The sequence below is a fragment of the Dermacentor variabilis genome, chromosome 9, assembly GCF_050947875.1.
Source record: "Dermacentor variabilis isolate Ectoservices chromosome 9, ASM5094787v1, whole genome shotgun sequence".
NCBI lineage: Eukaryota > Metazoa > Arthropoda > Arachnida > Ixodida > Ixodidae > Dermacentor > Dermacentor variabilis.
In genome coordinates, this window is record NC_134576.1 from 76,395,920 (window position 1) to 76,457,884 (window position 61,965).

General features: G+C 46.2%; 1 protein-coding gene across 1 annotated transcript; it reads left to right on the forward strand.

Moving 5' to 3' along the window:
* The first annotated feature begins 2,793 nt into the window (after positions 1 to 2,793).
* Rab10 (RAS oncogene family member Rab10) lies at positions 2,794 to 27,516 on the forward strand. Its single transcript, XM_075668504.1, has 6 exons — positions 2,794 to 3,249; positions 5,979 to 6,039; positions 12,212 to 12,440; positions 16,274 to 16,375; positions 21,024 to 21,108; positions 25,716 to 27,516. The coding sequence occupies exons 1-5, from the start codon at positions 3,123 to 3,125 to the stop codon at positions 21,105 to 21,107; spliced, it is 603 nt and encodes a 200-aa protein (XP_075524619.1). The 5' UTR covers positions 2,794 to 3,122; the 3' UTR covers position 21,108; positions 25,716 to 27,516.
* Positions 27,517 to 61,965: the final 34,449 nt, after the last annotated feature.

A 61,965-nucleotide genomic window follows, 5' to 3' on the forward strand; every position in this document is an offset into this window, starting at 1 on the left:
AAGTCAGATATTTTATTAGGAGAAAGAGAAAGAATACTCTGCAAGCGTTATTATATGCACTTGTCAAATCGCGTTTTTAACCCTTCCTGATAGTCGTAACGTCATAATTACACCCATTACAATCTGGCGTTACGAGAGTGTAATGCTGTGAGTTTCGCCTGCGATAAGGGTATTTCTGCACAATGACTTCCATTTCTTTCTCTTTTTTTGGGGGTGTGGGGGTGGGAGGGTTATGGGTACAAAAAGGAACGCACTCATGTGGGAATAATTCGATGTGCGCTGTTTAAATCCCCCGAACTTACGCATACTTGTTTGTTTGAAGGTACCTGTCACCGCGAATAATGTTTAAATGAGCTCGGGAGTTACACAGGGTCACTCAGTCGAACTATGATTTCTGTTTTTTCCAAGTGCGGGTTACATCATGCAGCGATACGCAGGATATTTTTATCACATAATAATGCCATCAAATGATTGCTGACCCCCCTGCGTTACACCCGTATTGAAAACGAATCGATAGAGTACATTAATCCCGCTGCCACTTTCCAAACCATAAAAAAAGTGCTTCTCGTAGCTTCGGGTAAACCGCGGCCCTAGAAGCTTTAGCCGTGGGGATCTTTTGTTGCGGTTTCTTCCTCACTGATTACTCTGTATTTCGCTTCAGTTTCTTTGCACTTCGAGTTCATTTAGGCAGTGGCCCTTTGTCTCATCTCTGATTCTATACTACTACTTGGTAGCAGTATAGCAGCAGTAGCAGTAGTAGTAGTTGGTTGTTTATTAAATAAAAATACCCGCCACAGTGTCCATGCCACTCTCTGCTGAACACCACAAGGGCGCAGGTTCGATTCCGCCTGTCGCAGCGGCGGCACTTCTATGGCAGGATGGGGGGGGGGGGGGGAGGAAGAGAACTGCAAAGAAGGCTCGTGTGTGTGTACTTTAAGAGGCCCGCCCCAGGCGGTCAACATTATTGTTAATCCGCACCCTCCACCTGTCTGTCATCGCACCAGCGTTGTTTTGGGACGTTAAACGCAATCAATCAATCAATCAATCAATCAATCAATCAATCAATCAATCAATCAATCAATCAATCAATCAATCAATCAATAATAATATATATATTGCTTATTAGAAATACATCTTTGGCCCTGCGAAAGCCAAACTTTACGGGCAATGCCCGGCACTAATATTGCACCACACACACACTGTACACACACACACACGTATATATATATATATATATATATATATATATATATATATATATATATATATATATATATATATATATATATATATATATATATGTGTGTGTGTGTGTGTGTTGAAATTACAGGGAGAGAGAATATATCGGAGAGGAGGATAGAGTAAAACAAGACTATTTACAGCTGTGATAGCTTATAGATATTGTTAGTCTCAAGGGCGCAATACTTCGAGCATCCCTTTGAAGCGCGGAACTTCCTTGTTTCCAGGAAGGAACGAGGATTCGGGAACCCCCGAGTTTGTGGAGTACGGAGTGAGACGTAAGCGCGCGAAGCCTCATTTCACGTACAAAGAAGACGGAGTCTCATAGCGAACCAATAAATCGTTTGTTTATCGTTTCGTTTAGAACAGATACATGGTCGACTTCTGCTTCTGCTGTTGCGCTCTCATTCTTTAGACGATGATCGTTGCGTCGTGATTGGTGACATCAACTTCTACATAATGTTATGAGCTTTATGAGTTGTTATTCTTCTGAGTCGTGTGACTTGAGCGCTTGAAAATTTTCAGGGGAGCACTATTAAAACGCTTAATTATAGCATTGCAGTATCGTGAAATACATCACTAACAATTATTTCAATCTTCAATCCGACAAGAAAAGAATTGAGTGGCGATTTAGCGGTAAATCCGAGAGAAACGCGTTTTACGTAACACCCGTATTGGCTTCCCGGATCCACGATTTAAACCAGTCTTTCTCTCTCTCTCTTTGTTTCGCTAGTTAAAGTTAGCTGACGCGAAAAATACCAGGAATCGTGGTAGGACGTTAACCTGCTGACACGCAAGCGTATACCTCACTCTGTACGGATACCGCGCGTGTTGCATGCGCAAGGATCGAGGTTTGTTATACACGCTCCTTACACGGACGCTGCCTTCCGCGGCGCGATTGTAGGCGTCCGACACGCATGGCGTCATGACGAAAATATTTTCGTACGAGTTTGATGTAGATGGAGAGCGGCTGGCTCTGCCACATCGTCTTCGAGTCGTGCGCAGCGCGGAGCAAGGACCCGTGACGAACGCGATAAACGGAGAGCGGTGTCGCGTCTCGCGGTCTCGGTGCGTTCCGAAACTGACACATTGCGCACTCGCTCGTACAGTAGTGCAGAGCAGTAACCCGAGCCGTTGGCCGTCGCCGGCGTACGCAAGCGCACTCGTAAAAGGGAGCTCTACGCAAACGATGCGGCAAGCTGGGATGCGACGTCGTAAACGGCGCTGTAGCAGAATCGCCAAAAAGGAACGCGCGACGACCGACCACATGACCGGCTCCGACAACAGTCGCGCGCGTTGCACTCTTCACACAAAACAATGATCGCGAACGCGCCGAATGCATTCGATTCAGGCACTGCACCGGCAGATTCAAACGGCAACAGAATGCGTCTCTATGTTTTCGATTGCGCAGCGGATGACGTCGCCTTTATCTGTGACGCGACAGCCTCCAGTTGCCGCGTGCTGTATGATAAAAATAAAATGAAACCGAAAATAAGAAACGCGGCACTCGAGAAAACGCCCCAGCTCCAGCGGATATCCGCTCCACGCGGCGCCGTTCGTGACGTCACTGGACACTAGCAGCGCTAGACTCCGTGCGCAAGTGAGCGAGCGCTTGCTTGGTTAGGCCTGTGAAAAAAAAGGACTGTTGAACAGTGGAACGCCGATGACTCGCTTGTGGCGTTAATCGCGGGTGCCGATCCTCGAGTGTGCAACAACTGCCCCCAACGGTGCCTCGACCGGCAACGACGCCAGCGCTCCTTGGAGATAAGCCAGCCGTGTCGTCCGCTGTGCCGACGTGATCGCCTTGCGTCTGAGCTGCCGTTGAGGCGTTTTCCGTGCCCCGAGTCGGCCATTGCGAGGGAGCGGGGGGTAAGTTTGGCGTTATGGCCAAGAAAACCTACGACCTACTCTTCAAGCTGCTCCTCATCGGCGACTCCGGAGTCGGAAAGACGTGCATTCTCTTTAGGTTCTCCGACGACGCCTTTCACACGACGTTCATCTCCACCATAGGTGAGCTTTTTTTCTACTTTTTTTCTTCCTTGTGCTTCGCGTTATTTCCTCTCCCCTCAGTCGCGTCACCGATGTCTTCGGAATCGGACCGGGGGGTAACACCCAAGAGGCTTTTCTTGTGTATGTGCGCTCGTTTATTCGTTCGTCCCTGTCGGTCGCGGGTGCGCGATAGCGATTTCCCCCCCTTGGGCCCGAGCGCGTTCCCCTGCCGACGGTACTGCCGGCGTCGGACGAGCCGCTCCCGTGAGCGATTTCCGAAACGACCTTCCGTCAAGGTCCGCTCACACGTAACAAACCGATCGGAAGCCGGCGTTTAACCGTTTTACGCTTTGCGTCCTGGGCGTCGTTAAAGAGCCAACAACAACAACAACAAAACCAACGCTGAGCGCAGGCGAATTGGTACGTTATGTCCATCGGGACACGCTCATAGAAATGTATTTTGCCTGTGCGCCTTATGACGGGGGAAGGATAGCCTTCGTCGAGAAGAGCTAAACTTGAGGGGGCGACAACAACATCGGCTCCTTTGAGAGGCATCTTTTGTGCCCTGTTCGAGATAGAAAGCGTCCACTTCACGTTTGCTGACGAGGCGCCCGCAGTTGCTTTGGAACGAATGGGCGCTGCTGGGAGCGGTTGGTTACCTTGTTCGAGTGAGCCGAGTCTGCTGATTAGCGAGCGTTCGACCACGCGTGTAGGGACAGCCGACGGCGTGAAAAGAGCAGCGACGCTTTCGCTGCACTCCTATTCATCTCGGCCACTGCCTTCTTGCCCGATTTATGTCTTTTTCTCTTCGTATATTTATTCTATTTCGCGCCGGCGCGGGGTTAAAGAACTCCAGGGGGGTGGGGCGTCTGACTACCTGTCTGTCGCCGCGGTGCGCTGACGTGTTAGGGTCGTTTGAGCGCTCCTTTGAGGCGATCTTTTTAGTCGGGCACAATTTTATCGGGAACAGTCGCGGTATTTGGCAAAGCACGTTCAAGGATCTTAGCTTGAAGCATCAGCGCTTTGGGTCGAGCGCAGATTTTTTTTTTTTTAAAGGTTATACTTAACCATTCGCCTAGAGCAGGTCCAGTAGCAGCTGTTAGCGAATCTGGAAGCTGGGTTTTCTGACTTCTCGCCATTTACTACGGCTGGTGTCATTAAAGGGTTGGCTAATGATGTCGCAGTAGGTAGTTTATATTTCTGGTCACAGTGACACTGCAGGAAAACGTGCGAAAAATATATTTTCTAAGGAAATCTAGTTGCGCTTCGAAGCCACATCAGTAGTTTGGGAGTAATTACTATACCTTTAATGTAAAAATCCACCTAAAAATTAAAAATTTGGTTCTGCGACATATTGGCGCATGTCCCGAGTGATTGAAGTAGAGTACAATCACCGTCAACAATCTAGGATAATGCAAAACGTTCACTCACTATTACATGCTTTAGGATGAGCCAACTTCATTGAAGCAGCAAAGTTTACTTAACAAAGATGTAAAGGTTGTTGGCCCATCAACAAAGTGAATGGCTTTAGTGTCATTGACAGATTATCCAGCTACTTCTAAATTACAGAAGCCTTATTTAGCACCAAGGGGTCCTGAAATACAAACTTTGCTGTTCGTAGCAGCTGGAATAGCGTCTGCACAAAAACACTGCCAGACATTGTAGCATGGTTGTATCTAAGCTAAAAGCTTCCACTGGTTGCTTCAATGCAGTGTGTTTTTTGAAGGTTTCCCAGGGTCCACATGCTTGATGGGTTTGTTGGACTGGCTTGTTTGTTGTGGATGCCACAGAAAGTGCAGTTCTGTTTGCTGCAGGTGAATTTCACTAGTATTTGAAATTGCACGTTTTTACCACAAACATATCTACAGTAAAATGGCATGTATTATATTTGAGTACATTGAAGTTTGCCGAAGGTATGTTTTGTTTGGTATCCTTTGTTATCAAGGCACTTGATTGTTTTGCACAACCCTAGTGTAGTATAGTCTACTATAGGGTATAACAACCTAGTTCAATCCTATAGCTAATGCTGGTTACATCAGTGTCTTTTGTCCCTTTTCGTGCGCTAAAAAGCCTCAGTTACAGAGTAATAAGTCCCTGGAAAAAGAAAAAAATTAAGTTGAGCTTAACAGTAGCCTTGCTGCAGCTTTGGTTTCTGTTGAATATTTCCCTTTGGAGCTGCTGCTCTGTATGCCAACTCCTATGTGCACACAATGAGTATATGTGCCTATGAACATCTTTTCATTAATACCAAAGATAACCTCTGGGAAACATGTAGAGTTGTTTCCTTTTTACTAATTTTTACATAAGTTAGCCAGACCTTGCATAATTGTTAACATTGGAAAGTTACGCTTGCTTGTACCTCAACTTAGATTTCTAATTTTCTATGTGCACTAGGGGGTTGGGGCCATATTGTCAATGACATTCCAACACAAACTAGCAAGGGAAAATGGATGCTTGCTTGTTCATGTTTTGGTCATTGTTGGTCAATTTGATGCTCTATGCAAGGTTTTCGTTTAGTCGTACCTTGCACATTGTTGGCAAGGAGCATATATAATTTTCAGATGTGGTAGATGTACAGCCTGTGACTGTGAGCCTTGCCAAGCTGCTGCCACACATAAGTGAGGATTGCATTAAATGCACGCAGTTCAAGTGTTGATAAGTAATTAAGTACTATATAAACGTTGTTGGCTTCATGTCAAACGGACTGCCATACTCGGCACTGTCTTACATGTACTCTTGTTGTGTTTCAGGAATCGACTTCAAGATAAAAACCATCGAGCTGAAAGGCAAGAAAATAAAGCTTCAGATATGGTGAGTAAAGCTGCCCTGGCCGGCTTGCACTTGATTTTGGCGCGTGTATTTGTTGTGCTGCTCATGTTGCGCACTGTGGTGTCCCTTGTTCTACAGTAAACTTAACTCCTTGTCATTTTGGAATCCATTGTGCTTTGGCATTGCAAGTATGTTATTGTCATGCCGTTTGGCATTGTTCAATAGCGCAGCTGCAGCCGCACATTTCTTACTTTGCAGTTCTCGCTGTTCTCATTTTCGTAGTTGGTGTAGCTTGTTTTGGCCTTCAGAGTGAACAGGTTTGAATTGCTTGTGCTGTAAAATGCTAAAATGTTGCTAAATGCTAAATGCTTATGCTAAAATGCAAGGATAACTGCTTTTTAAAAATGTGAGAACACATGGGCATGGCTGCATACACAGCATCTAAAATTGCGGCAGATTTTTTATATGTATCAGGAAATGTACATATAGAGATATTTTTATCTCGTAAAGATGGTGTAGACATGCACTAGTAGGACATTTTGTTACATTGTGTTGCTTCAAAGCACGCGTAACTTTTATTGCAGTGATTCAGGATTATAATATTCTTGAATATTCATAAATAGCAGAAAAATGTGAAATGGCTGTGATTGTTAGTAACAATAAAGATACGTGATGCCCCCGAACCATTTGGTATGTCATGGTAATCCATTGAAACCTGAAATTCTGAACCAATACTGAGACACATTGGTTTTGGATTTAAAATGTGAAGTAGTGTTTTCTTTTATGTGTTAGTTACTTGATTGAGGATGCTTTGTCTTCAGGTTGTCTGAGGATTTCTATACTCGGGGACAACTTTTCTTGGCTATGAAGCGAAAGCTGTGGCGGCGGAGCTTCTGCACATGACTGTATTCGTACGCAATGTAGTCAGGGCACGCTCGGCACTGGTTTCGGTTTCGCCAACCTTGCACAACCTCCTTAGCAAAGGCAGATACAATTATCTCAGCGTGAATCAGTGTTTATTCATATTCATTATGTACCAAGTTTTCAACGGCGAGCATTGCAGCCTGCGTCGGAACTCTCAAGCAGTGGCATGACGTCGTTAAGACTTAAGCGCGCAACCGACGCTGGCGTCGGTAAAGCCGGCGCAGCAGTCAGCTCACTCAGTCGTTTGTACATGCTGATGGTCACGATTTCCAGACGGGTTCGCTTGGTTTCCGTGCAGACGCTGCAAACACTTTTTTGTGTGCTTAAACTGTCTTTTGCTGCTGAAGTTGGTCGACAGGCCCTCAGGGCAGTTGATTGGCGGGACAGCAAGCGACAAACGTTCACCAGAAGACACAGGCGCCATTTTGCGTTTGATGAACGTGCAAAACGTGCGATGGTTTCGGGTGTGCGAAAACTCGAAAAGAGCAAACTAAACTACAATAAAATACCAATAGCTGACTGGTCAGTGTTAGGTATCATTTCAAACTAGGTGCTGTAAAAAACAAAAAGGATATTGTTCTCAATTTCCCACTTAAGAAAACATCGACAAAACTGCGGGACTACTTCCAGCAGCGGTGAAAGAGGTGCGCTTAGTTTCCGTAGCCTTCGCTTCGTAGCCAAGAAAGTTGTCCGTGAGTATAGTCTCAGTTATGGGAAATGTTGTTTTGTTTCCATCGGGAACTTCTCTCTTGTTTGCAATGAAGTAATGCATTTTCATCTTGAATAGAAAGTATTTTGTTATTCAATTTTACTTCTTTGTATGGGGCAGGTCTTAGCGCAGTGTTCATTTGCGCTGCGAAAGGGGAGACACCATGTAAATATCACAAAGATGGATGCACAGATTATATAACATACATTCGAGTGTGCTAATGCCTCTGCATGTGACCCTCATCTCCTATTTATATAACCTGTGCCCAGAGATGCTCGCAGGGATACTTATTTTTTCAACAAATGACGTTATCCTGTTAATAGCTATGTTTACACTAGTGGAACAGAAACGAATCGTCGCAGCAATTATTGTATCAGCTTTTATCACATCTAATGTAAATGAGGTTATTCACTAAGAAAGGTGTATTGTATCAAATGCACCAAATAGGGGTAGTTTGAGATGGAGGGTGCACATTTCAACAGCACATGTAAACAGAAGTGTATCACATCAGGAATTATGGGAAAGCACTTGCTGCAGGATGACGACTGGACAACCAGCCAGCGGCGGCTGCTGCCACCTGCAGGACATCAAATAAAAAATGGCGGCTTACGAAGCAGGCTGCAAGCAAATTCTTTTCACAGGACAATACGTGCATTGAAACAGTCTCTTTGTCAATAATAGATGCGAGTTACTTGATTTGTGGCAGTAACATAGGCAAAAGCATTTTGTAGAAATAGAAGCCAGGACAGGTGCCCTCAGCTACCACTGGATTTGTCAACAGTTGCGTACACACATGGTAATTATAATAGCCCAATGCAATGCAGTACATTTTCCCAAAATATTTTCATGTAATACCCCTGTCACACGGCAAATCTAATGTCATTTACAACAAATGACATTCGCTGATAATGCCATTTGTTTGCTGTCACACGGTAAAACGTAATGACATTCGTCGAAAGTGACATTTACAAACGAATGAGTTCGCCAAACTCATTCTCATTCGTTTGGAACCGAATGTGTATCCTCGACACCACGAGTGTACCAGTGTTTCGCAAACAGTACATGCTTCTTTTTTTGTTTTAACAAAAATCACTGTTATTCTATCAATTTTATTACCTAATTATTGCTTTAACGACATTGAAGTCCACCACGTGCGTAAATACAGAAAACTACTCTCAGTCCAGTGACCAGACAGCCGTCTAGCTTTCGCTGCATCAGTCGTGTTGGTTCGCACCGGAGCATCGGCTGCGACCGCTTCAATTGACTTGGCGTAAAAGCGTGCGCGTGTTTTCTTGTGGCACGCGCCAAGAATGAAGATATTAGAAGCCCGCATGCACATCAGAACGGCGATGACATGCAACTGCCCTTCTCGTACCACTTTAGCAGGTGTAGCGGACGCGCCTATCGTTCTCTTTGCCCTGTTGCCTGCCTTAGCTTTGGCTTGCCTTGGCTCGACTTGACTTCGTTGGCAATGTCGACAAGTTAGCGATCGAATGCTACGGTTTAAAAGCAACGATCACATATTCTAGTGGAATTTAGCATATTGGAAAATAATTATTGGACAAAAGTAGGTTTGAGGAGTCTTTTTTTTTTTTACTATCGTCATTGTCATCATTTTCAAATGACATTAGTTTTCGCCGCATGACAGCGCGCTGTGATAATGACATCAATATCAACAAATGTCATTTGTTGGAAATGACTATTAGATTTGCCGTGTGACAGGGGTATTAGTTCGTCTGTGCCGACAAATGAAGGAGAACCTGATAGAATGTAGCTGACACCCTGCAGCTACTCTTGGTGCATTTTACAACACGACAGCAAAAGCAGGCTTATCGGAAGTGAGAGCGCTAACCTTTAAATATGAGACAAGGTGGTGTTAGTTTGCTGGACATGGAAATGTGCATTCCTGTTAACGGCGGCATATGAGAACATGCGGTAGGACTAATTAACACCGTACACTTCTACTACTGTGTCCATGTAAATGCTACTGATGACAAGAAGCAGGGCACCAGAAACATTGTTGATCAGTCATGATCTATTATTAATTAAACTCGGTGCTCTTAATATTAACGATCAGGTATTAGGCTGGATTAAATGTTTTCTTTCCAACCGTAGTCAGTATGTCTCAGTTAATGATTGACTCGCCTCTTGTTTCTGTAACTTCTGGAGTACCTCAAGTTTTTGTGTTAGGCCCTCTACTGTTTTTGATTTACTTTAATGATCTTCCTGATAACGTTATCTCCCATATAAATCTTTCTGCAGATGACTGTGTGCTTTATCGTTCAATTACTAATCCCTCTGATGAAGCATGTTTGTAATCAGACTTGAACGCAATTTCTTCATGGTGCAGCGAATAGCTCATGACACTTAATACCACTAAGTGCAAACACCTGCATATCTCCAGCTGTCCTACTGAATACACCTCTCGCTATCTTCTTAATAACACTCCGTTATCATCTGTCTCTTCGTACAAATACCTGGGTATTCACTTAACACACAATGTATCCCGGAAAATGCACGTAAACTACATATCTAACCAGGCTAGCCGCACGCTCGGATTCTTACGGCGCCATTTCATAGCTCCTAACAGCACCGTTAAACTTCATCTATATAGGCATTAATCAGACCTAAACTAGAATATGCTTGCTCCACTTGGGATCCTAATCAGATAACCTTAATGCTTTAGAGTCTGTTCAAAACCGCGCTGCCCGTTTTATTGTTTCAAATTATTCCCGAACAGCAAGCGTATCTGCAATGAAATCTGCACTTGGTCTTCCCGTTCTTTCTCGGCACCGTAAATATTTTCGCTTATGTCTTTCTCACAGGATTTATTATACCAACCCTATTCTCAAAGATAAGTTGCTCCTCTCTCCATCTTATATATCTTCACGCACTGACCATAACTTCAAGGTAGGAATACGGCAATGCCGAACTAGCCTTTGTATAAATTCATTTACCGTATTCCTAGAACTGGAAATGACTGGAACCACCTCCCTGCCTTCATGGCTGCCATCAGCGATGTCAACAAATTTAAGAAAACTGCCGCTGATTTTGTATGCCCCGCCTCTCTGTAATGCCTCTGGCCCTGAGAATACTGAAATAAATAAATAAATAAATAAATAAATAAATAAATAAATAAATAAATAAATTACTGTGCCTGCTGGTGTGGCTTCATGCATTCCCCACCAGCATAATATTTGCAAATAAACCTGCACTCCCACTTTTTACTTAGTTTTGTAATTTCTGGTGTAAAGAGTACACGCAGAAATAAGTACTTCCTACCTCAACTTACGGATGCTTTGAAGTGAGAAACACGAGGGCACATGTCACTTTCGGTCCTTGAAGGCATCTGCAGATTCTAAGAGGTGACTTAAAGAAAAAATTGCAGTATGCTACGACCACGAAAGCCAAACCTGGGCCGTCCAGCAGGTCTCGGCGGCTCTTGAAAGACAAAGGCCGAGCGAAACTGACGGAACGTTGCCCCACAGGGCGACCAACCGCGGGAGTAACACGCGCTGGAGTTGAGTAGAGACCACCCGCTGAGAAGACGTCAGGGCCCGCGTCACGGCGCCATTTAGTCATGGTGTCGTTCTGCAGGCGACTACATGAAGTTGTCTCTCTCTCTCTCTCTCTCTCTCTCATCTTTAGCTTTGGGAGTGTAAACTGAACAGAATGTTAAGGTGGTAAACCGATGATCAAAAGTATGTAGACTAGGGGTTATGCAAAGAAAAAATTTTTTGGTGATGGCCCTCCATTGTTGCCGGTGTGAGGGCAGCAAATACGCACTTAAACTAGCTTGAGACACACTATAAAAATTTTAATTTATTTGTTTTGCTATACAGAGCAACATAATATTTCTGAGGGTCTTGCAATAGGTTTATTTTCCCTGTACAAATCAAACTTCGCTCATTTGACTGTTCCGTGTGACATTTGGTAGCACTTCACTGATGTACACCCTGTTCCGGCTTCCTGTTGCAGCTTTGCATCGGGCGATGAATTACAAATTTTATATTTCCAAAACCGAGCGATCTGTGTACAGAAACGAGCAACCTGGTCCCCTGCTTCATTGCTCGAAGCCGTTGCGCACAAAATTGCTTACATTGGGTTGGCATTTATTTTGTGACAATCTGTACACCTGCACTGTTACAACCAAAAAGAAATGGCATATTAGTGTTAGTGGGCCGTATTGCACTATTTTCTGTGCAATACTTCTGTGTTGCGAGTGCTTCACTTTTTTTTTCATTCAAAAGTTTTCCGAGAAGATGCTTTGGGTGAGGCATTTTGCTTGTTTTGGATTGTTCTTCAAGAGCCCCTTCTGTTTATTAGGACCTCTTTTCAACCATCTGTACACTTTGTGACGTGGCTTCATTTGGCCACATTCACTGTCTGACTGACCAACTGCTGATGAACACATTTTAGCCTTGTTGGCAGCAATTTCCTCTCTGTGACAGTATCCAATGTTTTGTCTCCTTTCGCACAGCCACGTAAGTGGGGCAAAATGTTACCTTCATCTCTGCTGACTAATATGTTATGTGTTGACCAAGTTCGTTAGGTAACATGCCTTTGTTCTTAACATTGCAGGGACACAGCAGGCCAGGAGCGTTTCCACACCATCACGACCTCGTACTACCGGGGCGCCATGGGCATCATGCTGGTGTACGACATAACCAATACCAAGAGCTTTGACAATATCGCAAAGTGGCTGCGGTACATCGACGAGCACGCGAACGAGGACGTCGAGAAGATGATCCTGGGCAACAAGTGCGATATGGAGGACAAGCGCCTCATTTCCAGGGAGCGAGGCGAGGCGGTGAGTTCACAGTTCGCACTGCAGGTTTGTAACAAGCATCACTGTGAGAAAAACCAGTGCGACACTGGGCTCTATCATTATCGTATTATATTACGCAAGCAGCCTTACTTTGGTTGAGCTTAGCCACATTTGCTGGATTTAACTCAAACTTGTGAGCATGGAAATACTATTTTTGCTAGGACTACAGTTCCTATCATTGCGTTAACTGGAGTGAAGGCTGCATGTGGAACCCTGGTTTTTGTGTTGCATAGCGGTTTCGTTGAGACAACGTCCTTGGCAGCACAGTGCTGCTGTCTTGGTGATTTGCCATCTGCTACCTTCAGCTCAGAGGGCTGCTTTATGCTTGCAGTTTCATAGGTGGTTATCAGTCACTGTTTGGGACGACATATTAATCTACTGTGAGCAGCGTTTTTACCTGTGTACAGTTGCTAACTGATAATTTGGACCTGAATGAGGGCATCTTAAAGTTTGAATAGTCAAGCTTTCTGGCAAGCCTACACAATAGCATATTTGCCAGAAAATTCGTGCTTTTACTCCACAACTAACAAAAATGAATTGGCAGTTTCGGCTTAAGGCGAAGCATCGAAAGTAATAGCATGGTCTAGCGCTTCGTTCAAGACATCTTGGAATGCAGGCTTTATAAGGTGTGCAGCCAGTGACGTTTGCGGGCATTCCATCTCGATAGTGCATGAGATTAAACCGGAGAAAATTTAAGATGGGTCAGCATTTGCCAGAGCCCCAAATAAAGTACTACATAGATTTAGCTTGACGATTACTGTCTGCTCCGCTCGGACCACTGTATGTGCCACCACGGTATCTAACCAGCTGGTCATCGGGGACACTCATGTGCACACACACCGCTCATGCAGCAGTGGAAGCCAGGATGCTGCCCTTGCTTCAGCAGAGCCGACTGAATGGAGCATGATGGCGTGTACACTTGACTTTTTTGCTTTTGCAGCCAAATACTCTGCAGATCTCTGGAGACCTAACCCTCCACACACAGGTCGTGTGCAAGAGGACATAGCAGGTTGATAGCAGGAGGCAGCACTGTGGCAGCATCAGTGGCGATGGTGGGCACGTGTCTCTGGCAGCTGTAAAATTGATATTGCAGCAAAAAGCCTGTCAATGCGTTGCTGCTTGTACATATGCTTGCATCACCCTGTGTTGTCTGTGCTTTCGACTGTGGGCAGGCTGTACAGGTGGAGGAAAGTGGACTCGATGCATGCATCAAATTGCCAATCCCAACAACATAAACAGAGATCGGCAGCACTCCGAGTGACGCCGAGTGATGGAGAGTTTCTTTGTCATTGTCCAACACGCCCCTAACATTAACCACTGCCTTTGTTCACACAAATGTAGTGCAGTTGGCATCATCTGAAGTTGCTTGATGATTCTGAGTGACAAAAATTCGTAACAATGACCAGAGAAGTCTCCCAAGACTGTGTCACTGTTTGTCAGTAAAGGAACAAACACTGCAATGAGTAAATGAATAAATGAAAACTTTATATTAATGCTAAAAGGTGCGGCTAGGATTTGTGTGACACAGACAACAAACATGTGAATGCAGCCTTGACAAATTAGCAGTTTGGCTTAGTCTGCACCATGATTTGGGCATCGTTTGTGACTAGTGGATTGGCTAGTCCTTGCCTCATTTGGCTTCGACGACACACTGCAATGCACCGAACCAAAACACCTGTTTCTCGTCTCAGTGGCGAAAATAGCTTGTAGTCGTGCACATGGAGTTCAAAATATGAAACGGTGTGCTGTAAGGCATCCAAAGTATCAGCTGTTACATACATCTGTGAGGTGAGTGAGAACGTTGCTAAGTTGTCTGTATTAACAATGTCTGAATTATCAGTCAGCTACTCAATTTGCACAGCAGTGCTTCTGCTTTTCGAAAAACCGGATGGGGGGCAAGTAAATGTGGCTGTCAATGAAGCCTTGAATTACAGTAAAATCACACAGAAGAGAAAAAGAAGTGTCTGAAATATGGAAATGTTGAATTGGCCGAATGGACCATGAAAACAACACACCTGCAGTTATCTGCAATTACCTGCAGCATCAGCATGCCATAATTTAGTGCCGGCATTTGTTAACTGCGGTGGCAAGAGTTTCGCAGCTTCCTTTGCAATGTAGCATCAGCAGCTGTAAGATATGTGTGTCTTTACCTGAATAGATGTGATTAATTTGTCCATGAGCTACCTGGCAGCTAACCATCCATCATGGTGTAGTCAAGTTTCATGTGAGCCCTTGGGCTATACCATAAAATTTCGAGCAAGTGCTCTCACACATGCAAGTGACCCTACCCCTCCCCATATTCACTGCTAATTTCAAGTTTCTGCACCGTTCTGGGAAAGCCCCCTCCCCGCTCTGCGCCCTTATCACGCACCGCGTCCCAGCAACACTGGCCTGCCACATCCAGATCATGAAAAGATGTTCCCATGGGTCCTTTCTGTTTTTCTTTTTTAAGGCATGTCTCCATTAGCGACACGGCAACTTGCTGCACACCGTTCGGAGTTTGTGGACCGCCGGCTGACAGCGGTCTTGCTGGCAAAAGGAGAGATCTATTTGTCACACCGTACAGAGGATCTCCCTGCGGCACAGCGATGTGGGCACTCAGCGACAGAGGAGTGGTCGCAGCTACGCTCACTGCTGCTGATCGCTTGCCACTGATGTCGTAGCTAAGCCTTTTAAGCTTTCTCCAGCTCGCTTCAAATGTGTAGCAAACGGCACTTCATAATGAACCGCCGACGCCCCCAAGCAGCAATGTTTTGTTACCGTTGTTGCCACTTTACCCTCTCCTTGCAATAATTTCACACGAAGAAGAAAACATGCTGATATTTGTGGAGTTGCCAGCTGTGATGCGAGCATGGCCAAGCCACGGTTCGCTGTCTGCATGGTAGCCATGCACTGCAGCTGAGCTCGACTTGTTTTGAGAATGATGAGCAGCACTAACAAATCTTTAGTTTAATGAAGTTCGCATTAAATAAAAATTTAAATCCATGCCCATTGCATTTTTTTTCTTGCAGGAAAATTTTGTTGTTGCCATGTTAAATTTTGATGCTGTTCCAGGATAGCATCTCCTCACACTTTGCCGGTAATGTTGACTTGCTTGAGATGGGGTGGGGGGGCACTTGCTTGGAATTTTACAGTAGTATAGTAGAACCATCATTCATCCTATGGGTTGTTGGCTTCCATGACGATTGTCACGTTGCACACCTCTCGCCAAGTGAGAACGAAATTACCGTTTGCCAGGGCTGCTGCCCAGGCACGGAACAGCTGCGCTAATTTCACCAAATTGTGCCAAGAGCAGTCTCCTATGCCATCCTGCTCCAAAACGTGCTCTAAATGCAAAAGTGCTCATGGAGCTAGGTTTGGATGCACCTTACTGAAACCCACGGGGTCAAAATTAATCCGAGCCCTTCACTATGGCATCTCTCACAGCGTGCATTGCTTTGAAACGACCCCATAATTTGATTTGATAAGATACATTTCTTTTGGTGTACTTAGAGAGAAGTCTTAGTGTAGCACACTTAATCCATGGCAACCACAGCTTGTGTCACTTACAAACAGCAGCCTACCCATAGTTATCGTAGTACATGTCACTGGTGTAGACTTTTCAAGTCTATGTGTAACTAAGGAGCATGTTTCATAAGAACTTACAAACATCCACATAGGTGGTGTTGCTTCTTTCTCAGCACTTGGACAAGGTGCAGTTAGGCAATTATAGATGGTAGTATCGTGATTCTGCTAAGGTGGTGAAGCTTACTCAGCAATGTTACCTCTGCATTTTTGTTTCTCCTCACTGACATGAGGCTTTTCCACCTTTGCAGGTGGCGATAGACCACAATATTCGCTTCATGGAGACAAGTGCAAAGACAAATGTCAACATTGAGCGGGCCTTCACGGAGCTTGCCGAAGCCATCTTAAATAAGGTAAATATTTTTGCAGGCTACTTCTTCTTTGCAGCCAATATGCAACATTACATATAAAAAGTAAATGCGCAGCTGTGGCGTGACCTGTGTGCAAAGAGTGGACAAACTATACTTTCACTTAGCTGTGTCATGCACACTGACTGGGTATTGTGGCCAGAAGGGCTGTGTGCATTGACAGTTATTTGCATAAGTAGGGTTGAATTAAGCTACATGACTGTTTGAACGTTTTTGGGCCTGAGTGCATTAAACCATGAACATCTTTTGTTGGGTAGCTCCATCTACTGTAGTGGCCTCACACACTCACCCACTGCCACTGTGTAAACAGCCCTAAGCATGCCATGGGCTACCCACACTCATTGTATAATTGTGGACAACTTTCTGTGACAATGAAGAAAAGGCAAAGTGCGCACAAGCAAAAGCCCACATGAAAAAAAATTTTACATTCTCTTCCGCGCTAGTTTTGAACAAAGAAAGAAACGACAAAGACAAAAATCTTAGTTACTACAGCAAAATAAGACGATATGCACCACTGAGTGTTAAATCTGACAGTTTTCTGCTTTACTGCTGTTCTCTTCCATGTTTTGGCTGTTGTGAAAATATCCCCCTACAAGCCATGTTGACTCTGCATCTGCTCCAGAAAACCAAAAATTCTGCTGGCAATTGCGAAACTCTCCCTGAACAAGCTACACTGACTCAGTGTGGCATCTTAGTGCTTGCAATGTGGCCACGTACACAGTTAAACCTCAATATAATGAAGTCATTAAAATTATAAATTTTCTTCGATATACTGAAATTTTGTTGTATTGATATTTGACCTTTTATGCTAATAAGCAGTCGATTGATTTTTCTTAGGTGGAAGGGGCCGCAAAATTTTCCTAATTATCTGGCAATCGGAAAAAAACAAATTTGAATGAGAAAAGAAAAGTAGTTTTGTTGAACTCGAGAGTTGGCAACGAAAGATATGGTTTCATGCCATGTTGACTATATCTTCACATCGGCTGATAGTGTAACCTGCAGTGGGACAACGCTATCATGAAAAGCACCGGCAGCGGGGAGTGAATGCTTCGTCTTCCTCTAGCTTCAACGCACTTCCGAAACTATAGGTTGCGCATCTTGCAGTACTAAACGCGCAGGAAGACAGTGCGCATGGTGCCACGCCATCTCAACACACCCTCTCTTTGTGCACTCAGCAGATTACCTCTAAAAGAGCTCGTGCGGGCTGTGTATGCCCTCAACAAAGCTTACAGCCACGCGCAGCCAGAGCCACGTTAAAGAAAGAGACGCGCCCCAACCTACCCCCTACTCCCCCTACCCCTTTCCTCTTGCTCATGCGGGCAGACGGCACTCATCGAGCTACCATCCTTCTTGGCTTACCCACGCGTGCTTTCACTCGCGCCCAAAGCACACAGCGTGCGGGGAGCGATAGGATCTTATCGCACAGAAAATGACGCTACTCTGCTTGGGCAGTGGTGGGGTGCCCAATTTCGGATGTGCATTTGCAAGCAGCTGCTCCTTCTAATTCAACCATTTGACCATCTGTGTCCGTGGAAGTTTCCATTTATTGTCTCGGTATTCCTTCACAGTGGCAGTGAAATCTGTTATAGTGAAGCCGTGTATAAACAGACTTCGTTATATTGAGGGTCAAAATGCATGGTGTTTTATGGAAAAGAAGTTATGGAAATTAAATACTTCATTATATTGAGAATTTTGTTATATTGAAGTTCGTTATATTGAGGCTTAACTGTATATTCTGAAGTTTCCAAAAAATAAACATAGGATAGTTTGTGCTCTTTCTTTATTGTGTACTTGTTCTAGTCTTGTATTTTGTAGTTTTTGCACACAGACTTCAGTATTTTCAACCAACTAGCCCACTGCCAAGTTTCCCCTACATGATGCGCACAGGCGGCAATCCAGACACATATCAAATGCTTGTGGGTTCACCATGCAGGCAACAAATGCACACATGAGAAAGGCATAATAGTGCAGATTTGATAAACAAAGTACGAAAGATGGGACAGTAACATTGTTAGTGTAGTGCCTGTACGTTGTGTTCATCAAATTTTAGTTGCCATACCCTACTTTTAAGTATTAACCAGTTCACCCAGCAAAAATTTATTTTCTGTGAATACGTGCCTACAGACAATGCTCCGCATATGTCAGTGCTGTCGGTTACTGATGTGTTGTGGCGTGTGCATGGAACACTAACCAGTAGTTCAGGCAGAAGCGGTGCACATCAAAGGTTGACACTATTTTACAAAAGGGGTGTTGTGTGGGCAGTTGTTAAGCCCACAGTGTGCAGTATTAAAATAAATATCAGTTTGAGTCAAGTTTACATTGGGTGTTCTGCTATTTGTGCTGTTCTCTGTGTTGTCTTCTTCATGCCATCACGCAAACATAATAGGACCACGCATGCTGCGAGCATGTTCAAATGAAGCTGCTGGGCCGTTGCCCTGGAGTGCATCCTGATGTTGTAGTGGCCACATTATTTTAGTAGTAGTTGCATACAAAAATTTGGCAGACTCAACTTTAGCTGGCAGCTACGTAGTGCGAAGCATTACAAGCATTTCAGCATGTTCGCTTACATGCAGGAAATTCTCGACGGTGTTCTATTCTGCCCTTCTAGGCATGCGTGTGTGGCCAAGTCTCAATGCGCTAAGTGTTTCAGTGCACTGGCTTGCACGCAGGAAATTCTTCAGGATGTTCTTTTCTGCCTGTCGACGCATGCATCCTTGGTGTAATGGTTACAGACGGGTTCCTGCTCTAGAGGTTTTCTGTTCTAATCCTTCTTTTGGTCAATATTTATTTATTTAAATGTATATGTATACACCTGTGAAATCTCATGGCGACTACAGTGCAATCCATTTATAACGATATCGAGAAAGACTAAAAATATGATCGTTATAATCGACAATCGCTATATCTGAACTGCAGTTATTAAAAAAAAAAATGTGGAACATACCTTTGCAGCTTCAAATTCGCTACTTGCTCTAAAGAATGGATATTGTAGAAAGTAGGCCGTGAAACACAAACTTTATTTCTAGCGCCAATGACCGTGTCAAGGGTTAAGCGCGCCGAAATAGTCCCAAATCTGCACTTGCTTTTGCAGCAGCTTCAGCTTCACAACCGTGGTGTGCATGGATTCCAGCTGCTGTGCGAACACTGGTGGCAATCTTTTAGCATGCATAAAATGAATTAAGGAGTCGATCGACGACAGTGCACTTTGCATGGACATTGAGGTCAGGGTCAAGGAGCCACTGTCAATCTCGTTGTCACTGTTGCTGCTGCCATCGCCACTGTCGCACAACTTTGCCGTCTGTCGAGACAGCACTTCTTCGGCGATTGCCTTGTCGGTGACCTCATCGCAGAACGAGGCAGCACTGTCTGCAGTCAAAAACTCCTCCTTCGACGCACCACCTGTGTCACCAGTAGGAACGAGCTCCCAGAGCTCGGTTATGTCAGCTGCTTCCACCGTGTTGGTCTCAGGTGTTGGTCTCAGTGGGTTGGGGAAGTTCGTCCTTACGCACAAAGCCCGCCTTTTTTGAAGCAATTGGTGATGAACCACCGGTAAAGCGCCTCTTCAACATCGGCGTACAAAGGGTCTCTAACCCTATTCCGCTGATCGGCATGGCCGCTGATAGCTCCTGCCTTCACAATTGCGGTGCTCCCGGTTTTCAAGATGGTTGATATCGTTAACTGGGCGAGCTCATACTTCTTCACAAGGGCGCTCACCTTGAAGCTGCATCGAGAGTCCTGCAAAATATCCATCTTCGTGTCAAGCGACACAGCTTTGCACTTTGTCGGCGCCATCTTCGAACTGGGTTGAACCGTTGGTTGCACGCTGCTTCGGTGGTGTCAGCCTGTTATCGCGAGAGAGAGATGCGGGACGGGCGCCACCGCGCTGCTTTGCTTGTCGCTTTTTTTTTTCTTTCTCTCACTTTTGGAGCGACTGTGGCCGACGAGCATAAAGCAGCTAGCGCCATCTTGTGGCGCGCTGCGCCTACTCAGCTATTCTCCGGTGTGCGGGCGGGGCGGGACACGCTGCGCGGTGATGGCGGCAGATACGAACTTACGGAGGTAAACATCACCTCGTCTCGACATCGTTCGTTTCAGGGAACTAAGCAACGCAAATGTTATGATTATTTGGCAAGGAAAACGCCATCCAGACAGCAAAATTTTGATTGTGCGGTGCATATTTATGCATATCTTCAATATGCGGTGAATATTTTATCGTTATAAATGGTTTTTTCCCCCATAGACCTAATGCATAAAATGACTCTCATGTCGACCCATCGTTATAACCGATATATTGTTATATGTGGTATCGTTATAAGTGGACTGCACTGTATTGACCCCAGGGATATACACCGAGTGGCATAATATTAAACTTAACAATTGGGATCAACCCTAAATGGCAAGATACATAGTGAGGTACCCCACCGCGAGATACACCACTAAACTGGCTTGAATCTGAGAAGAATACTTCAACTAAAGAAATCAGCTGACAAACTGCACATAAAACCTCTAATATGCAGTGCGCTTAGGCACAGTGGTTTGCCCAGCTGTGTTCGCACGTGGAACTTCCGGGTGAAAAGCAGCCTGGAGCTTTTCAATGTGTTTAGTGTGACCTATTTTCTTCTTTTCTTTCCAGCAAATGGCGGGCAAGGACCAGGCTGAGAACCAAGATAGACTTAAGGTGCTTCCTCCTGAAAAGAAAGTGATGAATTGTTGCTAGGGTGAGTATCTACCCTCCATCCGTCTTGGTTACACTAGTGATCGGCAGCTTTTGTGTCACAGAGGAGCAGCTCGCGAACAAGTGTGGCCTCCATCCTGCCATGCCGAAGTGTCCCATTCAGAAAAGAAAATTCTTGGTGTTAACGCTGTTTCTCTCGTGGCGACTTTGCACACAGAAAAGTTTGCATACCTGCTGCAGTAGCTCAGTGGCTGTGGCATTGCACTATCAAGCATGAGTCCACAGGTTTGATCTCGGCTGCATTCCGATGGTAGGCGGAATGCAAAAGCGCCTGTGTACCATAGTGCAGGTTAGAAGAACCCCAGGTGATTACAATTAATCCAGTCCTCCCCCACTATGTTGTGCCTTGATATCTGATTGGAGTTCTGGCACGTAAAACCACAGAATTCAGTTTAATGTCTAAGTCTGCATCTTTGTCGTTAGATAGCGTGAAAAAAATATATAGGGCACAGAAAGACACATCTTCGCTCAAGTAGGCTAAAATTCTTACCATGCAGACAGAGAAGTCGCATACGAGTTTGCGTTTGATATTACAGTGAAACACCCATTGTACGGATTTCTCTGGACCGCACGAAAATATATAATCCGCCCGTTAGATCCAGTTAACGTTGATTTTCTGGACGCCCAATTTTTCCGACATGCCCCATAATTGGGACTCCTTCACGGCACCGTCACGTACCCCCATAGAGGCAATTTATAAAAACGTTTGAAATTTCGGGCGTTGAAACCCTTCACCCCCAATTTTCCAAACTTTTTACCCCTAAAACAGCAGGTCCAAAGCAGCATCCATTGCCACCATTTTGATTATCTCACGGCGTCAAACCCACACTCTCGCATGCTGATCCACTACTCGTAGCCAGCCACAGCACTGCGGCCACCATATCATATTGAAACCTCAAACCAGCGCTTTTGCATGTCAATCCGTTGGCATATGTAGACAGCCGTAGCTATGGCCATAGTTTTTCTTGTTTATCCACATGTTTGGTTAGCGTTGTGATAGGTCTTGTGATCGTGTCATACTGCTGTGCACACTCTTTGATATTCGCAAGAAGTTTCCCGCTGTCTGGTGCTGTGCTTTTCAGTAAGAGGATTCGCTGCTGTCTGCGATGGCACCGACTATGCCTTTGTCATCTTCGTTCATGGCTTCTAAGTGCACAAATCCCGATCATAAACTGATGATGGAAAGAAAGCAGCCATCATCAAGCAAGTTGAAAGCGGCTCGTCACAAGCCGACGTGGACAAAGAGTTCACAGTTTCGGAGCAAATGGTTTTGTATTTCGTGAAAAAAAAGTTGATCTTTGAAGTGGCCGGAAAGTGAACTGGGACTCAAAAAAAAAAAAAAAAAAAGAATGCGAGTCTGGTTGTTTATCCGAAGCTTGAGGAAGCGCTTCTCGTGTGGCTAAATACTATGATCGCAAAGTGAATCCCAGTCTTGAGTTACATCTTGAAGTAAAAGGCAGAGGTTAGAACTTAGAACAGAGGCAGAACTTAGCTCTTTCCATCAAGTAAGTGCACAGACAAACTTGCTAGGCATGCTTGCTGCTCGCTTGTGCCTAGAGTCTAGCCCGTGCATGTAATCTCGGGCCCAATCATCAGCAAGCAGCAAATTTCTTGTGATAATTTGCTGCCCACTGTAACAGATGCCTCGGCTGCTAAGCCTAACTAGCACAGCTTCGCCAGGTGTCTGCAACCAAGGCTACGGTTTCATGTTGAGTCAACGCAGAGCTATTCACAGCGGCTGAACAGCTTCTCGGGAAGGCAAAAAACTATCTCACCAGCAAGTGTGATAGTATGGGGGACAACTTGAATGGCTTGAACTTCCTTTGCAGCTTCCAATTTTAATATTGTGCATGTGGATCAGGTCTGAAAAGTCGAGCCTTTCGGAGTAAAAAACTTCGGTTGTTGTATACTGTATTTCAACTGTATATGACATATACAATGTTAGAATAATTGAGCAGGTGTTTGCAGTTCAATTCTGGGCCGTAGCCGACGCAAAGCTTTCTGTTAACCTTTATTGACATCATATATAAATATAAACAAAAATTTCTATCTGAATGTGCAAATCATGTAAAAAATAAGCATAATCGACGAAAAGAAAAACTATTTTGCGAAAACTTCTTCAGCAAGGGGGGGGGGGGCGACACCAGGCAGAAAACTGCAAGTGGGCTTCACCCCAAGCCACCTATGGCTTTGTTTGAAGTTTCTACAGACAGCTTTCACCATATGTAAACCACAGTTGTAAAGTTCATTTGCTTTACATCACTTGTGTGACACCAGTGTAGCCAAAGATCTTGCATCGACTTGTCTCCTCTTACCAATCTTTCAAAAGAAAGCGAGTTGCAAGCCAAGCTTCCTCACGTTTGTGCTGTGTTCCTGCTCCAAACCATCATGACAGTTGGTCTAAACCGGCATAACGGTTGGTCTAAACCGGCATGACGGTTGGTCTAAACCGGCATGACGGTTGGTCTAAACCGGCATGACGGTTGGTCTAAACCGGCATGACGGTTGGTCTAGACCAGCATGACGGTTGGTCTAAACCATCATGACGGTTGCTAGATGTCAATTAGTGCTGGCCGAAGGCATTTATTCAGGAACTTTGTAATGAGAGTCGCAACTTGGCAAGAAAAATTTTTTTTTCTGGTTTCGTCATTAAAGGGTTAAGGCTTTGAATGGCTGTAGCTATGTTAACTTTTGATCAGAAAGCACAGTTAGTCCTATTCCGCAAGGCAGCCTCATATTGCAAGACACTGAGCCATGTAGGGCCATGATACACAGACATCTGGGTACATTGAACTCACTCTAAATTGAAGGGACACGAAAGGCAAATATAAAGTCAAGCTAAAGTGATAGATTAATGCTCGAGAACCTCTAAGGCATCAATATTATTGTGAATAAAGCCTTAATAATGGAGAAATTGAGGTAAGTGCAAGACATGATTAGAGACTCCTCCGGGACATTCAAGTACTTGCCTGATGACGAAAGCACTCCTCAGTTAAATTCCGTGACTGATACTCAACCATTCGTTGCAAAAAACATCCCTGTATTGTATTATAAGACGAGATAAAATGCTGCTTGTCGATTTCTAGTTCCTTTTTAGAAAAAGCTCATTGAAATTACCCTTGACAACAACGTGGGCGATCAAAAGGTTTCATTTTCACTCGACTCCGTGCCGCCTCTGCTTTCGCGTTTCAGTGGTTTAGTTATCGCGTAGTGTAGCGCTGGTTTTGCTGGCTCGCGAAGCTCGCGCAAACTGCAAGTAGCAGGGAATTCAACTTCCATGTGATGTCGCGGGATAACCGAATAGTCTATGCCACGTGACCAAAAAGCAGCTGCAGCGGCGAATCCATCGCTCTGTCTTGGCTCAGTACTGCTGCCTGTTGGGCACCGTTTTACGCTTCGACGGCAGCAAAGGGTGGTGGTGGCTTATGCAACTTCACCACTGCCCCGGTTGGGTGGCGGGAGTTTTGAATTGCGATAAAGGTATTCGGACCCTTCAGATGCACTTTTCTCGTAAACTAAGTCTTGGCATGAAACAAGTGTTGTGAGGTTTCTGGAATGGTATTTAATAAGCAGTGAACATCGACATAGCATCAGCCTTTAGTGTCCCTTTAAAGCTGATGACAGAGAGGCAGAGTACGGCACTGGCTATTGGCTTGGGATATTACACATCTGTTGACCTCATTTGAAGCGTTTGTTTAGTTTTCAAAGTCATCGGATGTCATTAAGCAACTGGATTGAACAGCTTGGCTGATCTTTAGTTGGGCACGGGCCAGCGGGCATATTTGATGGGGTGGGCCGGGCTGGCATTGACTTGGGTCCAAAATACTTGCTAGCGCTCCATTTTGAGAAGACAGTCAAGCAACAGATTATCTCATAGGCTTGCGTGCCTATTTTGTGCTGGTGCACAATTGAAGGCATTGTGCACAGTAGTGTCAAACACGTGCGTGCTGGCCAATCATGCGCGTATTGCTAATCTTGTGAAATGGAACTTAGAGCTAGCAAAGCAAGTCCGTGGATAGTTCCAGGCAGGTGTCAGCAAGAGGATTTGATAAAGCAGGTGACACTGCATGGGGTGCAGGCATGCTGTTCACTATAAAGTATACCGGCTGGATTAATATGCATGTTTGCACTAACTCTTCATTGAAATGTTGTAAACAAGAATCGATGATAAAACATTTTGCAGTTCCACCACATGTGCAAATATACCAGGTATGCCTCCTAAGCCAGTTAAGCAAGCTAAGATAGCTGCAAAGAGAGCATGTTTATTTTTCTGAATATATAGGTTCATTCTCTCTTACTGTGTATGTTACTATTGCGTTGCCAGGAGCAAGCGTATTGCTCTGCCTTTAATTAGGTTCGGCTGGGCTGTGAGTCTGACACAGCGTTGGGTCTGGGCCAGTCGATAAAACAGCATCTGATGCACCTCTGGATTGAAATAAATTCGCTGCACAGTTCAGCTGTGTTTCTTGCATGCAAACATCAGTGTTGTTTAAAATGATCTTTCGCTGATCTAAAATCTCTGTAGAGCAGAGGACAAGAATATTTTTTTTTCCCACATTGCAGCATCTTTTCCCTTTTGTTTTCTTCCAGGAATGTTCCACTTGCGGCCACCATTCTGTGTAGAGGGAAGGCCACTTCGACAACACATGAGCAAGAGAACGAACAGACACACGACACACGCAACATGCAACACACTCGCGCGCAATGGTGGGACAACTTGACACAGGGACAGGAAATTTGGCGTGAGCAGTGTGGAGTTGTGAGCGGCACAGTGGAGGAAGAAACCGAACACGCAAGGGAAATTGAGCAGGCCCCGGCATCTTCTGACGTGCTCTGTGCCCCCCCGCCCCCCCTCTGCTAAATAGAAGCCAGTCTTACTGTAGCATATTGGCCCCCGAAAGAAACAACCACGCTTTTTGTGCTTTGCACCATGGAAAGCTGAGCCCGGCTCTTTTCCTCCTCCGTCATGAGCAGCGGCGATCTCTTGGCTCTCTCCCAGCCTTCTCCTGTCTCTAAACCCTGTTGGGCCTATTTTTCGGGCCCCATTGTGATAGTGGATGACTGAGATGTGTGTGCCGTATCCGTGTACAAGCTTCCTCCCCCCCTTTTTTTTTAATTCCTTTTGCCCACCGTTATTGGTTTGCTTGTTGTTTAGCTGCCACATTTTCTTCTTTCCCAGAGCAGTCTGGGGCTTTAGATATCACCTTTGCAAAGAGAGGCCTTGAACTCTCGCCATCAAGATTCCTCCCCCACGCCTGGAGTGAGACCAGACCACAAACGTGCCACCCATCATCGCCACTAGGGTGCGCACATCGACTGCGTCATCATTCACCTTGTTCGACATTGCGTGCGTGGTGCCTAGACCGAGCTCTGACGAAGCGTCGCGCGCCTCTGACTGTGCCGCCATCAAGGTGATGCTGGTGTGGAGCTAGTGTCTGTAGACTGGCTGAAAAAGTGGCAAGAAAGGGTGCGGCTACGATATGCAGTGTGAAGTTTTGCATTGGCCTCTCTGCACAAAGAAGCTGCTGCTGCTGCTGCTGAGACGCATGGTTCGCCAAGGACAAGAGCGCGTTCCCACCTGTCGCACTGTGCGGTTACACCTCCCCCTCCTTTTCAGTTCCCACGCCCTCTCGTCATCTGCACTAGCATACTTCTTGATTTTAGAGCCTTAAATGATCTCTCCTCCTCCTGGTCGGGTTGTCTTGCCCATTTCGTCGAGAGAGATAGAGAAAGGAGAGGGAGAACTGGTTTGTGCTTGCCTCACTTGCGGAATGCACAGTTTTTAAATTTTGCAACTGGAGAGTGCACAGATTTTTTTTTTTTAGCTCCTTCTTTCTCACGAAATACTTCGTACACGAGTTCTGCAATGGCAAGTCTCATCCGACCGAAGGAGTGGCGGAGGAACAGAACACTGCTGACGTGTGCAGGACTTGGAGCCCATCACAACTGTGTGAAAAAGACTGTGTAGTGAACTCATTTTGATTTGTCCCCTCCCCCTGACTTTCTTATTCCTTTTTTTATCTAACTTCCCTGCCCTTTCTCATTGGCTAGCTTGCTTATAAGCCTTATGGTCCATCTCTCCATTTATCTTTTTTTTTTTGCCCCCTCGCTGTCGGGCACCAGTATCGCTTGCACTGGGCAAAGCTTGTTTCTTTACTCTTACTTCAGTGCAATTTAGTCCCCCTTTTCTCGGTGTTGCGTTTTCACAGCTTAAGTCTGTTTCTTTTACATCGATTTCTCACGATCTGCTGCCAGCAATGTCGCAATGCCTTCTTTGTTAATAAGAATGAGCTCCCAGTGAGGCAACATTCTTTCTACTGTACAATAAGCGTTCCTCTTTTTTGTTGAATAAATTGCAGTTCTTCTAGAAAGAGCACTGCTTGCATTTTGAGTGGGCATTGGTACCTTGAGCAACGGGCAGGTCGTATTGAAACGTGGGTGTACACAGTTCGAAAAGCTACTTTAGGCCACGGGAGCTTGCACAATATTAATATCGTGAAAAGTTTTGCAGCTTTCTTAGCAGCTGGGGGGATGTCATGGCACAAACGTCCTGCTGAACAGTGTGGCTATAGCTGTTAAACTAATATATTTAGTCCTAAGGATGCAGAGAAAAGGGTTGGGAAAAATTTGTGCACACCAGAAACGTCCATGCATAGTGCACGGGAGAGTGTTTTATTGGGACAAAATCTTGCTGGGGTATGAAGGGCATTGTGATTTATATGTGTGCACATTTAATTAAAATGGGGTTGATATTGGGGATAGTTGAGTTACCTTAGTGTTACCTGCACCAAAGTTAGTTAATATCTGGGGAACTTGAAATGGTTGCCTTGGAAAGACATAGGTTTGTGATCAGCATGCAAATTTGAAGGAATAGAAAATCCTTCGACTATTCAAAGTTTATAGTAATCTTTAACTGATACAAACACATTTATCAAAAAGAGCAGTTTTATTTGGAAAAAGGATTAGTTGGGCTCATGTTTAAAGTTCTGTTGTTCATGTGTGTTTAAAGCTCCATTGTGTGCTTTTTCAAATTTGTGAATGCAAGTCTTTGTATGTGTCCCAAATTGCCGCAGCCTAGCCTTATATTAGCAGGATGATAGAGTTGTACACCAATAAAAAATTAACAGGAGTACCCAGGTTTACTCAAGGCTGTTCACAAAAAGAAAGATTATGGAAAGTGTTCAATGTCGTATGTACAACCTTGTACATGTATAGTGAAAGACCAGACAAAAGTGTTAGAAAGGTACAGGAACATAAAAGAACTTCCAAGTTAACAGCATTTCAAGCATGAATTGAATAGTTTAGCCTGTTCATTTCGATTCCAGAATTCGCTTCTCAATATTGCCAAATATTTGGTTCTGTTCAAACAAACATAAGGGATAACGCTTATTGGAGTCTCCAGGGAGAAAGACCGACACGTGCAAGGACTGTTTCGAATTTCCCGGTGTAGAACCACTGCTGAGGCTTAAGAGAGGAGCCATTTCCTCGCCAAAGGCAGGAAACAATATTCCCAGTCATTGATTTTTTCGTTACGCCAATATCATCTCGTTTACTTCCCTTGAAACCAAGTGCAATATTGTATATTGCTGCTTCAGTGAGCGGAACACACTGTGTGCGTATGTTTACGGTCTGTTTTGTTTTAATGCTGTCGTCGTTATGGTGCACTAGGTAACAGAAGTTATTGTTTACAAGCTCCTAGCGGTACATGCAAGTGTTCAATAATGTAATTAAGCCTTTGTTACCTGACTGACTTCACACAAATTTCGTGTGCCTTTCATTCTCTATTTTTTAGAAATGAGGAAATGTGTGATTTTGGTATATGAACTTTTTCAAATAGTCGTGTTTGATTCCATTTAAGAATTTTACTATTGAAGAACCTTAGTTAAATGTTTCATTATCATGGAGAAAACTATTTTTCAGGAATTAAAATTTTTTTTTCAGCGGTCTAAAAATTTTATTGTTGCCACCACTGCGCTGCATAAACGCTGCTAATAGTAGTTGCTACTCTGACAAAAACGTTTCTTGTCAAAATGTTGGCTCCAGCGGCATTCCTTGTTAGACCGTTGAGTGATTGCTTTAGCATATGTTACAGCATTTAAAAAATGCCACATTTATGTTTCCAGCAATGCAAACTCTGAAAAAGAAATTTGATTAATGCACACGAAAATTTGGATACGCTGCGTGTTTTGTTAATTGAAACAGCAAATATAAGAGAGGAGCTTGCAAAACAACTGATGTGTAAAGAAATCAATCCACTATGTACGTTACGTAGATAAATGATGCAAGAATACCTTTTGTGAGCAGTGGTCATTATATCATTTGTATGTGCAACTCGTCAGTCTGTTGACAGCAAATACTAGACTCCATCATGCTGTAGCCGCCTGATATCTCAGTTATAAGTTAGGTTAGCTGTTAGGCTAACCTTTGTTAGGCCCGGGAAGTTTGAGTGGCGCCCTAACGCGTGTCACGGCAGGTGGGAAACTGCCAACGTGCTGCTATGCCACATGCGTGCTCGCTACGTGAAGGCTGCTTCACTCGGTCGGTCAACCTGCTCTGCTCGAGTTTTGTAACGTCGTGACTCGGCAATTGTTTGTGCTACAGTGAACATAGCATTCTAAAACGCTATTCCCTGCAAAATTGAGTGATGTCGCTATTGCAACAAGGATTAGTGTGGGTTGCTGCTCGAGTTGGGGGGGGGGGGGGGGGTCTGCTAGCCATCAGCATCCACACGTGTGTGTGTGTACGGCATGGTTGTGGTGCACTTGTAGCTTGCCAACCAATCTTTTATGATAAACTGCAGCATTGGGCCTCTGGCTGCCATGTTTCAGGTTTGCCTTTGACCAGCTTGGTTGGTCGCATGCTCCATTGGCCACGGATGTTTAGGTTTGTTGCCGCCCATTCGCAAAAGACATTTGAGGCTCTTGTAATAAATTAAGTGGTCGCTGTGGCGCCTTCATTTCAGTGTGTCTAGCGGCATTACAGCAGAATGTGACATTTGGGTAAGCGACAGATAAGCAGCGTTAAATGGGCCACCGTGATGCGAGCCGAATGTGCCCAGGAATCGCGAAGCGTGAAAAATAGCGTAGCCTTGTGTTGGGGGTTCCAGGTTTGTCTGACATTCTTCTTCCGCTTTTCGTATAAAAAGCTTTGTTAAGAGAGTAGGAGTGCGATCGTTATGTGAACCCGCATATAATGAGTTAATGCCTGTAGTTAAGAAAAACGCTGGCGAGAGGCAGCGAGCGGGCTTATCGAAGAGCAGATAAGTTTGCCAGCGTAAAAGTATTCACTTACATACTACCCTGCAGGGGAGAGGAAAGACGTGGGCCATGGACCATGGAACACTGTTTCTCAAACTTTTCTAGTACGTGACCCCTCTTCGTATTAACGAACCTACCATGACCCTCCACCTTTGTAAGCCTTCTGAAAATTTCTTTTTTCATTGATGCAGATACATTTACATTATAATTTATCTAAAAGAGGTAAACCACAACAGAGAGAGCTACCAAAAACGTTGGATGTCGTTTAACAAGGATTGATCATATATTTTCATGAGAAGGATCTATTCGCTTGATCTATCTATCTCTGCCATATCTGCCGACCGCCAATTTTACAGTTTCAGTGGAACGAAACTGGCTTCGGTTGAGAGGCTGTGTTTGGTGAAGTTTTTGTGGCGAACGAAGGCCTAGATAGCCATTTAGTCTTGCCATTTTGCGGTCCATCTTGTGACCTAAACTAATGCGGCACAGTAAACATCTTATCATTTCCGGAGTGATATATTACATAGCTCAATGTAAACGGAGTTGAAAGAGCTTGGGAACCAACACTGAAAATTCATTTCTGTTCTGGCAAGCAGAATGCCCCCGTAGCTGGATCCTCTATGACCTGCCTGAAGAAGGTTCATGACCCATTTTGGCGTTCATGACCTGCAGTTTTAGAACCACTGTCCTAGAACAAGAAAAAAGACGGGGAATGCGGGAGATGGAAATTTAGGACGATGAGCAAAACATGAACAAGGTGAATGCAGGGGCCGTTTCGACAAGGGGACTTGTCTTCTTCAAGGTCTTGAAGAAGACAAGTCCACTTGTCGAAACGTTGGCTCCTGCATTCACCTTGTTCACGATTTGCTCATTGTCCTAGAACGAGGAGGACGCAAATGACAAAAAAGTTCACCGACGATTACGATACTCCCTAATGCGAAATTTAGGCGCAGCTGTGCAAGTGTTCTCATTTCGCGATATATTGGTTTGCACGGACAGTCTGTCTCGTGCGTCACGTTGCAAACGGAGCAAAATGTGGCGCGACTACCTCACTAATGAAAAATCGCGAGAGGTGGCGCGTGGGCGCGATTCACAGCAGATGTCGCAGACAGACCGCTCGCGCAACGCTTTGTTTACATACAGACGACGCGCTGCTCTGGCGCCACCTCGTAGCCATCGTCGCCGCAAAGCCCGTCTTGCGCGGCACTACGCTTTTCTCACGCTTTCGCCATACTCTCCTCCTCCGCTTTCGGGGACGCTCGACTCACGTTTATCCTGATGTTTTCCCCGCATGGCTCTCGCGTCTCCTGTAATCGCGTTTCTCCGCGTAGCTTAGTGCCGGCGGCGGTCGTTCGATCGGTCTGGTTGCAGCGCATTACGAGAGATGGCGCGAGTGTTGCGCTGCTAGCGCCACCTAACAGCGGGGTTCGTCGGGCGCGACGGGGAGTAGGCTCTTCGTCTTTGACTCGGGATGGGAAAGCGGCGCAGACGTTCCATGCGCGCGCCGATCTGTGCTTCTGTGAGACAGTCTCGCGAGGTCTTGTTCGAACGCGTCACCGCTCGCGTGACCTTACACGCGGATGACCAGGCGTTGGTGTCTAGCATGGGGCGAACATATTCGCTCGCTATCCGGTTGCGGTGAGCCGGACTTCCTCGATTTGTCACGCGCCCATCGACATGTTTTGTGGACTAATGCCTGCTCGGCTAGCAGGCATTAGTCTATGAAAGGTGCAATAAATGTCCTTGCGATTGTTTGCACTACTGTGTTCCTTTGTCCCAAGAGCATGGATGAGACCCCCACTCGCTATACACCTCCTCCTCGCGCTCTCTCCGCTGTGGCCGTCTTTCATCTTCCGCTGCGCTCTGCGGTCGCTTTCATCCTTCGCTGTGTTCGTTCGCTCGGTTACGAGGGACGATGCCGACGCGGGAACGGTCGCTTAAAAGCTGCGATTTAAAATGAAACGCTGGTCTCTATTATAATCCCATAGTTATCCGTGTATTTTCTATATCTGATATATAGTGCAGACACCCATTGGAATAAGCGGCTATATAGAAGAAAGGAATACGTGTTTTAACGCGAGAGCGTTAAGGGCCCCTTGTCGCGGAAATCCGAGGTCGGCGGCATTGTCCGTTAGAGAAAGATCCCGAACCACGCAGGCCCTCCGCGTGGCGCAGAAGCGTTAGTCGGACAAATTGAATTTCTCCAAGTAAAATGCGTCCGAAAATTCGTAAAGTAAGATTTGCACACAACCTACAGATATGGTAGCGTCGGATTGTAATCTGAATATACGAGAAAACAATTCACTTGCGCGGGAGCAAACTAAAACCTTTCCAGTTGCTACTTGAGGTCCGTCTTAGAAGGAGCGGCGCCCTCTGCTCGGTTGCTTGCAACACCATCCAGATGACGTTCGCATCCGCGGAAGCGGTGGCGCCCGCCATGGCGAGAAAAGAAAAAAACCCTGCCGGAAAGTGGGGGTAAGTAAAGCTTGTCCTGCGCACACCTGACTTTCGTAACGTTTAAGTAGCCCACAGGTAACGGTGCCGAATTGCGTCGGCCTCCCGCTTTCTCAGCTCCGGATGTTCTCGTTGCTGTCGGATTCCCTGAGCTCGGGTGGCTCCGACGGCTGGATCGGCACGCCGACGGCGAGCCCTTTCACGGGCGAGTTCTCGCCGCCACTCGTCGAACGCTGCCCGTTCCTCAGGAGAACGCACAGCGCGTAGACATCCCCTCCGTTTTCCGAGGCTGAAGTAAACGGAAACGAAGCTGGCGCAGAGCGCGCGGTATACTTGCCTGCCCTTTCCCTCCCCTGCTAAAGCGACACGGCTCTGATCGGTAGCGCGCGTGCCGTGAGCGCGCGCCTATGCAGCTGGAATCCTTCCTAATAAATTCTTCCGGCGCCGGCGCAGCTGTCAACTCGTAAAACTGCCCTTTCCCGCAGCTGCTCTGCTCTGGGAGTAGCTGAGTTTTTGTGACCACGACAACGCCACTTGTAAACCATACAAGCTTCGCTTGAAAAAAAAATAACCAGTAAGCTCGCCTTCGTGCATAGCGTTCGCCGCCAGTGTTTCCAGGAAAACATTACGGTTACATAAGCTGAAGTTGCCGGGAAGCGTGAGGAGAGCCAGGGATTTTTAAATGCTGTCGCGTTCTACTCTTAAAGGCGAAGCTTAAGTTTGCTACCAGTTTATAAAAAAATATATTCGAAGAAATGTGAAGAGTTGTGCCATTAGAAAAATGAAAATAACAGATCAACCATAAGATACACCCAACCTCCAGGTGATGGAGTAAACAATGATTGCGCACGCCGTGGTTTAAGCGCATCATTTCAGTAAGTGCGACAATTCGCGTGTAAACCGGCATGCTTTAAATTCTTATCTGGATGGCCACGGTTCTCTGTGCTTCCCTATCACGGTGCGCTCGTCAAACTGCAGCATTCAAGCCTGTAATACTTCCTTTGGTCTGGATCTTGCGCGGTAACTGTCGCGCAACCGTCGGCAACACATAGCGGCTTCAGATCATGAAGTGATTAGAAGCGAATTAAATGCGATATACTCGGGATGAGTATGGCGGATTGTTTGCGCGACTCGAGAGCGTTCTGACTAGATCACGAGGAAACATCCCAGTGAAAACACTTCGTCCTTAGAACATCCGGATCGTGTCCCAATCTATGCATGCAGAGTTTGGGAGACAAATAGGACACCCACCGGATACCCAGTTTCTGATATCCTGCCGCAGAAGTCCCAAGGATACTGCACATAGACCTGCTTCGGGTATTCTACCACGGATGTCCCAAGGATATCGCTCGTCGACCTTTTTCAGTATACATGGGAATATTTGTCCCCCAAGAAGCTTTGCATTTGAATTTCTTCGCAAGATAATTGTACTTTGTCGTACGCTCGAATTACAATTCGAAGTCGTCGTGTCTGCAGATCGTGTGTACGTCGTAATTGGCGAGTTTTCTGACTCGACTTTGGAATTTGGAAACTTCAGTTGATCAATGAGCCACTAGCGCGTGGCGGAAGGACCAGAAGAATATGAGAAAGTATATACCGCACTTCCAATTGCGTGCGGGAGTGCGCACGTAACATGCGCACACAACAGAGAGTGTTAGTTTAGGGTCTGCGCATGCGCAGTACCGTCGCCCCTAGCTCTTGCGTACGCAAGCCGCTTGCGTCCCCTAAACTAAAGCTCTCTAATGTATCTGTTCTTGATGAGGGCGTACTCTGCCTGTCTCATCTGTCGCAGAGCGTGCGTTGCGAACGTAAACAGACCGCAAACGCTGTGCATAATGCCCTGGCACGTATGTCCGTGAAATGCACGCAGCATGTCCCCATGATGTCCCTCGAGAACACACGAGGGACGTCCGCAGGACACTAAAAGTGCGGTCAAACGATCGTCCGAGGGACGTCCCGCCAATGACGTATTCGACACATCCCCAGGATGTCCATGTCCTGGTAGTTGTTCATAGGATATCCAGCGGACGCAACCGCAGTCACTGGGTGCAGACAAAGTTGTGTATAGTCATTTGCTGCTGCGCCGACCTGCGTAGGAAAATCTGAAGTTTAATTTTCCTGAGCAGGTTCACCATTATTGTTGTTTCCACCACGACTCTCGTCGCGTCTCCTTCGCGTACTGCATAACCCGATTCACGCCGAGTTCTTTGCTCTTGGCATGGGTGGCGGGGCGCAGTTCGCAGGCGAGCTTTGCCCAACGATGGGAATTAGTGCTACCCGTCGCTTGTAGCCCATGCTGTGGTCGTGGCCTTGTGCAGCTGAGCTTGGGGTCGCAGGTGCAATTTTGGCAGCGGCGGCCGCATTTCGACGGTGGCGAAGCGCAAGTAACGCTCGTGTATACTTAAATTTAGGGCGTACGTCAAAGAACCCCAGGTGTTCAAGATTAGTGCGGGTCCACCAACTATACAGGGTGTCCCACGTGACTTGAGCCAAACATTAAAAATATATGCAAGCGCAAAAGAAGCGCGCAAATGCACTCAAAGTGCCTCGAGTGGCTAGGCGCGTGGCAGTTTTTCATGTATTTGCGGACTTCTTTCACGATTGGAAAAACGTATTGAGCAACAGAAAGCTGTATCGGTAGTTTCTCTTGTCACTCTACAATTTTCTCATTGACACTTTTCATCGAATTATAATGTTTGAGAAGTTTATTAATTAAGTATAATGATCTAATTAGGCGGAATAAAAAATCAGAGTATCTCCAAGCGGCGGCAAACAACGTTATCTTGGTTCTGTCCATCTACGTGGCATTTTCATATTTTTAAAGCCTGGCTCAAGTTACGTGAAACACCCTGTATAACATGCGCTCAATAATCGCCATACGTGCCTCCCATTAATATCAGAATGTGTCCTTGCATGGGAATCTGGCAAACCAAGCAGGAAGATAAAAAAAAGAGAGAAAGAAATGGGGTGCCGCGATATCTATAATAGTGACGCTCTGTTTCAATCACCATTTAATTTGCATGCAACAGGCCTTTGCTTTTTTCCTAGAATGACATTACCACCTCGCTTCTCAATTACCGGCCACCTTACAGTCAGAGAGAGATAGAGAGAGAAAACATATATTAAAATAAAGGGAGACCGCAGGTTTCTTCGACGGTCGCTGTTCGTGGATGGAGTACTCCGCCTTACGGTCAGTCTGCGCGTGCTAGAAAAACTCTCCGAGCCTTCCACGCAGGTGCGCGCTCTGGGCGGGTTATAGTAGGACACAACTTAAAGGGGACACTAAAAAGAAAAATGATTTCTTCTGCATCTGTAAACTACCTTTCTACGACACTAAAAACACCACTCTTATTACACTAAGACGCTTGGTAAGCCAGAAAAAGCGCGAGAACGAAATACGGGTGGCGACGCCTCATTGAAGCTCCCACACCTGGTCGCTGTGACGTCATGGATTTCGATGGCGTCTTCTAGGGCCTACCTAACTATACAGCGGTACAGATTGACTACATCGTGTTCTAAAGAAATCAAATATTAAACATGGCAAGTTTCGGGAACCTTTACTCAGCCAACGCGGCCCAAATGCGAAAGCATACTTTGGAATCCCTGGCGTCACACTGATGTAACGGCGCCGCAGTTCCGGCGCGAAATTCAAACTCTGATACTTTGACCTTCGTTTTCTCATCTAATAATCAAAATATTATTTTGAAATGACTGTCTGCAGGGTTTTCAAACAATACTTTAATAATCTAAACTGATTCATTGTTTCGCTTTAGTGTCCCTTTAAAAAAAGAAAAAGCACAGCAGTTGGCAACCAAGGCACGCGCACCGCGCGGGGTTGTGTTACTCCGCCAGCCAATCACAGGCACAAACAAAATCGTCGTCATGCGAGCTTTTCAAAATGGCGTCGTACTTCATAGCTCCCGTGCGTCTGCTGTTCTATAAGAGTCCTTTCATCGGCGGCAGCTGCGAGGTGTGCAACAGACGTGGACAAAGGGAAACTTGACAATAAATTGTTGCAGCGAAGCAAGCGTTTTATTTCAGTTCGACAAGGAATTAGGCTTTCAGCGTTCCACTATAACAGACTAGTGAAAACGTATAAAATTACGCGCTAATAATTTTATTTTTGTGGTCGCCGCCTTATTTAGGGAGCAGGGAACGTTTGTAGCACAAACTATTTGCAGGCTCGCGGAGGAACAGTGGCTGGCGGTTTTGAGGGCGTAGGAGGGGCTTCGCTGCAGACTTAAGTTGTATCCACTGTAGTATACCGTTAAGAGCGCACTATAGAGTAGTTCTCCCGGCTGCCGGTCGCGCCGCTGTAGTTTGGCGCACGTTAGTTTCAACGCCATTTCGTGCGCAGTCGCAAACGCAGGAGCCGCAAGCGCCGTTAGGTGTTTGCGCAGGGCGTGCTATTGCCGCAAATTAATTATTAAATAATTAATTCATGTACTTTCAGTGCCCGAAGGTGTTACATAGTGGAGTGGGTATACAAAAGAACACGCAGTAGGACGGTTAGCAAAATACATTCTGTACAGTGATCTTGTAGTTTTTTGTCTTGGTGATCGAGTGCCACTGAAGCGGAAAGGTTATTCCAGTTCAAGCTTGTGCTAGGAACGAAGGAGTCGTTGTAAATGCTTGGGCAGCACATTGGCACCCCGGCTTTCAAGGCTGTCGTCAGTGCGGGACGAAAATAAGACGGAGGGGCGAAAAGGGTTTTTTTTTCGAAAGAGAGGTCGAAATGAAAAGAAAGAAAGGTGAAATGGGCAGACACGGAAACACTTGCGGCGTGAAAAACGGTTAGCTGAGTGAAGTGTTCGTTTCATAAATGTAACACTAGGGAATAGCGAGAATAATTTCACGAGATGAAGCGTAATGTGGTGCACATTTTTGTATGCCCTTTCCAAAGCGAGAATTAGTGAAAACTGCGACGGATCCCAAATGGCTGAGGCGTACGTGCTCCCCATTTTGAGCGAACCAGTATTTCGTAAAGAGTCAATTTCAGGCAGGAAGGGTGCACAGCTAAAATTGCGGCGTATATATACCAAGCTTGGGGGTGGGATTATTATTTACACAGTCAACGTGCGCATGCCAGGAGAGGTTATTTGTTATGTGAAGGGCCGAGGTACTTGTAGGAGGTCACGGACGGCTCGGAAGCATCACTAATAAAGTAAGTATGCATGGCCAGTGTTCGATCGAACAAAGAAATGCACGCATAACTTTACATTTAGTTGGCTTGAATTGCGTGCACCATTTGGAACACCAATCACTTTCGCGGCTGAGGTCATGCTGGAGCTCCGGAGAATCGGAAGGGACAGTAGTTCCACACTAGAGAACAGAATCGTCCGCGCACAGCTTAACTGATGAAGAAGGACCACAGTTGGACAAATCGTTAATGTAGATTAAAAAGAAAGAAGTGGACCTAAGACAGTGCCTTGCGGAACACCGGCGAATACACTAGAAAGTCAAGAATTACGGTTGTTAGGGCTTACGAAGTGAGTCCGATTAGACGCAAAATTTTAGCCAGTCAAACAGATTTATATATATGTTTATTTCAGTTAGCTTAAGCATGAGTAAATCGTGAGACGCAGACTCGAAGGCTCTGGCGAAATCGGGAAATACACAGTCAAAGTCAGCACCCAGATCAGAAAGTGCAAGCAAATCGTTAGTGAACGATGAGAGCTATGTTTCACACGGCAAGAACTCACGAAAATCACGTTGACAGGGGATTAAAAAAAAAGGAACTGGTCAGATTCTAAAAGCTCTGCTATGTGCGAATATACAGGATGTTAAAAATTATAAGCTTTATGGTTTCCTTAAATTTAGGCACTGGGAGGCACGCGAAGACCACCTGTGCAAATAAGTTATGTGGCCAGGGGGACACAAAGTGAGCTAATAATTATCGCTGTCATCAGCCCAATGAACTAAAATTGAATAATTAACCTTTTGTTGACTGCAGTAGGTGGGTATGCTTGCATTGATAAGTTAAAGGCAGTCATGTTTCTGTACAGTATCAGTTGGAAGAATCCTTCTATCGTGTCCGTACTCCGAGACATCCGACTATATATTTTAATTGTCGTTCGCACGATTACGTATGCAAGAGAGTAAGGATCGGCGCAAAGTTCCTCCCTGATGTGACGCGGCTGTTGCGTGCGGCGTTTAGTCTGACAACGAGGCGGATACACCGGCAAAGATGATAACCGTTCCTCTTCCCCTCTCGGCTGACGAAATAAAAAATCGACGAAACCGGAACCGCTGTCGTAACACGCGACCGCGCAGCGTGTAACGATGGCAGCAGCTGCCATGCCGAGATAATGGCGCTAGCGGAGAAGCCGGTGGGCGGTGCGCATGCGTAAAGGGTGACTAAACGAGCGGGCGTGGCCCTTGCCTGTGTGCTACGCAAATAAAGTGACTGCTGATTTCCAAGTACTGTAAGTTTTATTGAAATCAAGAGCAATAACTGCATGGCAGTGGCGTAGCCAGAAATTTCGTTCGGGGGGGGGGGGGGGGGCTCATGTTGCAGCTCGGCCTCCTACTTAAGAGGAAGCTTTAGCTCGGGTGCTGTTATTTAAATACATGTAGAAGGGTAATTCATTTTTCCTCGCAACAACTGCACCAAATTTGACGATGTTCGTTGAATATAAAAGAAAAACTTAAATTCTAATGACTGTTGGTTTCGATTTTTTCATTTAGGCGGTCAATTCTACATTAAAAATTGGCCAAAATCCCAAATTTTCACAAAACGGAACTATCAAGTTTAAAACTCAGTAACTCAACCATGAAAAATGATAGCACAATTCTGTGAATTGCACCTAATAGTACATCTACAGCGGACAAAATGGGTATGTTAAACATGAATCTAAAAAAAAAAATAGTATTATGGAAATACGACTTTTGCAGAACCCTTGTACACAACGTAACCAATTCACGCACTGTACAAATTGACACACCAAATTTGTCCGCATTGACTTTCCTAACAGTTGCCGTTTACAGAGCCGAGATATCTGTTCTTGGTACATAACTGTTATTTTGTAAACGTCGTGCTTCTATTTTTTCGAAATTTCAAATTTTTCAAAATATTTTATACAAAATTGAGGCCGTAAATCGAAATTTCGTTTTCAACAGACACTATAATTTACCTTCTGTCTCAAATGCAGCAAATTTCATTAAAAGCGTTTAGTAGGACTATCTCAGAAAAGCGTTTCTGCGTTTTACGTGTATTAGAATAGGCCGCGTCGGATTGGGCCCCAGCTAAGGCTTCCTCTTAAACAATTTGTCGAGGGATCAAACAGATGAATAATAACTGCACTACCATCGTAAAAAATGCTCTAAACGAATTCTTGAACGCTACGCACTGTCCAAACAAGTAAAATGTGTATTTTTTCATACACGAATAATCTCGTATGTGCCAAAAATTGTGCCCAAAGTAACTGATATCAATGCTTCCATGCTTTTGTCTATTTAATAAGCAAAGAAAATATCACACGAACTTTAGAACTATATCAGTTCGAAACCCGCAAAGCAGCGCATGCCGCTGATATGAAAAATGACAAGGCCATGAAATAAAGAAGTTGAGGACAAATATGTTAATGAAACTTAGTCATTCCAGAACCGTGTTTACATTCTTGTATATATGCAATGGCCAGTGAAAAACCTCCATGACGCTGTCATTTGTTCCAATGCATTACGCAGGAGCAGCTGTCACCAGTCGTGAATCGACCGGTGACAGCTGCTCCTGACAGCTGCGACCGGACTATAATCGCACCGAAATTATAGTCACAACAGACAGCACGTATAAAAGGCAGCTCTGAAAGCTATACGAGGGCGAGTCAAATGAATGTGAGCCAATGCTAATTATGACAAACGGGGTACTTTATTAAAAAGTGGTCTTCATGAGAATTTAGACATTTGCCCCATTGACTAAAGAGTCACGTGATTCCCGTCTCATGAAACTCCTTAGGTTGCTGCTTCAAAAAGTCTGTAACTGACTCTTTCACGTCATCGTCCGGCACGAATCTAGTTCCGTTGAGCTGTTTTTCGGTTGCCCCAGAATGTGGAAGTCGCAAGGGGACAGGTCTGAGCTGTATGACGGATGTTGCAGGGTTTCCCACTTGAACTTTGCCAGTTTTGTATTAACCATATCAGCGACGTGGGGATGAGCATTGTCGTGGAACAAGATGACCCAATTCGTCAATTTTCCACGTAGTTTGTTCTTGATTGCGACACGCAGTGGTTCCGGCGTTTCACAATATCGGAAACAATTGATAGTCTCTCAAGATTGAGCAAATTCTATCAGTAATGGCCACTTGGGATCGAAAAAAAAAGTCAACACCTTTCCGGCGAAAATGACGGCCTTTGCGTTCTTTGGCCGTGGTAAATTCGAATGTTTCCACTGTAAGCTTTGCCGTCGTGTTTCAGACTCGTAGTAGTGGCACCATGGTTCGTCCCCGATCACAATAGCAAACAAGAAATCGCCATCCTCATTGTGACACCGGATCAGATTAGTCAAAGCAGCGCCAAACTTCTGCGTCTTCTGGCGGTGGATCAAAATCTTGGGCATCAATTGCGCACACAAGAGCTGATAACCGAGGTGCTCATGAATTATGGCGTGAACCGAGCCGTGACTGATTTTCACGCGCTCTGCCAGTTCATTAATGCTTGTCCTCCATTCTTCTCACATCAGCTCATCAACCTTTGAAATTGTGCGAGATGTGACTGCACGATGGCATTGGCCCGGTCTTGGAATGTCTTTGCAACTTTCCCATTCTTCTTTGAATCGTTTGCTCCCACGCTTTACAGTGGCCAATGAAATGCAATGTTCATCGTACACAGCAGCCATACGGTGATTAATTTCTTTTTGGAAAACACTTTAGCTGTCAAAAACTTCGCGACACCACGCTGTTCAGCTTTTGGGGTGTCCATTATGTCAGGCAACCATGTTCAACTTACTGTATGAGAGCATTAAAGAACATTTATCCTCACACATGCGTACCACTTTTGTAAATGACAGATGCCACTCTGCTACGCGCATGCCTCGCAGATAATGAACCGAACCATTAGTGCGACTCGCACTCGTGCATTAGAAATGCGAAGCTACAGCTTGATAAAGGGCAAAAAGTATGACTGGAAACAAAGTTCAGTGCACGTAAACACGAAAGCTCACAACAAGATATTTAAATATAAGTCTCCAATAAGTCTACGTATCTAAGAAAACGTCGCTGTATACAATACGTCAAACAAGGCAAATAAACATGTTGCGAGATCACAGATTCACAGAATCCTAGATTCCGCCCCAATTCCATGCACTTCCCGCGATGTATCGCGCGCGACGGAAGGCGGCGCGCTTGCTCCCCGCTTTTTTCCTTTGCGCACACACGACTGAGCCACCATCGTCGGCTCAGCCATCCCCCTCCCCCCCACCCTACTCTTTCACTCGCACAAACAGCATGCTGCACGCGGTCACGATGTTATCACCCTTGGACCTTATACGAAACACGAGGGCGACGGCGACGGCAGGAATGCGCCTGGAGTGTCCATATAATTGCTATCGCAATAATATAATAAGAGTATCTGGCAACTGAAGCGTCCCGGTGGCTCATTACTTTCCACAAAAGAAGTAACAAAATCGAACTTTCACCATGCGACAATTCGCTGCGCCGCAACAATGTATTTTTTTTTTCCTTCCGTGGGGCGGGGGCACCGAAAAGAAAAAAACGCATAGGAAAGTATGTTGGCTACAATCGAATGCCTACTTTGGGCACCTAATGTGGCTACGGAAGAAATATCGAAGAAAACATGAGACGCTTGGTCCACTGAGAACCAACCATACGCACACTGCTCGGTGTCCTACACCGGCGAGACAAGACTTTCCGGAGAAGTTCTGCAAAAGCGAACGCGGTGCAATCCGTAGAGTCCCCACAGTGATGGCGGCGAGCGACCATTGGTTCTTTATCTCTTATGCTAGCCAGAAAGTGTCCAAGACTCTGCCAGGCGAAAATCCACTCGGCCAGAGAAAACCGAACGCGCACCGAAGTGCGCCGCGCGGTGGTCGGGGCCACGCGAGAAAAACGCATGCGCTCTGGCTGGCTCTGGCAGCCCACGGGTATGGTAGCGAGATCCAAAAAGAAAAAAAAAAAAGAGAAGAGGCTCAATGTGTCCTCGGGAATAAAAGTCAAAGTAGAAAAAAATAAATAAGAACGTAGTTAGCTTGGCTGGCTTTAGTGTTTTGACATGGATGTTTTCGCATAGGTTAAAAAAAAATGTTGATATTGTTTTATGTGACATGGCGGCACAAATGAACCACCACAACGCTTCGTCTCATTGAACCTCGCTGCTTGCTTTGTCAACTTGTCTGCTAGTGTGTTGATATGACTTGTCTCGTTGTGTGTTCCGATGTAAGACTTTAGAATTCTAAAGTCAATGGACCTTTAGCGTCAAATGTTCATAACAACATTAAACCCACAAAGTTTCGCAATTGAAAATCTAAAGCACAACTTTGGAAATGTCCATGCACCTTTCACATCAAAAGTTTATGAGATTTATACCCATAAATTTTCGGTATTGACATCCATGCGCTCCATAGATTCCGCGGCCTCAGCGAGATGCCGCGGCGAGCCCGCTCACCATCAAACCGCCTGTAAGGTCGCTCTGATTGTTCGGGTTCTTAAGTGTCACGAATCGGCCACGTGCTTTGTGTATAGAGAGGGGGTTCACTTGCCCCCGTGTCAGCCGGGCGACAGTTGCTGTGTTATGTGGGGTCACAGGCACCGCGCGGTGTTGGGTGACGCGTCGCGGCAGGTGTCAGGTGGGCGAGTGCCGATTCCGGGAAGTCGGCATTGTGCGCACGGTGTTGGCAGTCCGCCGACGGTCACACGAGTCCACACAGACCAGCCTTGAAAGGGACCGCTGTACAAGGTATTGTGGCTGTGGCTCCCGAGTGCCTGACTAATTGGAGGCGCCGCCGAGGTTAAGAAGGGCTTAGCAACGCTGACCCCGTTCCGCATGCAGTGAGCAGGGACCTAATCTTCTACGCGTCCGGAACGCAATCGCCAGCCTTGTTGTTGGGTGCGGCTGCCGGTGTGGTGTCGAAGGCCAGCTTACAGTGCACGCTGTAGGAATGCGGTGCACACGTAAAGAGTGCATTCGGACGACGGCGTCTTGGAAACGCGCACTCGGAGAACTTTGTCTTGTAGACAACAAGTTTGAAGGACAAGGAGGGCCATCAGTCTCCCACGCGGACAAACTTTGAGTACGGCCGCACTACGTGGTATCGATGCCCCTGCTTCCGAGACATTGGCGGCCTAGACGCCGTTGGGATTTGAAACGGTCTAGCGATAACTTGTTCGGGCCTGGCGTGTTTTGCTGAGCCCGTCACTAACTACGCAGAAATAGGGGGCATCGGAGTTTTAGGGAAGAAGGGAAAGAGCTTTGTTTTCCAATATGTTTATTTTGAAGAGTAAGCCCATCCCTGTGGGTTGTGGCTTAACAAACGGTTGACTCTGATTGGCAACTGAACCTGTGGGACGGGCTAACGGCCCTACCGCCTTTCTTTTCTTTGTATATTTGGGCTATAAAAATCGGGACGACATGCTGTCCCTTAGACTTGGCTGAAATCAGGATTGCTGATAGATCAGTGAGCCTCCGTACTATGTACGTTAAAACGAGTCTGGGCTCTAACAGTCATTGAGACCGTCGAAGAGTGAGACTTTGTTTCTCAGTTGTTCAAGTTTGTAATGTATTTGTTTTACCTGCCATGTATATAGAAAAGTTTACCTATAAATATTTCTTGTACATCTGACTTCATCGCTTCCTGCCTGCGTTTGATCAACAACTGCCGATCATCGTCCGAGAAGCTTCAAGTTCCAACGGTGAAGCGAGGACGGAGAACGAACGAAACGTTACTGGCGCAGCACGACAGGATCGGCAAGCCCCACAACGAGCAACGAGCGGCGAGCCAGGCGCAAGGAATCAGAGGGCCACCAGCGAATTCCGCAAGGGTTGCAATTCATCTGGACAAGGACGTCAGGCGGCGCCCCCAGCAGCAACGGGTGAGCGGGATTCCTTGCGTTTTGTCTAGGTTGGCATGGCTGTTGTTCAGTGAGGTTAATGGTGTTCACGCGCAGAACAGCAAACGCGATTGAGGCTAACGTAAACATTGATACTGCATTTGAACAAAGAGAGGGTCAGAGACGGCAGGAACTGCAACGCGTCGGAGAGACCGAGTCTGAGACGTCGGATACTGAAATGGATAGTGAGACGCAAGGCGCTGCTCAGGCTCCGAGCACGACAGATCCAGAGGCCATGGCGGTGAGACGCCTGGAGCTGGAGCTGGAAAAGGTGCGCCTACAGCTAGAGTGCGAGCGCATTGCTCTACGGAGAGTGGAGCTCGAGCAGTCGAGCAGGCCGCCTTCGGTGTCGGAAGGAAGCGATCGGCGCGGTGCCATCACGGATGGAATAGCACAATGTGCTAAAGTGCTTAAGGCATACCGGTTGCCGTGTGACGCTGACGTTCCGATATGGTTTGATGAGGTCGAAAAGTTGTTTGCATCTTTTCAAGTACCAGCACATAGCCGTGTACATTTGATCATGCCTGCGCTGGCCGAGCGGGTTCGTTATCTGTTGCGTGGCCTCAATGACGAGGAATGTACAGATTACGAGACTGTAAAGAAGGCGGTATTAGATGAACTTAAGCTCACGCCAGCTAAATACTTGGAGAGGTTTGAAAAGGCATCTAAACGAAAGGAGGAAACTTGGGCTCAGTTCGCGTCTCGCGGGAGAACTTATTTGGCCTATTACCTTCAATCTCGAAATGCAAACACCAAAGAAGCTATGACGGAGCTTATGGTCGCTGACCGTATGAAAGCCAGTCTAAGCTCAGAAGCCCTTGAATATGTTCTTTTGCGGGAGGGTGAAGATTGGTTTAAGCCAGTGGAGGTGGCGAAAGTGCTCGAGACTTTCGAGCAAGCTAAAGGGAAAGGACGAGCAACTAAGCCAGCCGCAACAGCCTCACTGCTGCAGCACGCAAAACTAGCTAGCCCGCAGAGGACAAATTTGAAATGCCACGTGTGTCATGTACAGGGTCACCTAGCCAGAGACTGCCCAAAAGCTTCAGATAAAGGACCGCAGGGGAAGGCGCCGACTGTGCAAAAACAAAGGGTACAGAAGGTTGCTGTTGTAAGTGAAGAACCTCCACCAGAGCAAGAAAGGGTGCTAAGCGCTAGAGTGCAAGTCGTAGCTCAAAATGCTAGTTCAGGGAGGTCAAAGCTGGACCTTATCCCTATCATGTGCGGGAATATAGCAACAGAAGCTGTGTTGGACACAGGTAGTGAGATAACGGTCGTCCGTAAAAGTATGTTGCCCATCGTTTTACAGGAGCCATCACGAACAGTAAGACTCGAGTCGGCATTTGGAAACACCATTCGAGCTAACCTAGCTACGCTGCCCGTAGGCATGCATCGCCCAGGGGCTGTGATACAACCGCAGAGGATCGATCTGGTGTGCGCGGTTACAGACGAACTTGCAAACGGGGTTGACTGCCTGCTGTCAAAGGAAGATTGGGAACTACTACAGGCGCAGGAAAAAGAGGAGTTTGGAGAGGAAAATATTCCGCGGGTAGCCAATTCCGTTCGGGTCCGATCAGTCGAAATGGTCGATAACACTGAGCCAGACTGCGGTCTAAGTTGCGAAGAAATGACAGATGAAATCCCTAAATTGCAAGGGAATCGTTTGATACAAGATATCAATGGGGTGCCCAGTCAGCGGGAGGAATTTCGAGCTGCTCAGATAGCCGATGAAAGCCTGAAAAAGGCCTCGGATGATGCGAGAAATGGAAAAGCTAGCATGTTCGTGTCAGACGGACTTTTGTACCATTGGGATTCCTTAGCGGGAGTCAAGGTCAGACAACTGGTCCTACCAGAAGAAAGACGCAATGAGGTAGTGCCGCTCCGATCCCTGACAGCGAGGGCCGCATGCGAGGCTTTACTGGAAATTCTCAGTCGTATTGGAGTGTCGGGAACGATCTGTTCAGACAAAGGTACTAACTTTAAATCTCAACTGACACAGTTAATGTTAGAAAAACTGGGCTGTTCACCCAGGTTCTCCACTGCCGAACACCCTGAGGGCAACGGAGTGGTTGAGAGATGGAACAGAGTCCTCAAAAATATGTTGTATACTGTAATGGAACGGGACCGAAGAAAGTGGGATAAGCTGATCCCATTTGTTCTGTGGGCGTATCACGAAGTGCCGCATGATACCACCGGGGTGGCGCCGTTCAGGCCATTGTATGGTAGAAACCCAAATGGGTCCCTATCAATGTTGCAGCAAACTTGGACGGGTGAAATTGCGGTGCCCTCAACTCTGAGAGAGAACTACGCCGATGCGGGGAGCCCGCTTACAGCTTTGACAAGGCGAGGGGTTCCTAATTCAATTCCATGGTTGGAAGATGCGCAGTGCGCGTTCGAAAGTCAAAAGTTAACTCTCTGTCTGGCTGTCGCCATGAACACTCCTGAGCCTCATCAGCCTTACCGGCTATTCACTGATGCGTCGGCGACGGCGGCCGGTGCCTGTTTAGCTCAAATGTCAGCGGACGGAAAAGAAAAGCCGATCGCTTTTCCTAGCCATCGCTTTAACCCGACACAGGCGCGCTGGTCGACTATAGAGAGAGAATCCTTTGCTATTATTTGGGCACTCAAGAAATTTGACTACTGGCTTTTGCGAGCAGTGGTGAATGTTGTCTCTGATCATAACCCATTGTCATATTTGACAACCAGCACCCTGCAGGGGGACAAGTTAGCAAGATGGGCGCTGTCACTACAGCGCTACAATGTAACGGTGCGTCACCGGAAAGGAACAAGTAACGCCAACGCTGATGCATTGTCAAGGCTCTCGAATCGTTCATGGGAGCCAACCGAGTAAAGAGCAGAAAAGAAAAGATAAACAAAAACAGCCATGCCAGCTGGAACAGGCGTGAATGTTCCCGTTCACCCGAAGGACGTGTGCGTGGGACAGTTCAGCCTTGATGGAACTTTCTGTGGTTGTTGTCGTCCATGTGTGTGAGGGTTATAAGACTGTGGACATACTATGTATATAACCTGCATATGTTACTTTGCTGCTGTTGTGCCGTGCAGTGCGTTGGAGTGTTCCTGTACATACATGAGTGTTTCTTTTGCATGCTCACTGTCATGAATGTGTTGAGCTTTCGCCCTTTTCTTTTATCACTGTGAGAAAATTGTTTTTTTTCGTGGTCTTTTTAGTTCATTTTCCTGTTCCTTACGGTCTCCGCAGCAACCGTGTTGGGCAGCGTATGTAAATTTTCTTTGACGGAACCTTCAGAGCCTAAATTTTACGATACAGCGCCCTTTGGCTCTTGTAGTATAGCTGGGCACATTGTGAGCCCAGTATACTCTTTAGGAGGGACGTGTAAGGTCGCTCTGATTGTTCGGGTTCTTAAGTGTCACGAATCGGCCACGTGCTTTGTGCATAGAGAGGGGGTTCACTTGCCCCCGTGTCAGCCGGGCGACAGTTGCTGTGTTATGTGGGGTCACAGGCACCGCGCGGTGTTGGGTGACGCGTCGCGGCAGGTGTCAGGTGGGCGAGTGCCGATTCCGGGAAGTCGGCATTGTGCGCACGGTGTTGGCAGTCCGCCGACGGTCACACGAGTCCACACAGACCAGCCTTGAAAGGGACCGCTGTACAAGGTATTGTGGCTGTGGCTCCCGAGTGCCTGACTAATTGGAGGCGCCGCCGAGGTTAAGAAGGGCTTAGCAACGCTGACCCCGTTCCGCATGCAGTGAGCAGGGACCTAATCTTCTACGCGTCCGGAACGCAATCGCCAGCCTTGTTGTTGGGTGCGGCTGCCGGTGTGGTGTCGAAGGCCAGCTTACAGTGCACGCTGTAGGAATGCGGTGCACACGTAAAGAGTGCATTCGGACGACGGCGTCTTGGAAACGCGCACTCGGAGAACTTTGTCTTGTAGACAACAAGTTTGAAGGACAAGGAGGGCCATCAGTCTCCCACGCGGACAAACTTTGAGTACGGCCGCACTACGTGGTATCGATGCCCCTGCTTCCGAGACATTGGCGGCCTAGACGCCGTTGGGATTTGAAACGGTCTAGCGATAACTTGTTCGGGCCTGGCGTGTTTTGCTGAGCCCGTCACTAACTACGCAGAAATAGGGGGCATCGGAGTTTTAGGGAAGAAGGGAAAGAGCTTTGTTTTCCAATATGTTTATTTTGAAGAGTAAGCCCATCCCTGTGGGTTGTGGCTTAACAAACGGTTGACTCTGATTGGCAACTGAACCTGTGGGACGGGCTAACGGCCCTACCGCTTTTCTTTTCTTTGTATATTTGGGCTATAAAAATCGGGACGACATGCTGTCCCTTAGACTTGGCTGAAATCAGGATTGCTGATAGATCAGTGAGCCTCCGTACTATGTACGTTAAAACGAGTCTGGGCTCTAACAGTCATTGAGACCGTCGAAGAGTGAGACTTTGTTTCTCAGTTGTTCAAGTTTGTAATGTATTTGTTTTACCTGCCATGTATATAGAAAAGTTTACCTATAAATATTTCTTGTACATCTGACTTCATCGCTTCCTGCCTGCGTTTGATCAACAACTGCCGATCATCGTCCGAGAAGCTTCAAGTTCCAACGGTGAAGCGAGGACGGAGAACGAACGAAACGTTACTCCGCCCTTGAAACTTTGTGGTCGGATGGGGCTGCTTGGCGTTATGTGACTCTCGGTGCATGGGCGTTGCCGCGAAATCCAGCCCGAGTTCGCTATCGTCGCGGTTAAATGTCTTTTCGAGCGCCAAAAAGACCATTCTAGACAAAATCCAGAATGATTTACGCTGCCGGGGGTTCCTTTCGTCGGCGGTGCATGGACAGCAGGAAACATTTCGGGGGGGGGGCTGAAGCCCCATAAGCCCCCCCCCCCCTGGCTACGTCCCTGCTGCATGGCACACCGCACTCTCTTATCTTGATTTCACCAGCCGAGAGGGGAAGGGGTAGAGTTATCATATTTGCCTATGCCTCCGTCCTGTTGTCAGACAGAACGCCGCACGCAACAGCCACGTCACGTAAGGGAGGAACTTGGCGCCGATCCTAATTCTCTTGCATGCGTAATCGTGCGAACGACAATGACAATTTATAGTCGGATGTCTCGGAGCACAGACACTCTAAAAGAATTCTTCCAACTGATAGTGTGCAGGAACACGACTGCGTCTAAATGTTTAATGCATACACACCCACTTACTGCAGTTAACAAAAAGTTTAATTATTCAATTTTGGTTGATTGGGCTACTGACAGCGATAATTATCATCTCACTTTGGGTCCCCATGGCCACAGAACTCATTTTGCACATATGGTCATCGTGTGCCTCCCAGTGCCTAAATTTAAAGAAAACCATAAAGCTTAATTCTGAACACCCGGTATTATATGCTCGAACATTTTACACACAATGCTTGTTAGTGAGATGCCTAGGCCGGTCAGTGTGCGTTACCTGATTTATTGACTGGAATCGCCTCACCAAGGAAGAGTGGGACGCGCTCCTGCGAAGTCCTGTCTTTGAGGACCAGAATCCTGGCCCTCCAGCGCGCCCGCGATCGGGCCGGCAGGCTAGATCGGTCAGTCCCGTCGTGGGATTAGCCGGGTGCGCGTTTTATCGCGCTTTGCTGGACCAACTAAAAGTTTATTCACTCACTCACTCACTCTCCCACGTCGTACTGGGGAACAGAGTGTTGCGATGACTGTGTGAATATATGCGATAAAATAACAGCAGGAAATACGTCAGTAAAATTTCAGGGTTTTAGAATTGAGATAGTATGAGCCGGCAGATGAAGATTCTTTTTTTTTTGTCAGTTAGGCAGCTGACGCCAATCCAGACAGCAATAATTAGATCTATAGACAAAATTCCTGAGTTACGTACAAGTGGGAAAGTGTCCGGCTTCGTACCACGAACATAGAAAGAAAATACATCGTTCAATACATTACGACGCTCTTCAGGAGCAACGGGTTCGTCTTCGGGGTGGTTTAATTGGATGACTCTGTTGGGGAGTACCTGTTGCTGCAGTCCAGAATTTACGTGCATTAGCTCGCAAGAGGGACAGAAGCGTACAACCTTATAAAAGATGTCAGTTCCTTGTCCCGTTTGCTTATCAAATCCCGTTTCATTTTCGCGTTACTCGTACAAGTTATGAATCGTGGTGCCTGCTCTTTTTCTTTCGTTTTTAGCAAGCGAGGAACGACTGTACGCACGAAGCCAAGCATCATTTCTTTTTTTCGCTCACTGCATGGCGGCTTTGTAAACTACATTATTATTATTATTATTATTATTATTATTATTATTATTATTATTATTATTATTATTATTATTATTATTATTATTATTATTAGATATGGAAACATACAAGCACACAGAAGAAACAGGGAGGGAGCAAGCTGACAACTGCCACCGAGAGGGGCACAACGCCTGCCTACTCTGTCGAGAGAAGGGAATGAAAAGAGGAGAAGAGGACAAGAAGATAGGAAACAATAAAATAGGAAAGAAAATAGGAAATAAACAAATGGCAGAGACACGGACAAAGGAAAGTCGTAAGACGGAAAAAAATGTCTATAAACGGGAGGCCAAATCAGTTCTCTGTACGAAAGTTTGCAAGGCTCTATGGGCCTGGTCGCGTTGAGCAGCACTCCCTCTCGGAAACAGGCAATCGGTCAAGGGTCGTACACTTGAGTCCAACGAGTCCGTGCTCCTTAGTTAGCAGTGCACGTTGTTCAGCACGTTGCGTGACGAATGCGTTGCGTGCACGTTGTGTGACGAATGCGGGACAGTCCAATGTAAGGTGCTCAAGTGTCTCACAGGAGCCACAGAGGACGTACTCGGCGGGACTGTCCACACAGTCTACCCACAGTTCGAAGCAGAGTTTCGGAATTCGTAGGAACGAAGAACTGGGTGAAACGCACTGCTTGCGGGGAAAAAAAAATAAGCGACTGCAAAAGAAAAGAAAAAGAAAAAACGACGCCAGCGCCTTCTCCATCCGCGCAGCGGCAGAGTGCGTGGGCTAAATGCCCACGCGTGTGGCTTCACGTATGTTTCCCATGACGTGGAGACCTTGCGCTGATCCCGCAGGCGATGCTTTGTTCCGCAGTCAGCGCGGTGTGACGCACTCGATATCGGGTTCCCTTGTTTGCCTTGAGTTTAGTCGGAGGAGGAAATAGCTATCGTTGTCCCCACTATAAGGTTCCGGTTGTTCGATCGCAACCACCGCCTTTGGAACGGCAACTGATTCTATAGATGATAAGCCGTCGTTTTCCATTCGTGCAACTTGCTGGTCATCCTCAAAGTAAAGCATTTGCTATTTAGGAAGCTCATTTGCTTAGACATGTTGTACAACTACAGCCAGTGGGTTTCAAGAAGGCCTCGAGTTTATATTGGCTGGAACGTGTCAGCGGTGCCGAATTCTTCCTGCCTTGATTCGATGCCTAATGATAGGAGTTCGTCGATGCTTTATGCGGGACCGGCAGGGAACTCTCATATTTTTTTTTCTTGTTAATTTGTACATCACGCCTCATCCACATCTCGGGCTTCGGTTTAAGTAGGTAAGCATACGAATAAATGAATAGATTCGCTCACTTATTCGTTTATTTCGTTTACTGGTTAAATTGAAAAGCCAAGAACTAATGGATGAATTCATTACTTCATTCATTTCATTCACTAGTTCTTCCCAAATACAAATATCTCGTGAAAGTCAGAAACGAACGAACGAACGAACGAACGAACGAACGAACGAACGAACGAACGAACGAACGAACGAACGAACGAACGAACGAACGAACGGACGGACGGACGGACGGACGGACGCACGCACGCACGCTACGGTGTTCGAGCTCAGTCGGCCAGTTTCCAAACTCCGGGATAAGTTGTGACGCGCCGCGTAGGCATGCCAACTGCCACATCACTCAAAGTTGACGCAGCTTCGGCGCATTGCACGCCCGTCGTGCGGCGGAGCAATCTTTCCCGCCGCACGTCAGCGGCTACTCGCGGAAAGACAGCTGGAATGCGCTGTGCTCACGGAATTCGAAGCATCTCTCCGCAGAGAGATGTGACGTCGCGCCGTCCGCGCGCGTGCGTTCCTATTGGGAATGGAATCCCACTCTCTGCGTGCGTATCGTTCATGCCACGCCGCCGCCAGCAGCATTCCTTCACATCCATTGCGCTACCGATAAGCAGGTGGGAGAGAAGCGCCTGGACGGCGAGGAGGCGGCACTCGATTATTCATTTGCTCTGGAGGCGCGGTGACCTTTGCCGCTTCCCCCTTATCTGTCTTACTGCATTGCGTCCCGCGAAGCTGATAAGCTAGGCCGAGAGGAAATAGGTTACACGGTCTCTTTTGCGAGATTGCAACGAGCAGCACACACCTGTGACCAGGAAGCAAAGAGAATATCTACGGACGATTTCGCGTACGTCGCGATAGCTTGCCTGTGGCTGCGGAAACAATTCGACTCTCACCTTTCCCTTTTTTTTTTATCAATCCACCTATTTCACCAAAACTGTTTTTGAATCGAGACACGTATGCGGGCAGATGCCCAAAGCTCGGGAGATTTTTTTTTTTTTTTTTTTGTAGAAGGTCGTACGGTACACCTATGTTGTGCCAGTGAAATTTTGAGCAACAACGTCAAAAAGAAAATGTTTCACAAGAAAAAGAGCTGGGTAGGTGAATGTACTTTCCAAGAGCAGCACCAATTCAGAGGACGTGGATTATTTGACAGTATAAGATTTAGGATTTTTCGAAACGCTCTCGCGTCTTCGTGTCCCGCGTCGTCGCACGGGCCATTTCGCGCTTCACGTTACACGATATATATTTTTTTTTTTTACCCGCCGTGGTTACTTAGTGGCTATGATGTTGGGCTGCTAAGCATGGGATCGCGGCATCGAATCCCGGCCACGGTGGCCTCATTTCGATGCGGGCGAAATGCGAAAACACCCCCTGTGCTTAGATTTAGGTGCACGTTAAAGAAACCCTGGTGGTCAAAATTATTTCGGAGTCCCCCGCTACGGCGTACCTTCCGACCAAATCGTGTTTTTTTGGCACGTAAAAGCCCATAATTTTTATAATTTTTTTTACTGCCTTGTGTACAAAAATGTGTTCAGCACACAAATAACCAATGCAGAGTAGAAATATATTTTGTTGATAGGAAAGACAGAGAGCTAGAGCTGAGTTAGCGCGCTCTAGTCTGATACTCAGTAGAGAGAGAGAGAGAGAGAGAGAGAGAGAGAGAGAGAGAGATGAAAGAAAGGCAGGGATGTTAACCAGTCAATAGTCCGGTTGGCTACCCTGCGTTGGGGGAAGGGAGTAGGGGACTAGAAAGAAGGGAGAGAAATAGAGAGATGGGGGTAGAGAGACGCCCACGAACAGCGCTACATCTACTTAGGACAGGTAGTGACCAAGGATCCGGATCATGAGACTGAAATAATCAGAAGAATAAGAATGGGCTGGGGTGCGTTTGGCAGGCATTCTGAAATCATGAACAGCAGGCTGCCACTATCCCTCAAGAGAAAAGTGTATAACAGCTGTTCTTACCAGTACTCACGTACGGGGCAGAAACCTGGAGGCTTACGAAAAGGGTTCTGCTTAAATTGAGGACGACGCAACGAGCTATGGAAATAAGAATGATGGGTGTAACGTTAAGGGATAAGAAAAGAGCAGATTGGGTGAGGGAACAAATGCGAGTTTATGGCATCTTAGTTGAAATCAAGAAAAAGAAATCAGCATAGGCAGGACATGTAATGAGGAGGGAAGATGACCGATGGTCATTAAGGGTTACGGACTGGATTCCAAGGGAAGGGAAGCGTAGCAGGGGGCCGCAGAAAGTTAGGTGGGCGGATGAGATTAAGAAGTTTGCAGGGACAACATGGCCGCAATTAGCACATGACCGGGATAGTTGGAGAAGTATGGGAGAGGCCTTTGCCCTGCAGTGGGCGCAGCCAGGCTGCTGCTTCTGCTGATGATGATAAGCCTCTAGCTGTGCGACTTCATGTCTGGAACATTCTGCAAACAGTCCAAACTGTTTGTACGTTCTTCCCACTATTATCAGGATTAAAATGCGGAATCTACGCGGAAATGTACAAATTCTATCCCCATCCCATCCTATTGTGTCAAACGTGTGCACGTGCTGTCAAACTACGCTATGAGATGGGCCGGCCCGGTCGCTATCAACGTTTTTAGATTACGTTGGTCGCTATGTGGCGAGAGTGCGTAAATCACGATGTCGTGGCTAAAGAAACAGCAACAGTCGTCGTTGCCAGACGAAACTCTATAATTCGGCCAAGGCTAAATGACATACTTACCGACCTTTTGCACGGCGATCCTGTGGGTGCCGCCGTGTTTGATCAGGTGGTGACGCCGGTGCGGCTCCGCAAACCTCTGCTTCAGTGGGCATCGTACAAAAGTGGACGACATGACATTTTCGCAACAGCTTCAGAAGACATGTGCGTGCTTTCGAAGCTCATTACGGCTTGTCCAAGTGGTGAAAGCAGCGCAGACAGTGCTGGTATATAAGAAGCGTGGTTAGAGATGCATTCCACGCTGTCCGAACTTCTCACTTGTGAATTAAATCAAGATTACTGTCTTTTGTCTTTTGTCCTTCGTTCTTCATTTGCCACTCACTTTGAAGCAGCGGCTTCTCATTTTTTAGACTCGTAGCGTTCCTCGCTGCGGTCGCTATGTGATTGCTTATTTTCTGATTTTCTGCCTCTTATATCTCGGCTTAATTTTCAGGAACTCTTTCCAATCAGCTAGACTACCATCAGACTGGGAAATAGCCAAAATTATACCAATACCTAAATCCGGAGATAAAGGTATGGTATCGTAGGCCCATATCTCTTACCAGAACATCGTGCAAGCTCCTAGGACGTGTTATATTTAAGCACATTACAGTTTTCCTTGAACGAGTAAAATTTTTGTCCCGTAACCAGCACGGATTCGGAAATGGTTTATCAACTACCACACAATTTGACTGAGGTGGTACATGACCTTGCGCTTATCGCCTGAATAACCGTGGCCAAACAGAGGTGGCTCTACTAGACCTATCGAAAGCTTTCGGTAGCGTATGCCATAACAAGTTAATCGCGAAAGTGGAAAACGTATTAACGGGCGCATCACCTTCTGAATTAATTTCTTTTTTTTTTGTTAAACCGGAAACAATTTGTATTTCTCGAACCTGCGACAACAAAAACAATTTCTGTATCACCAGGAGTACAAGGACCAGTCCTTGGGCCGTTGCTATTCCAAGTCTTTACTACTGACATTGCAACGAACATCGATTCTAACATTAAGTTTTTTTCGCCTACTATACTGTGCAATTTACCGAGAAATTAACAATCATGCAGGCCATCTTTTTCCGAGTGCATCCCTTAACCTAATATCCGAATGGTGTGAGCAGTGGCAGATGTCAATTAACGCAAAAAGAGTCCGCCGCAATCACCGTGGCCAGAAAAAAGGAACCCTCACATTTTGCCTACGCAATCAGCGGAACAGCCCTGGCTAAAGTTAATGAGCAACTGCCGACTTTATGTGGAACGCGCACATTGACCTCTCGCTAAGACGTGCGTGGCTGTTGGCTCGGAGTGCTGCACATTGACGGTATTGCGGCAGCAGCACTGCGTCAATTACTTTTTTCTCAAAAGATGCCTAAAGCCAACGCCTACTCCCCTTAAGTTGCTCGCCTACAAGACATTCGTAAGACCGATCCTGGAATATGCAAGCGTGCTTTGGCTCCCCCACGCAATGACTAACTTAGCAAAACTGGAAGGAGCGCAAAGGAAAGCCATAATATTTACACATAATAAGTACAGGCGCAGTGACTAACCCACTCATTTTACAGCTGCATCTCGTTTAAAAAACGCTATCGGAGAGAGCGAAAGAAGCACGCTTAAAGTTTTTGTTTCAGCTTCTACGTAACAACTTTAATGTAGACGCGTCGAAATACATATCATTTTCGGAATCTCGAACTACCCGTCAAAACCACCCAGATAAACTAACCGCATATTCCTACAGCAATGAAACTTTCAAACATTCTTTTTTTACACGAGCTATACGTGTATGGAATCAACTACACCCATCCATCACGAATACCGCAATGCTTTTGGAATTCACTGGTACAAATGAAGGTACTAAAGGACTATAGTTGTCCTAACCACATGCTATGCCACCCCTCTCCCAGAATCAGTGTTGGTTGCCTCTTTGAGGAACTGTTGTTATTGCTTATTTTTATCTTTACTGTGTATTTCTTTCTTTTATTTCCTTTATTTTTATTTTTACAGTTCTTTCTCCTATTTCTTACGTTTTACAATATTGCAAAATGCATTACAGAAATGCGTTGCCTTTACTTATGCAACCACTCGTTTGTGTTTTTGTTGCAGTAACCCCTTTATTTTCTACATTTATTATGCTTGGGCTAACTGTATACTTGCCTGTATGTAGCACTTTCCTATCCTCTTGTAATGACTTTTTTGTATTGCCCTCCTACTATGCTCTCGGTGGAGAGCAACAGTGTTGAAAATAAATAAATAAATAAATAATAAATAAATAAAAATATGTAGAATAACTAATAAAAATAAAAATAAAAGTGTTTAACAAGTACCCTGGAGAGTCCCGCACAGTTTGGCACGATTGACAAATGTAGTTGCAAGAAAGAGGGCACCGCAGAGCAATGGGGAGCTTTAGATTTTGCGTACGCAAAGTTTGGAGGCGCAAACCGCCTGGCTTGCAATATAACGAAAAAAAAAGCATCACGAAAGAACGGAAACTAGGCGCGGTGCTTTGCGTAAACAAAGGTCGCTTTGAGTACCGAAACCAGCTAGGGCGCACAAAGTCTAAAACTCCCTAATAGCTCGCAAGGTTTCCCTTCTCCTTTATTAGGTGTGATAAATGGGAGGTTTTTCTACAGATAGGGCCGGCTATTCCAGAATCATGGCTAGGAAGAACAAAAAGATAATCGAAGTATATGACACTATCAAAAGCCTATAATAAATTGGCAAAACACTAACGAAGCCAATCTGCGGATCACGGAGCAAGTAAAGAAAGAAAGAAAAAAAAGAACTACGAAAACAACACAAGCATGGACTGGTCATGTGGTAACAGAGTAAGTTAGAAATGCGCTTTGGCCACTGTTCACGGGGATTTTGTCAATTCACTGTCTACGAGAAAATTCCCTTTGAACCTAGCGAACTAACCTCTGTTTGTCGGGGCACGGCCAGGGTTCAACCAATTCTTTTTTTTTTTTTTTTGCAAAGAGAAAGAGCGCTTATCTAAACCGTTCGCACGACAGCGAGAGATCTCTATAGCACCAATCCCAAGGAACATGGACCCCAACCTCCATAAAGGTCGCAGGGAGGCAAGGGCCGAATATCTCCAGAAAACTTATGTTCCCCAAAAGACAACGGTGTATATGGACGCAGCCATATATACCAGACAAAAGGTAAGCAAGAATGCAGTAGCAACGATGGTCGACTCGGCGCTACGAGAGAGAACCAGCGTTTCGCTAAAAGACTGCACGGCAGGCGAGCCTGAAGAAGTGGGAGGGACATCGGATCGGGCAGTCGCTAACAATACTCTCGGACTCGCAAACAGCCTGTCTCAACTACTTGCATGGCAGAATCAGTCACCGAGCACTCCGCATACTTTGCTCAGTAGACTGCGAAACAAAACAACAAACAGGCACAGAACCACACGAAGCGATCACACACAAGATCGTATGGGTGCCGGGACACATGGGGATGGCAGGGAAACAAGAGGCGGACCGGATAGGGCACTAGTTACCGAGCGTCCAACGTCGACAGCCTCGAGGAACGCACGCATCTACCCCGAGAGTACTCGGCCACTTTAGACAATTACAGAGGCAGCAGGAAGCGGTACCCCCCGCCGCACAAGTCCCTTAGCAGGGAAGGAGCTGTCGCATGGAAACAACTACAAACAGGGTCGTACCCTAAGCTTAACGTGCTAAGTAACATGCACCCCACACTATATAAGGACAATTGTCCATGGTGCAATGAGAAACCCACATTATACCACATAACATGGGCATGTCAACAAACTGACGCAGTCCCAATCATATTACACCCAAGTGCGGAGCAATGGGAGGGACTGCTGTACAGCGACCGCTGCGAAGACCAGCTACGTCCACTGCGTCGGGCACGACGGACAGCAGAGGCCAGCGGAGCCCTGGACTGAGAGCAGTCAACCATTGCGATAGAGGACGGACGAAGCAGCGCGTGAAGACCTCCGGGGAAGACACAAGGAGAAAGACTCCCCTGAAGAATCCGCCCCAGCCGCAGAAAAACACACTTACTAGAGCTCAATAAATTTTTCACTCACTCACTCACTCACTCACTCACTCACTCACTCACTCACTCACTCACTCACTCACTCACTCACTCACTCACTCACTCACTCACTCCCTCACTCACTCACTCACTCACTCACTCACTCACTCACTCACTCACTCACTCACTCACTCACTCGCGAGTGGGGTCGAACAAAAACAGGGACTGAACTGAAAACCGGAGCTGAACCGTTACTTTCAGCTGAACCGGAACTGAACCTAACCATTATTTCCCGCCATTTCGGAACCGAACCCGAAACCATAATTTGTTGGAGAAACCGGTTCGACAAACGGTTCAGAAGGCACTGCAGATGCTCGCTAGGGCAGGTCCACGTCAGAGGGAAAACGTTCGACAAGGGCTTAAAACCTCCGGCCAGTCTACGAACGATTCTCACGCTACGGGCAAGGCTCGAGTAACTTCAGATAACTTCAACTCAGTTGTGACACCACTGTTTATATATGTTGTCGGTTTTTGCGCAAACCAAAGCTGTGCTTCTGTGCTATATACGAAATCTGTGGGCGCGCTTTACAACTAGTGCTCGCACATCTTTTTTCCACCAAGGAGACCAGAACAATTCCGTTCAACTTTCCATTCTGTTTTGCTGCTGTGCATACGCGGTCGGCTGAGCTGCAGTTGTAATGCAACCACTCATGAAAAAATCTAAGGAGCGTTGAAACACCTGGCGTTCTCTCCGTTCTCTGGCGTCACGTGGGACGCGCGACGATGCTTCGTCGCACTGACAGAATATATATATATATATATATATATATATGTATGTATAGCGAAGGAAAGCTCCGTTGAATATAGACTAGATACGTGCGTGATAAAGAAGCAAATATGTTTATTTAGAGCGCATTTTCAGCGTGGTGCAGGCTTGCTCTACGTGGTACTGGTACTTGAAGTGATGTCAAGCCATCGCTGCAGGTCGATGTATAAACTGCGAAATAAGACAGCTCAAGGAGCTGAACCACAACCTCGGTAACTGCCTTGTGGGCGGTTGTGCGCTATCGCCATAAAATGAGTGATCTTCATCAACTGTACAACATGCTACAAAATTGCACAAAAGCCCGTGATGTATTGGCCCATTAATTTAAACACTTCGGCAAACAAACAAACAAACAAACAAACAAACAAACAAACAAACAAACAAACAAACAAACAAACAAACAAACAAAAAACGACTGAATACACGTGCTGCACTTGTGAAGAACGCTTCACAAACACCAAAGAAAGCTTTGGTTAAGCCGATTCCCAAAGCGCGCGGGGGATCCGCAGATTTTTTTGCGGAAGCGTTTGAATTAATGGGCAATATTACACTACGGGCTTTTGCGCAACTGAAATAGCGAAATTTGCACGAGCGTTTGCGTCTTTAGTACTCGGCTGCCGGCCGTGCAGAAGAGAACGTCCTTTCTTAGGGGAAGTTTCTGCTACACAGGCATGTATTGTTGCCAAATTTTAGTATATTAGTCCCTCGCTGGTCCCCTCACCCTCAACGGGCGATGTGCACGCAGGTGTAAAGCGGCTTACACGTGCAACCAAGTGCAATTAAATATGTTTTCAACTCAGTGGGCCACTGTAGGGCCCCCAAAAAACATATCGCAGTGCGTCTCCGTGCCTTGGTTCACAGTGTATTCAATTACTTGCTTCATATTGTTACGGGCTACTCTCTGTGTACAGAGGGTTTATTGGGACGCAACCGACGGTTCTGAGCGCCAGCCGAGGTGATGATGATGATGATGATGATGATGATGATGATGATGATGATGTCCTTGATGAGTTTGGCGCTTACCCACTCGCGGGGATTTGCCAAGAGTCGGGCAGACTTTGCTTAAGTGTGCAGAAAATGGAGGTAACAACCTAAAATTTTGTTACATGAATTTAGCCGAGAGAAAATCGAAACGGTTCAGTAGACTGTCATGCTACGTAGAGGGAAAAAAAATTATCTATAATATATCAAAGCCGAGGTTCTGTTATCGCTAGGCGAACGTCTTCTTTTTTTCTCTCTCTTCCCCGTGTCCCACTACTGCTGGCGGCATATACCCAAATCATACAAGACTTTCACGCTTGTAACAATATTAAAGACAACAGATATACGAGCTCTTTCCGAAATGCTCATGCACGCACGTCTTTTTCACAAACTTTCAGGTTCATCGCTGTGGTCGCTTTCAAAACCCTCCCCCCGATAGGCAAAGCACGCTGGTTCCACTTATTTCACTGCTCGAACCACCCTTGGAAGTCTTCTTCTGTTAAGCGCTTCAGCAGCGGTGTCGTCCGCTTTTAAATTGCCCTCGGAACGGTCAGAGTCTCGAAATGCAGCCTCTGGAGGAACAGTTCGCATTTGGGGAACAAAAGAAAAGTCGCAGGGGGCCAAGTCTGGCGAGTAGGGGAGGTTGTTCCAGCACACTGGTGAAAATTGTGTGCCAAGAAAACTCACGGACTATCAATGCAGCGTGCGCAGGGGCATCGTCGTGGTCTGAGGGAAACCGGCATCTCTCGTTCAAACAAGCGTGGTCGCTGTGCACGAGTCCTCTCAGACGCTTAAGGACCTCCACGTATGGAAGCTTCTTTGTCAGTTTGACCTTCGGGTCAGCTGTCGGAGATCTGAGATTCGTGGTACACAATTTCGCGGCATTCAAAGACGCGGCCAGCATGACATAGATGTTTTTCTTTTTTGCTTTGCTATTCTGTGCCTTTTCTTGGTCTCGGCCTGATCTTTCTTTTCCCACCACTTTCTTTGCGACTTCAGCTCGATGTCGTAT

Excerpts from the sequence above, each read along its gene's own strand:
- Rab10 (XM_075668504.1), top strand. The coding sequence starts at position 3,123 with ATGGCCAAGAAAACCTACGACCTACTCTTCAAGCTGCTCCTCATCGGC. Across the intron at positions 6,040-12,211 it reads AAAATAAAGCTTCAGATATG|GGACACAGCAGGCCAGGAGC; the intron begins GTGAGTAAAGCT and ends TTAACATTGCAG. Across the intron at positions 12,441-16,273 it reads CCAGGGAGCGAGGCGAGGCG|GTGGCGATAGACCACAATAT; the intron begins GTGAGTTCACAG and ends CCACCTTTGCAG.